This window comes from Coptis chinensis, chromosome 3, assembly GCF_015680905.1.
Source record: "Coptis chinensis isolate HL-2020 chromosome 3, ASM1568090v1, whole genome shotgun sequence".
NCBI lineage: Eukaryota > Viridiplantae > Streptophyta > Magnoliopsida > Ranunculales > Ranunculaceae > Coptis > Coptis chinensis.
In genome coordinates, this window is record NC_141458.1 from 105,346,925 (window position 1) to 105,419,013 (window position 72,089).

General features: G+C 37.1%; 2 protein-coding genes and 1 long non-coding RNA gene across 9 annotated transcripts; 1 reads left to right on the forward strand and 2 right to left on the reverse strand.

The window, feature by feature from the left end:
• Window positions 1-1,288: 1,288 nt before the first annotated feature.
• LOC147512542 (ribonuclease H2 subunit B) lies at window positions 1,289-17,812 on the reverse strand. 5 transcript variants are annotated; one of them, XR_015215011.1, is made up of 12 exons: window positions 17,638-17,801; window positions 17,502-17,564; window positions 17,316-17,417; window positions 17,163-17,239; window positions 14,306-14,429; window positions 13,196-13,260; window positions 12,987-13,056; window positions 12,417-12,492; window positions 12,167-12,260; window positions 11,839-11,993; window positions 9,540-9,605; window positions 9,012-9,260 (listed from the first exon to the last, which is right to left on the reverse strand). XR_015215011.1 is itself a non-coding variant. In XM_086595583.1 (11 exons), the coding sequence occupies exons 1-10, from the start codon at window positions 17,684-17,686 to the stop codon at window positions 11,877-11,879; spliced, it is 837 nt and encodes a 278-aa protein (XP_086451709.1). In that variant the 5' UTR covers window positions 17,687-17,805; the 3' UTR covers window positions 1,289-1,536; window positions 11,839-11,876. The 5 variants fall into 5 exon arrangements, 3 of the variants coding, with proteins under 3 accessions (XP_086451709.1, XP_086451708.1, XP_086451707.1); XR_015215010.1 differs by having other exon boundaries at window positions 9,123-9,260; window positions 9,540-9,575; window positions 17,638-17,812; XM_086595583.1 differs by lacking the exons at window positions 9,012-9,260; window positions 9,540-9,605 and adding an exon at window positions 1,289-1,536 and having other exon boundaries at window positions 17,638-17,805.
• A 10,328-nt stretch (window positions 17,813-28,140) lies between these two features.
• LOC147512543 (uncharacterized) lies at window positions 28,141-28,793 on the reverse strand. Its single transcript, XR_015217221.1, has 2 exons — window positions 28,499-28,793; window positions 28,141-28,397 (listed from the first exon to the last, which is right to left on the reverse strand). It is a non-coding gene; the product is annotated as an uncharacterized LOC147512543 (long non-coding RNA).
• Window positions 28,794-30,417: 1,624 nt separating this feature from the next.
• On the forward strand, window positions 30,418-42,436 carry LOC147512544 (alpha/beta-Hydrolases superfamily protein). 3 transcript variants are annotated; one of them, XM_086595584.1, is made up of 11 exons: window positions 30,418-31,262; window positions 31,599-31,875; window positions 31,978-32,163; window positions 32,771-32,926; window positions 34,366-35,040; window positions 36,459-38,594; window positions 39,179-39,381; window positions 39,474-39,629; window positions 39,887-40,121; window positions 40,961-41,274; window positions 41,764-42,436. In XM_086595584.1, the coding sequence occupies exons 1-11, from the start codon at window positions 30,418-30,420 to the stop codon at window positions 42,056-42,058; spliced, it is 5,478 nt and encodes a 1,825-aa protein (XP_086451710.1). In that variant the 3' UTR covers window positions 42,059-42,436. The 3 variants fall into 3 exon arrangements, with proteins under 3 accessions (XP_086451710.1, XP_086451711.1, XP_086451712.1); XM_086595585.1 differs by having other exon boundaries at window positions 32,774-32,926; XM_086595586.1 differs by having other exon boundaries at window positions 31,122-31,262; window positions 31,637-31,875.
• The last annotated feature ends 29,653 nt before the right edge of the window (window positions 42,437-72,089 follow it).

The window sequence follows — 72,089 nt, forward strand, 5'->3', positions numbered from 1 at the left end:
AGTTCAGTGTATCATTACTTTTTTTTTTATAGGCAAAGTGAAATGCTAGAGTGGCATTTGTACAAAGTTGTTAGTTGTTACAAGGTTCAAAATTCCAAAAGCCATAACTTACGTTTCCACAAAAGCCTTCTGTCTAACTTCCTTGCTTTTATGAGTTCAATCAATAATTACTAGAACTCCAATTTAGATGATGCAAATAATCTGTGAAATTAAAACTCCAAGGAGATTGGAACTCAATGGAGCTGGTTGCGAACACAGCCTAGAAGTAACTACTTGGCAAAATGCACAAGCCTAACTGATTACTGAAACAATAACCCAAGTCAACTTATCAAAAAAAAAAAACAATAACCCAAGTCAGAGGTAGGCTTAATCTTCATCAAAATCGTAATGCACAAGCCCATGTTGCAAAATAGACACATTTCACTGCTTGGATCTTGGATGTTTTCTCAATAGCCCCCTTGGAAACAAGACTATTAATTGAAAAGTATAAACAACCACCTTTGACTGCACGTTTCAATATTTCAAGCTAGCATGCATAAAATAGAAGAGCCTCAACTTTTAAATGGTATCTATGATCAAAATCTTTGCACAAACAGCCCATTAATCAACAACGCTTATAATTCGATGTACTCTGAATTTAATTTAATTGGCCTACGCCCAAAATTTCATTCCTGGTACAGCATATCGCGCTACTATCAACAAACTTCATATGAACTTATTGAGGGTCCTGCTTGAACGGTAGTCGTTCCAAGGAGCGGAATTGCTGCCTTGCTGGCCAATGGTCCAGTACTATGGTAGACAAGTAATAGGCAGGGGAGGAGGGGTTCAGACCTTTATATTTATCAAACATAAGTAGGTTTTCCATGCAGATCAAACCAGTTGATGACAACCATTCATGTTCAGAGGGTTTATGGAAATCTCACTCTTTGAATGATAAGTGATGACACTGACACAAACACTAAACTCCATTCTTCAAACTTAACTCTTTGAATGCTACTTATACAGCTCAAATCAATTTTGAAAGGATTATGCATATTCACCTTACGAAAATGGGTTGACATGAGATAACTTACATTCAATGCCGCCAGGATTCAAAACAGGGCTGCATGGCCATTGTGTGCATTTCAATGTCTTAAGTATGAAGAAAATTGTCACATCCCGAATTTCTAAACAATAACAAAATAAATATTTGAAATATAAATATCTCAAACATCACTAGGTTCACTTGTTACAAAACCCAGACTATGACGGGAGATACTACACATACAAAACCCTAACAGCCATGTCATAAAAGAATCAACTTAAATTAAAAATAATTCCAATAATTATCCATCATTACTTTATTAAGATATCATCCGTCCAAATAAAACATCAAACAAACTCTCAAAATAAACTTCATCACTACCATGTTCTCATGTCATGCAAAAAGTAAACTACGTTATTACATCCTTCCAATAAGAATCAGACCTAAAAGAAAACTAACGGACCGCTCGGGCCACCTAATTCCAATCTGCACGCGGTTCCACTGCCTTTCACCTATGTTCCCAAAAACACACCCACGTTGCCAAAACAAAGCAAACATGGGTCAGCAAAATAGAATTTGATGGTATGAATAGATTAACCACATATAAACATTTAAAATCTTTTCTTATCCAACTAACACTTTAACTCTATCATAACCTAATCATTCTCAGCTGGGAAGAAAGGTAGTTCCGTCATCTCAACCGGCATAGTTTCTTTACAAGCAAAACTTCCATTATATTAACTCATTTTAATAACTCGTTTTAATATCTAAATACTTGAATTAATACTTACCAATATCCATTCTTTGTATAGGGGGTAGGACTGGTCCGTCAAGACAAAATATTATTAAGTCTTACTCTCCTGCAAAAGAAAGTTAGAACTTGTATATAACATATGTAGATATCCTATATGTATTCAAAAATAAACTCAACCACGCTCGCATAATCAAATCAATTTCTCTTATCAATTAATCAATTACTTTTCTTATACACCCACCCTTTAGTACCTACTCCACGATTTGCACTCCACACATTTGCCAAATCACACATTTCGTGTGCCTCTTCTCCAACCGAATACCACAATATCATAGCCACCACGGGCTTTCATACACATATTTTCGGCCTCTTTTGGGCACAAAACTCTCGAAGTCATTCATGGCACATTCAATGAATACCTTAAGTCATTCATTCAAGGAATACCATCATATCTAAAGGAATATTCAATGAATGCTCGGTCATTCCCGCCATATTCAAGGAATACCCAATCCTACATTCCCATTACACTCAAGGAATACAACTAACCTCGGTAAGGCTTAATACCTTAGTTCCTCTTTAGGGCAATCCAAACAATTTGGTCATCCATGTCACATTCAATGAATACCCGGGTCATTTATGGCACATTCAATGAATACCCTTATATAACGCTAACGGACAATTTATGGCACATTCAATAAATGTCCACTAACATATGACATCATCAGTCATAAAACTAAATTCCAAAACTTGAGGCGTGGAGAGTTCTAAAAGGATGCGGTAAGTTTTGTTTACACATTATTGAACTTTATTGCATATATTATTTCAGAAAACGAAGGAATATCTTGATTCAAGTAATTTTGGTTTATACGCTATTAATTTCATGGATGTATAAGTGTCGTAACCTTGTGTATCGTAAAAGACTGAAAAACCACAAAGCAGTAAATACACACGTACACAAATATATTTGGAAAGGTCTTAACCTAAGTCAAACATGCTAATAGTCCTAGACTTATCCTAATAGACCGAATCATAATTTTAGAAAAAAATCAAATTTGGGTCAAACTGGTCAAAGTCAACTTTAGTCAACAGTCAAAGTCAACTCTGGTCAACTGTCAAAATCAACCATCCCCAAACTCTTCTAACCCAAAAGCCCAAAGCCTAAGGCCCATAGTCTAAACTTAAGTCAAAAATAAAATCCAAAAGTTAAAACATATAAACCCACCACGATTTGGCCCAAGCCCAAATCGAAATTCACTGTTCATCTTCTTCCTCACCACACCTTCCACCGATCAGCCACCACCACCCACCATTCTATCTCCACTATGAACCCCACCGTTCCACTCTCCTTCAAAAACCCAATCTGCCGATATCCAAAAATTCAAATTTCCTTATACTGCGAAAATTTCAAACCGACGCCATTAATGGCCTGCTAAAGCTTCACTCGCCAGACCACCACTCACCTCTCCAACTAACCGAAATTAACCTACAACAAAACCCCTACTACTTTAATTCCTACCAAAAACCCAAATCATTGTTTATCAAAATTCGTCCTTCACACTGGATCGACATTGACCTCCATGAATGCGTCGGTTCCCAAGCTTCCCTTCACCCTCTCCAGTCCCCACTCTATTCTTCACCGTCCAACGACTAACAACCAAGTAAAACCCACCACAACCACCATACAATTCAATGGTAACCACAACAGTTAACATCACCACACAATTAAACAAAACCCATCATTCAAACACAACCAACAATATATGGGACGGTTTGGTTCTGATGGCGATGCCATTAGCAACCGATGTCAAGATGTCAAGGCTTCGACAGTTTAACTTTTCAACTTTATCGAGTTTTTACACTTTGTAAGCATCGCGAATTGTATTTATCAGTCGACACCATTAACAGGGTTTACACTATCTCAATTATGGAAAACAGTATTACTAGTATGAATAGCATAAACAAATATAACAAAAAAAAAACTTCAGACTACTCACCTTTTATAAACCGAACAGCGAGAAAACCCAAAAGACCGAAGTCGACTGTTGCGCGAAACGACGATCTTCCTCGTTCAAAACCTTTTCTTCTTTCAGTAACTCTTTTTTTTTTTCTAAAACTCTCGCTGTGTTTTTCCCCCAGAAACTCTCGTGAGAAAACTCTATTTTCTAGTTTTTAAAAACCTCCCCGAAAAACAAGGGTTAAAACTTATCTACTTACTTACGGGCTTTTATCCGTAACTGCTGGATATCCTATATATGTTTTATCTATTTCATTATTATTATTATTATTATCTTTATTATTATTAGGAAAAATAAAATAAAAGACGGGGTGTTATAATATACACACCTTAAAAGGATCTCGTCCCGAGATTCAAAGTAGAGTGTCAGAGAAGAGCTCAGGATGCATCTGCCTTATCTTATCTTCAAGTTCTCAGGTCACGTCATTTTCCCTTTCACTCCACTGCACTTTTACCAAGTTTACAATCCTCCTCCTAAGGTGTTTCACATCCCTATCTACTATCGTGATAGGCCACCACCGTAAAAGTTACATCATCGTTCAACTCTAGCTCTGGGCCGAACAACCTCGATAGGATCTTTCACACATTTCCAAAGAAGCATAGACCGTGGAAGACATCGTGAATCATCGCTAAGTTAGGGCGGCAAAGCAAGAAGATGCGCCAAACTACCAACGGAGGCTACTATCTTATATGGTCCAATATATCGTGGACTCAACTTTCCTTTCATGCCAAACCTCATAACTCCTCTCATAGGGGAAACCTTCAAAAACACAAAATTGCCTAGAGAAAACTCAACCCGTTTCCTCTTTAAATATGCATAATTTTTTCTCCGCTACTTACTCAGGTTGCCTTTAATCCTTTCTCTAATGACTTTAATCGTTCGGATGTCTCTCTCACTATCTCGGCCCAAGTAATACTTTCGATCTCCCACATCGCTTGACAAGCGGGTGATCGACATGGACGCCCATACAAAGCCTCAAAGGGTGCCATACCGATGCTCGACTGGAAACTGTTATTATATGCAAACTCCACCAAAGGTAAATGCTCCTCCCATCCTCCACCAAAATCCATTACACAAGACCGTAACATATCTTCTAATATCTAATTCACCCTCTCCGTCTGTCCATCTGTCTGAGGATGATAAGCAGTACTCATCGCCAAACTAGTGCCCATAGCACGCTGAAAACTCTTCCAAAACTCGGAAGTGAACAAAGGATCTCGATCTGAAACAATACTCACTGGAATCCCATATAACCTGACCACTTCCCGAATGTACAAAGAAACTAACTTATCTGTATTTCTATGCACGTCAATAGGAATGAAATGAGCGGAACCGTTAAGCGATCAACAATAACCCAAATAGATTCATTATCTCTCCAAGACTTAGGCAAGCCATCAAGGAAATCCATAGAAATGTGCTCCCATTTCCACATCGGTATCTCTAATGGCCGCAATAATCCGAAGGCCCTCGATGCTCTGCGCTTTAACCTCAACGACAAGTTAAACACGAGAAATATATTCTCCGACATCTCTTTTCATTCCTTCCCACCAAAAGGTCATCTTCAAGTCTTGGTACATCTTCGTTCCTCCAGGATGAATTGTAAACCAAGAACGATGAGCTTCATACAATATCTCCTTCTTTAACTCTGCATCATCCGGTACACAATCGATCTCATGAAATCTCAATCCTCCCTCGAATCAACCGCCCGCTCGGACGGACAATCATCTAAAATATCAATGACCGGATCATCTAACCGACTCAAAAAAATCGGTCTCGTGGCCGCATGGCAATCACTTATTGAAAATCACCTTTTAACCTCCAAACTACATATATACCCCTCAAATCAGTATCGGTATAGTCAGGACATCATAAGCCGATATAGTCTCTAAACTCTTCCACTCTTGCACCATAAGAGTGGTCAAAACACCAGTAATCGACTAAGTGCATCCAAGAACTACATTGCCATTGCACGGGTGATAATCTTGAATCTCAAGTCATAGCTACTTATAAACTCCATCCATCTCATTGCCTCATATTCAACTCTTTCGTGAATAAAGATACTTCAAACTCTTGTGATCTGTGTAAAGCTCGAACTTCTCACCATATAAATAATGTCTCCACACTTTCAAAGCAAAAACCACTGCCGCTAACTCCAGGTCATGAGTAGGATAACGTCTCTCGTGTATCTTCAACTGTCGTGAAGCATACGACACCACCTTATGATCTTGCATTAACACACAACCCAAACCAGTTCCACTAGCATCTGTAAAAACCACTAGCTTTCCGCCTCTAGTCGGGATTACTAGAATTGGAGTCAGAGTCAACCTCTGTTTCAATTCTAGGAAAGCGCTTCTCACAATCATTAGTCCACATAAACTTCACATCTTTCCTAGTTAACTTCGTGGGAGCGGAGCTACAATAATAAGCGAGAACTTTTCAATAAATCTCAGATAATATCCAAATTAACCCCAAGAAACTTCTAATCTCTCAGAGCGTGGTTGGTTGGTTGTTTCCATTCTTTCACTCAAAGAACCTTACCGTGGTCTACAACAATCCCTTCACTAGATACCACGTATCCCAAGAAACGAATTTCTTCTTCCCAAAATGGCACTTGCTAAACTTAGCATACAACTTCGCGTTCTAACGTCGATCACTATCTTCAAATGCATCTTATGTTCTTACGTGTTTTGTGAATACACTAAAATGTCATCAATGAAAACAATCACAAATTTATCCAAAAGGGCCTCGAAAATACGATTCAATGGGGTCCATAAAGAATGCAGTGCATTCGTCAACCCAAAAGACATCACGAAAACTTCATACAACCCATACCAAGTTCTAAATGTAGTCAAAGGAATACTCTTTCTTCAACTCCCATCGATAATAACCCGGTCCTTAAATCAAACTTTGAAAATATCTTAGCCCCTTTTGGTGGTCCAACAAATTATCAATCCTAAGAAGCGGATACTTATTTTTATAGTCACTGGTTCAAATCCACCAAGTCAATACACATCCTCAAAGTACCATCCTTCTTTGAAACAAAAAATAGCGCACCCCATGGTGAGTCTTTCGGTCGTATGAACCTAGTCATACACACCTTAAAAGATTCAAACTCATATACTCAAAAAATATGGTTATGCCAAAAACAAAAACACTAAACATTAAACTCTTTACCCCTTCTTGAGTAATTTCGACTTGCACTTTCATTTCGCCCAATAGCTTAGGTGTCAACACGTAAGCCCGACTTTGGCCGGTGCGTGCCCCCGTAATAAGTCTATATGAAACTCCACCTCCCTCTTGGGTGGCAACCCCGGAATCTCTGAAAAACATCTTGAAGTCTCTCACTACTTCCACATCATGATGATATCCCTCGTGGGTATCTCTATGAAAGACACGTGAAACTAGACATCACCGAAGTCCTCCTTACTAACACGGTGTGAATCAACCTCGGCATGCGGTGTATTCACTATAACCTCCCTCCTCGCCGCAATCAAGGTAACATGATAACGCGTCAACCGGTCCATACCAAGTATGAAATGGAAACCTTCAAACCCCAACACGATCAAGTCTACCATAAAGACACGCGGCCTAAGAAACACAACTTAAAACCTTTGCTTTTCGTCATATAAAGGTAACAGAACCTCCTAACGGTGTCTCAACACACAAGGGCTTAGATAAAGGGTAGTTTTAAAACTTTCTTTCTCAACATCTTGGACGAGATATAAAGGAATGTGAAGCACCGAATCAAACAAAACTCGAATGTAAACCGAGATGAACTAAAGGTACCTTCAACATTCCCAGTCTTGGCATAGTTGCATAGGCTCTAGCACGAGCGTGGTAGTCTTTGGTGTTGTTTATTCTTGCGATTACCTGCTTGATAGGGCAATAACGAGATAAATGCCCCACCTGCTTACACTCCCAGCAAGCCCTTTCAACAGGAACTATGGCTTTGAGCATTGGTGCTGGTGCAGGTAAAAGTAATGATGTTGGTCGATACAGAAGAGGGGAGCTTCGACACGAAGCCGGACCACCGCTTCGACCATCGATTCCCCGAGGTCTATAGCCTCGATGCTGATGGCCTATAAGGCTATAACCACCCTGCTGTGCAAATCCTTCTTGGGGTCGGTATACACCCTGCTGATAAAATCCTCCTTGAAACCCCTGGGATGGTGGTCTCTGAAACGGACCCCTCTGAGGTATATCATAAGGCCTAAACCTATTCGGTCGCTTTTGCTTCTCAAAAGGCCTACGACCAACAACTTGTATCTCACCAAACTTCCTCTTCCCCTCGACTCTCTTGGGGCTACATTCTGCTCCTCATATCTCAAGGCTAAGTCCAACACACGATCAAAAGTGTCCCCATCAAAGGAATCAACTTTTCGGACAAGTGACACTCCAACCCACGTATGAACTTTTGGTTTTTCTTCTTGTCAATTATCCACAAGAGAGGGAGCAAACCTCGATAACTCATTAAACTTGGTCACATACCCGATCCGCGGACTTCCCGTCTTGAGTCAACTCGAGAACTGTTGAGCCAAGCTCTTTTCTTGCCTCGGAATGAACTTACTTTCAAATCTAACCTTGAAGTCCTCCCAAGTCAAAGTTCTAGTGTCGGACTAGGGGTGAGAGCTCGCCACCAAAACCTAGCGGCGTTATCAAGTTGGTGAGCCGCCAACTCCATTCGAACCTCGGTAAAGTTAAATGCGCTCAAATATATTTTCACAACTTTGAATCTAAAACTCGTTGCGATTGTATTCCCAACACCATTAAATCGGCCGCTACCAAGAGTACCAAACTCCTTATCAAGGCTTAGCAAAAGGATCTCCCCGAAACGGGATGGTTATTCGCAAGATAGCCTGCAACAACCGATTCAATTCGTCTCCAAACATCATCATGGAGTGTTCACTGCAGTCGATAGTATTACCATTCGTGTAATGCGAACCATGATCTACAGTTCAAACAAAACTCCCATTAATATTCACATATATCCAAAACTCTCAATACTATAACCCATATTTCACATCCGAGGATCACTTAGACTTTCCAACACTAAGCTAACTTAGGCTCTGATACTAAAAATGTCACAACCCGAATTTCTAAACAATAACAAAGTGAATATTTGAAATATAAATATCTCAAACATCACTAAGTTCACTTGTTTAAAAACCCAGACTATGACGGGGGATACTACACATACAAAACCCTAACAGCCATGTCATAAAAGAATCAACTTAAATTAAAAATAATCCCAATAATTATCCGCCATTGCTTTATTAAGATATCATCCGTCCAAATAAAACATCAAACAAACTCTCAAAATAAACTTCCTCACTACCATGTTCTCATGCCATGCAAAAGGTAAACTACGTTATTACATCATTCCAATAAGAATCAGACCTAAAAGAAAACTAACGGATTGCTCCAAGCACGAATCCCAATCACACGCTGCGGTTCCACTGCCTTCCACCTATATTCCCAAGAACACACCCACGTTGCCAAAACAAAGCAAACATGGGTCAGCAAAATGGAATTTGATGGTATGAGTAGACTAACCACATATAAACATTTAAAATCTTTTCTTATCCAACTAACACTTTAACTCTATCATAACCTAATCATTCTCAGTTGGGAAGAAAGGTAGTTCCGTCATCTCAACCGGCATAGTTTCTTCCCAAGCAAAACTTCCATTATATTAACTCATTTTAATAACTCGTTTTAATATCTAAATACTTGAATTAATACTTACCAATATCCATTGCTGTATAAGGGTAGGACTGCGTTCCTGCACAAAATATTATTAAGTCTTACCCTCCTGCAAAATATAACATATGTACATATCCTATATGTATTCAAAAGTAAACTCAACCACGCTCGCATAATCAAATCAATTTCTCTTATCAATTAATCAATGACTTTTTTTATACACCCACCCTTTAGTACCTACTCCACGATTTGCACTCCACACATTTGCCAAATCACACATTCATGTGTGCTTCTCTCCCACCGAATACCACAATATCATAGCTACCTCTGGGCTTTCATACACATATTTCATGACCTCTTTTGGGTAACAAAACTTCAGTCATTCATGACACATTCAATGAATACTTTAGGTCATTCCCACCACATTCAATAAATACCTATCATATCACTAACGGGCCATTCATGGCACATTCAATGAATGCCCTGAGTCATTCTTGCCACATTCAAGAAATACCCAATCCTACATTCTCGTACACTCAAAGAATACAACTAACCCAAGGCGAATACCTTAGTTCCTCTTTAGGGCAATCCAAACAATCGGTCATTCATGGCACATTCAATGAATACCCGGGTCATTCATATATGAATACCCTTATATACTTAACGGGCCATTTATGACACATTCAATAAATGCCCACCTAACATATGACATCATCAGTCATAAAACTAAATTCCAAAACTTGAGGCGTGGAGAGTTCTAAAAGGGTGCGGTAAGTTTTGTTTACACATTATTGAACTTTATTGCATATATTATTTCAGAGAACGAAAGAATATCTTGATTCAAGTAATTTTGGTTTACGCGTTATTAATTTCATGGATGTATAAGTATCATAACGTTGTGTATCGTAAAAGACTGAAAAATCACAAAGCAGTAAATACACGTACACAAGTATATTTGGGAAGGTCTTAGCCTAAGTCAAACATGCTAATAGTCCTAGACTTATCCTAATAGACCGAATCATAATTTTAGGAAAAAGTCAAATTTGGGTCAAACTGGTCAAAGTCAACTTTTGTCAACAGTCAAAATCAACTCTGGTCAACTGTCAAAATCAACCATCCCCAAACTCTTCTAACCCAAAAGCCTAAAGCCTAAGGCCCATAGTCTAAATTTAAGTCAAAAATAAAATCCAAAAGTTAAAACATATAAACCACCACGATTTGGCCCAAGCCCAAATCGAAATTCACTGTTCATCTTCTTCCTCACCACACCTTCCACCGATCAGCCACCACCACCCACCATTCTATCTCCACTATGAACCCCACCGTTCCACTCTCCTTCAAAAACCCAATCTGCCGATATCCAAAAATCCAAATTTCCTTATACTACGAAAATTTCAAACCGACGCCATTAATAGCCTGCTAAAGCTTCACTCGCCAGACCACCACTCACCTCTCCAACTAACCGAAATTAACCTACAACAAAACCCCTACTACTTTAATTCCTACCAAAAACCCAAATCATTGTTTATCAAAATTCGTCCTTCACACTGGATCGACATTGACCTCCATGAATGCGTCGGTTCCCAAGTTTCCCTTCACGCTCTCCAGTCCCCACTCTATTCTTCACCGTCCAACGACTAACAATCAAGTAAAACCCACCACAACCACCATACAATTCAATGGTAACCACAACAGTTAACATCACCACACAATTAAACAAAACCCATCATTCAAACACAACCAACAATATATGGGACGGTTTGGTTCTGATGGCGACGCCATTAGCAACCGATGTCAAGATGTCAAGACTTCGATAGTGTAACTTTTCAACTTTATCAGAGTTTTACATACTGTAGTACTGCGAAATTCGTATTTATCAGTCGACACCATTAACGGGGTTTACACTATCTCAATTATGGAAAACAGTATTACTGGTATGAATAGCATAAACAAATATAACCAAAAAAAAAAACTTCAGACTACTCACATTTTATAAACCGAACAGCGAGAAAACCCGAAAGACCGAAGTCGACTGTTGCGCGAAACGACGATTTTCCTCGTTCAAAACTTTTTCTTCTTTCAGTAACTCTTTTTTTTTTCTAAAACTCTCGCTGTGTTTTTCCCCAGAAACTCTCATGAGAAAACTCTATTTTCTAGTTTTTAAAAACCTCCCCGAAAAACAAAGGTTAAAACTTATCTATTTACCTACGGGCTTTTATCCGTAACTACTGGATATCCTATCTCTGTTTTATCTATTTCATTATTATTATTATTATTATCTTTATTATTATTAGGAAAAATAAAATAAAAGACAAGGTGTTATAAAGATGCTAAGCAAGTACCTCAATGCACACGAGATTTGTCGACTTCACCACCTCAATCATCTCCCCCTCCTTGAGGCCCTAGTAAACATATCTTTGATGTTGCGTGAATCTGTCTCAGGTTTCATCTTCTTAGCTTGTCTCCCATAAGTTTTCTTCTGACACGCGCTTTTGACCTAAAAAAAATATCATCGAAAACAGTATAGAGAAATGAGAGACAGAAAATGAACACCTTGACAAGTAAACAAATTTTCAAGGAGAGTGAGTGATAAAAAAATCTGAAATGGAAGCAACTTAAGGATGTCTGAGTCTGACACGTTTTTTATATAGATAGCTGAGCAGTGTATACCTGTTGAGCGATAAAAGATCCTGGAGTACTTTCTGGTGCACTTGGAAGAATTTCCTGAAAAGGGGTACTTTTAGTTGCCTCCTGCAAATCCAACCTGCAAAAAATTAAAAATCAAGCCACTTCAGTAAACTACTAATAACTTTCCAGGCAGCTCAAGTCACATCAAAGTATCTTCAAATGAAAACATCAACTCGAATGACATTTTAACACGTGAAAACAGGAAACTGCAATGTCAGTACTTTAGTCTTACCTTAAATGACTACATAATAGTTTTAACCAAGGTTCATCATTCAAATACTCCCCCAACAGAGAGACAGCTTCTGTTACTGCAGCAGCAGCAGTAGACAGGTGAAGTTAGTGAAACATTGTACTGAAACAAATAGAAGCTTTGCATAACTGCGTCAGCAACAGACAGATGAAATTAGTGGAAACATTGTAACTGCATAAGCAAGTAATCTCCTTATTTATGAAGACGGTTCCTTAAAGCAACTTGAAAGATAAACTGTACAAGAGTAAACCATAAATAGTTCACATGGCCGCCAGATATTTCATCCATGTGGGGCCTGAGAAAATTTGGGTGGGACGCATCAGATTCATTTAATTCCAGGCTTCCAGCTATGTGCACCATGATGCAGTACATCTAATAAAGTGACTGTATTGTATAAAAAAACGGTACATGGGATCTCCTCTACAATGTAATAAATGAGGACTTGATGAATAAACACTAACATCACATCCCCCAAATGACGGCAAATGCACAAACAATATAGTGTAGGTTTTAGATTGCATATCATTGGTAGCCTTCTAGTAAAACACTTACACACATCCTTCTCATCCTGGGCAGCATAGTTTTTATCTAGTGCCGATAGTGTCAGTTTTAGCTGGTGCACCTGCAATAAGGAGAAAACAAGAGTCTGTGTGATATGCAACTTTTTTATCCAAACAAAATGGCACCAGCCTTAGCTTTGTGGTAAACAAGATGATACAGCTATACAGCTTGTGCAAAAGAAAAAATCCAAAGGCCCACACCTTGTAGCATAACCAAGCTAAAACTTTGGAGTCGTTAAGCCTAAAAAACTTTGAGAATCCAACTTCTGCAAAGATTCAAGGGAAGATAATAATTAGCTATTTAGCTGCTCAGACAAGTATAGACGTATAGTATATGAGTCCTCTTTTTTCACAGGTAAATGTAGATATATGTTGCATATAATGATATAAACAAGAGAACAGAGGAGTTGTGGTAAGACATATCCTACCATACATATACAATAGTGCAAGAAAGAGTGATGCAGAAATCAGCTAGAGATCAAGATGCCCATTTTATTTTTATGTATTAAATTAAATTTCATAATCAAAACCCAACGATAGATAACAATTCTAGTGCCACTTGGAAAGACATTAGTATCATCTGCAAATCGTAAGTGGGAGATAGTGATCGACCCTTCTTTACAGAAGACCTCAAAACCGTCTAGTGTTCTATCAATCACAAAATTCATCGTCATTGAAGGAGAAAGGAGAAGAGAGGGGATCTCCCAGTATAATATGGAACTTCTGAAAAGCCAGCAGGTGAAGGATCCAAAAAGAAGTCAAAGATGTAAATCTCCTAATCCACTTCTGCCACAGTTACCCAAAGCTTCGACCTATGACGTGGTCCAGTAAAAATCCCAGCTGAAATGCTCACAGGCTTTCGTCAAATCAATCTGTATTCCATTCTCCCATTACATCCCTCCAACTACCTAACATGCAATAAAAGATGGGAAAATCATATTTTCTAATTTTGATATATGGGGCGATCTGAAAACATGGCTCTTTTTTCTTTTCTTTTCTTGTCTTCTTCTTTTTTTCTTTTTTCTCTTTTTCCTCTTTTTCTGACAAGGCCATCTATTGTCAAGCTATCTGTGGTAAACATGCTGCAGGCAGCACTCGATAAAGTATTTAATGGTCCCCAGCCGCCACTCATTCAGTATATGTTGACCATAAATGTCTCCTTGAACCTTTGCTAATTACTAACCACTTCTGAGATACAAGAACTTCATCTTTTGCTTTAATAATGAACAAGTTACACAATAATAACAAAGAACAAGAAATGTACAGCTACATTTGGGAAGAGAGTATCTTAATAAAATATTTAGTGGTTACCTTTCATTTCACAAACTGCTAGCATAGATTCCTCTGCCATAGAAAGTAGATTTTGATATCCAGGGTAACCATTAATGAACATTATCTCTTCTAATTGTCTGAATTTCCCTTTGTCACCCTCTTTCTGCATTGGAGACATAAAGTGGTGCCAAAAATATAGATCCCAATTTTATGATGTTTTGTAGCATACATAGTAACTCTGCAGTCGCTAATTAGTATACAACTTTTCAAATAGTTATAGTTCATATGGTTTTTCTTTTGCTCGATAAGTACAATTCAATAGTAAAAATACATAAATTTCTGAAACCCCTAAACATAAAAATACATTAATGGATACAACTGTTTTAGATTTTAACCCCTAAACCATTTAACACCCACCCCGTCTCCCATGTCAAGGTGGCAATCAGTCCTAACTCACAAGACCTTGGGGCCAACTTCCCAAGGCTTGACGAGTGGCCACTGGACATACTAAGACACATTCAGCATCACCACCTTATATCAAACATCTAGGATTCATAAATGGATGGTGTTGCTCGTTTATATACACGAAAGTCATCTAATCTGCTAATATTAGTATCCTCAACTCTGCTTTTAGGATGTCAATCCATGTGTTTGCTTTGTTACAGCATTCAACCTCCTTGTCTAGTTAAATATAAATGTCTTCTTTCATTTATGCACATAGGTAAATCATCCACTGATCCACTTTCATTTTCTTTTCCAATTAACACGTCTACTCCTACATTTTGCTAAATACGTCCATCTAAGGGGGTGGTCCAGGGATTTACATATGGAAGGACTATTTTACAATCAAAATCTAATCAACATAAAAAAAAGCTCTATTCCTTATTAATAACTGTCTTAACTAACCTTATCACAAAGTAAAAACGAAGTAAAGTGCAGAACCCAAGGAGGATGGGCAGCAGCTGTACGGAATAACCGAGGCAAGGTGATTTATGCGCCTAAGGGGAAGTCTGATTTCGCTTCTATAGCACTTATTGAACTACAAGGAGTTGAAATGGGATTACAACTTGCATTGACACACAATATTAGGAGTCTTAATGCCCAAACCGACTCTACTAAATTTTGTGTCATTTCTCAAGTCTAAGGAGCATTCGTGGCAGGCTAAGCATGTAATAGCAAGGATTCGGAGGTTGATAGCTCCAAGGCCTAATTTTTAGAAATCGGTCGATATTTCGGACCCTTCAAAAAATGAAATATATCGGAAATGTCGATATATCGGTGGATATATCTCTTTTTGTTGACCGGTCAAAAAAAATTGTCAATATATTATGAAATGTCGGAAATATCGTCGATATATAGCGATATATATCGGAAATATCATAACAATAAATCAAAAATCAATCAAAAATCAGTCAAAGTCAACAAAGTCAAAGATCAAAATCGGATATATCAATCGATATATATATGTCGGAAAATCTGATATATATCAGATCCGAACTGTGTCAATATATCTTTCCGATTTATCTCAATATATCCATTTCGGACCCTTCAAAAAACGAAATATATCGCCAATATATCGATATATCGGACAATATTTTCAGCCATGGATAGCTCAAATGGAGTTCTTTTCTATCCAGCACATATACAACGAATCTAACCGACTTGTGGATGCACTCGCAGCTTCTATCCCATCTGTTAGATACATAGAGATAATTCCAAGTTCCTTTTTGGAGGATATGAAAAAAAATTGTCTATGACGATGTAATAGGAAAAAAGTACTTGAGAATGTAACCAAACTTCTATTATTAATGAAAAGGATTAGAGGACCTCTATAACAACCTCGCTTGCCAATCAAATAATAATAATAATAACAGAACATTTTATGTTCTTCTGTTTTGGCTACTAGAACACCTATTCAATAAAATCTATAAATTTTAAGAGTTAAATTCATGGTCATAAGACTTTTTTTTCCCTTCGCTCGGTAAATGTAATTTCATTAATGAGAGGAAGTAGGCTGAGAAAGTGAGAAGGCTTACAAATACAAGAACAAGAAAAATGAAATAACCCAACGAATCCCAGAATACAGCCCATACCCCATATCCATAACTACTAAACAATCCACCTAGCTAAAAAGAATCAAAGGGCAGCATCTAAACTCCTTGAAACTTGAGGCCAATAATACTTAACCGAAAATATAACCTCCTCCTGAGTAGCTGAGATACCCTAAGACCTTTTTGGAAATCTAAAAGCATATATTACTTTTATATTAAGCATTCAAGTCATTGTATAATAGAAGGGCTAACAGTTCAAGTATAAACGTGGAAATATGAAGGCGTACACTGTACAGTGCCCTACTGGTCAATCTTTGGGAGGTTAGGCCCAATGTCTACGATTCGGTTCCCACCTTCTCCAGAGAAAAAAAGGATTTAAGGGGTTACAGAATAAAGTTCTAACTATAAAAAAAAAATGTGGGATATCATGTTCAGCTTTTTCTATTGTTTTCTAACGTTGGGAAAGCTATGTTAATATTGAGGGACAGGGTTTCAGGATGCAATACATTAAGCTCATTTTAAGGATAAACAAACTACCCTTATTAATCTGAATATAATATGAACAGATAGAGACAGCTTTTTATTGTTTCACAATTGAACAAAGTCATATATACTGTATACAAAGAATGTGCATCTGAAGTAATTAAGATAATTTTTTTTTTTCTAAACTATAAAGTTCTCTCACTCTAGTAAATCCACCGGAGCATTCATTTACAACTTGACATGAAAATTTCGTTTAACTCCAATAGGATGCCATGCAAGTGAAGTTGAATCACAAAAAGGATAACATTAAAGAGAGCATATGACCTATGGTTTCCCACACAATTAATCTAATGGAATTTTACCTTCATTCGAGCTTCCTCAAAAATAGGCAACAGAATAAAAACAGGATCAATAGGAGTTGCCGTATACAAGCTCCCATCTGTCTCATAAAAAACGTTAAGTTATAATCATGTTTGTTCATCTTATACAATAAAATAATAGGACTTTGGGCCCACCTTCACAGACAAACTCTCCTAGGAACCAAGATCCATAAGATTGCTTAAACCAATTCAATTCTTGAAGAGATCCATTGTTAAGGAAATAACTCGTCGGGTTTCCTGTCAAGTCAGAGATAACAATAAAACGTATTTCCGTACGATAAAAAAATGAATGGAAATATTTGCAGTAAAATTATTTATTACCTGACTTTGGATGACGGAGAGATAACAAACTTCCTTCCCCGTTTTGATTTGTGGGCCCGGGTACTACAGTATATTGATTCAAAGACATGTAAAAGTTGAAACCCTAAAATTTGGAAGAGAAATTGGTTGGTGTTACCTGGTGCAATTAGTAGACGAGTTTCTTCAACGCCTTCCCACCATGCCATTACACTTGAGAGAGTGATTGATAATTAAGAACTGAAACCCACACTTGAGAAAATAATGGGTTTATAATAATGGCGGGAAATTGGACTAACGCGTGCATCTCACGCTTTAATATTGTTCGTGGGAGCTCGGCTTGCTTTTCTAAATGGACCCTGAAATAAGTTCAGGCTCGGGTCGTAGTCATAAGCGAGTCAAGTCTGGCTCGATAACCATTCTTTTAGTTAAGGACTTAAGGGTATGTTTGATTTACTATTTTCCAGTGGAATAAATTAACTTTCACGATAAAATGTTATTTTCTAGTTTTCGATTCTTTAAAAAAAGTATGTAGGATGTAGGAAACTGTGCTTGAAGAATTTATATTTTCTCACTTTCTTTATAAAACAGTTTACCCTTTCCTTTTGGGAAATTTCCCTGTGGGAAAATGATAAATATTTTCTATTCTTTATTGTAATTTGTCTTGCAGAAATAAAGCTAAAAAAATGTAATGAATCAAATATTTTTCCACAAAAATTATTGTTGTTGTCAAACGTCAAAAATGAAAATTTTCATATTTTCTCATATACGACCAAACATAACAACAATAGATTAAAAAGGGTTAAGAGATCGTTTTGTAACACGGGTTGAGTGAGCAAAATATCGAGCAGAGCTCAATTAGTTACGTTTTGGAATGGGAGTTAGAATTCTCGGAAAATTGGATTATCAATGATAATGTGAGAAATAAGGTTGTTTGTTTGTCCATAAGAATTATTTTAGCACGTTTAGCCCAACCTATTCATGGGTTAGGATGCACTATCCTATTTTTTATGTTTGGTTCATATATTTTGAGCCAAATTCTGTAGACCATTTGCTATTAGTTGGTTGGCCTAACCACAAAAGTCTGTATAAGGGTATCCATTGGGAAAGCTACGATATGATTATCCATTAGGAATAAAACCAAAAGACATTAATTAAAACATAAAAAAAAATAAGAGAAAATAGGGGACACGCTTCTTTGATCAATTCTTCTTCTTCGCCATTAAGCTCTCTATTGGTAATTTAAACTCTCAAAAATCTTTTTCTCACAATCTCTCTTCACCCATCACTTATCTTTCTCTCTCTCTATTCTCACAATGTCTTCTGGTCAAGAAGTTTTGAGGTTTCTTTAGTCCATGTTAGATCATGATTTGTTTGCTCGATTTGGATGAATTGGATGATAGGTATTCATTTTGAAGTTATTACTTGTATAAACATACTATTTCAATAGTAAAATTTATTTTTTTTTTTTTAGGTTGGTATTCAATTTCAATGGTTTTTTTTTTTTTTTTTTTTTTTTTTTGAGAAAAATAATTATCATGTGGATTGTAAGGAAGAACAAAAATAATACCAAACATCTTTCACACTAGTCTTGACTTGTTTATACGTCTACAGACTTGTTTACATATCTACTGTATATGGACTATCTAATGCAGGGTAAATAGTTGTTGCCAAATAGAGCCTTAGTCCATTCAAAAACACGTAGAAGTGTCATTTAATTAAAAATTAAACTCTTTTATATTTTAGGACCACTATATCACAAAAAAAAAAAAAATCTAAAGGTACGGTGCACTTATTTGTTAACTATACTTAATAAATTAACTACCTTTAACTACCGTGAGAATCCCAATTAACATAGTTTTGGGGTGATAATCAAATTTCCACCAAAGTAAGAATCTAAGTCTTGTTAGAATTCTAATTCTCATCAATTATTTGCAACCAAACACGCATGAGAATAAGAAAACCCACCAATTTCGGTTAAGATGAATTCTCAAGGTTGCCAAATACTATCTACTCTCTAAGAGGCGTGCATTTTGCATTTTTTTTTAACAACTCTGAACTCCGTTCGAGACTTCACTCATTATGCTTTCATGAAGCTTTTTAATGTTGCAATACGAGATGTTTATAAAAAATGAGTGTAAACTTTGATAACCTTTATTATATTACTATGTTAAAATTGACTGAATTAATTGTTGCCTAGACTAAAATCACTCAATTTATGTTTTTTCATTTTCTTAAGTTTTAAGCCTTAACATCTCCATCAATACTCATTTTTCAATGATCAATATATAAACAAACACATTAAAGCTTGCCTATATTAGATGGACGGTTGAGAGCTCGAGTCCTTTGAGTTAAAACATAAGCCAATTGTTGTTGAGAAACAAATATCTCTACTATTTTAAAATGGCGTGGGTGAGCTAGCCAAATGCGTCGTCCATCGATTCTAGCACATGCTATCTTTGTGACACATGTCCTTCTATCAATTGTTTTGAGAGAGAAGCTTGTATTGGAGTATTGAGTTGTCCAAAATCCAAATACTCATAAATTCTTGTGTATTTTATTTTATATATTTTTATCTTTTTAATATATTTAACTTTCCCAAAAAAAAAAAAAATCACTAGAAAAACAAAATAAAAAAAAGAGAGAGACGTATGTACTTTACCTTTTTGTTCTCTCTTTTGGGGTCCTAATCGATTAAACAAAAGTTTTAAAAAAATCTGTTAACTTTGGATAGTAATAAATCTCTATTACTTATAAGGGGCCGATAGAGCTGACTATCGGTTCTATCATTGCATAATTTCACGACACGGTTTATTTGAGCATTTTTTATTTTATTTTATTTTTTGTCTCTCTGTCTTCAGTTGGCCCTCCATAAACAAAAGTATGAGAGGGAGAGTGTAAAAGAAAAGAGAGAAAGAGGTGAGGTGGGAGCCAAAAAAATATATAAGAGCATCATAAACGCGTTGCTAAAAAAAATTGTGATACATCAACTTTTTATGTCAGTAAAAATTGCTAAAATCACGTTATGTACCAATGCATTTCATAAAAAAAAATTGTTTATATTTTTGGACGGCAAAAATTGTCCCGTGCCAATGTAATTTTTTCAAATTTTTATTAAATTTATTATTTTTTCGGACGGGAAATTAAACTGTTTTAATTTTTTATTAAAAAAAAATACAAAAACTTATAAACTGCAAAACTTGAGCCGTCCAACATCTGGATGGGAAAACTTGTTCTGTGCAAGTGGTTGCTAAATTTTTGAGTATTTTGGTCGAGAATTTAACAATTGTTGAGATAGAAACAGGTGTTTGGCAGTACGTTGGTAAATAAAATTGCCAAAAAAATTGCTATATGTCACATTAGAAATGGAATATATCAGCGCGTTGATGATGCTATAAAGAGAGAGAGTAAAATAATAGAGAGAGAGGTGACGGGAACCACGTGCCAAAGGCTAGTAATAAATAATAATATGAGTTTGAAGTCTAAACAGAGTCACAGACTACATCAACACAACTGCAGTGCTTCTTCACTCATTGGGAACGCATCTCACATACCAACTGCATCCCCAAATTTCCTGTTGCCCAGTGTTTTTTCAGTCATACCCACTTGTACATATACCTCGCGTTTCTCACAGAGATTCTCTATTGTTACTATATAACAAATGCATGTATGGTGTACCTCCACCTTCACTTCACACTCCACCTTTTCACATGGTATTCACATTAAAAAATTAATATTTTCCTCATCCGCTCACCCCACGTGTCAATCTCACATTAATCCACCTCCTTGATACCAACACTTTTCGTACCTTTCACACAAGTCATCACTAGCTCCCAAAATGTCGGTGATTGTGATGGGTGGTGTGGGTTGGCACTACAAGAAAATCGACTTTTTCCCACGGATTCCCGGTATTTTTAGCCACGGTCATAAACCCTTACATAGTTTCCTACGAATTTTGACCGTAGCAAATAAGTTTTTCCTCATTTCGTAGCTTTAATACCTTTAGCCACGGTTTAACTGTTTAATTGGCCGTGGGTGGAGCGACGGTTGAAACTGTCGGGTACAATTTTTTTAACCAGGACGGTTGTTCTTCGCTTTTTGACCATGGGGTTAGGGTTGAAAACACTTAGAAAAAAACAAAAAAGACACGGTATTTCTTCCTCCACCCACATAGCCTTCGTCCCCCACCACCACTCAACCCCATTTTTTTTTCCCATCTCAACAAGGTATTGAAGCAAAAATCGTATTTCAACTTTAATTTTCTTAGGATTTACTGTGGGAAAGGGATTTAAAGCTATTTTCTCCTTCCCCAATCCCCACCACCGCTTAGCTTCGCCCCGCACAATTAACCACTTACCTTTTTATCTATTTTTTTTTTCCTTTTTCTACTTCTCACATCTGAAAATGGTAATAAAATCAAAAAAAATATTTCAAGCATCTATTTTTTTTTCTAGGGTTTTATTTGACAAATTTTTTCAAGTTTAATTTTCTCAGTGTTTACAAGCTTTGTTTCTCTTCATTACTCAAAGACATGTTTTTTTTCCTTCGACGTCTCAACTTGGAATCGTTGCTGACCAAAACCCAGGTCAGTTTAGTTTCTTCAAGGGTTTTCATATTCATTTATTTTACTATTCTATTTAAAGATTGTACCTTTGCCTTTCCAATTTTTTTGGGGTTTATAAGTTTATTGTGTTAATTACTGTGTTTCCATATGTGTATAACAGATAATTGGTGAAGTAAGGTTGGAATTTCGGTGTTTGAATAGCTAATTGGATTTGCCACTGTTGGGGTTTTAAGCTGCTGTATAAATCTGTGGATTTGGGTAAGTTGGGGACAGTGGGTTTCAGGTACGAACTCCTCTTTATTTTTGTATCAGCGGTAGGACTTTGTCATGTTCACTCACCCAAATGGTAGACTTACTTTGTTTGGGAAGAGCGAAGCGAAGTATCTGAAAGGTTTGTTTGGTGATGATTTTGCTACTGAAGAATGGGAGCTGGACTGGTTGTTTTATGGCTATGGTCCCTTTTCCAAATGGTATCTTGGCAATGATGATTCTTCCTTGGCTGAACTGAGAAAATATTATAAGGAACCCAGGAATTTGTCAGGTGCTGGGGTGGTTGTTGGAGATGGTTATGTGCGAACCACAAGCGATTTTGATAGGGTATGTGCATTTCCAGCTGATGCAATTTTATGTGATTTTGTCTGGTGAACTTTCTTTAGAACTATTTTATGCAAATTATTATTGTGTGTTAACCTCCCCTCCCCTCATTTTTTCTATATAATCCAGAGTCTTCTTGAGAAAATTGCGGAATTTGTTCCTGAGTCATTGCAGTGAATGGCCAATATGGATGCTAATATACAAGCAAAAGAAAGAACTATGATCATCGAAGCTGATATTATGAATAGATCTTCTAAAGTAGTATATACTGGGAAAGAGAGTAGAATTGCTCCGTCAGAGACTTGGGAAGTTGACCTGGTATTCACATGACGACAGATAAACGACTTATCATCAGGAGGACAGATTATTCGCTCGGTCCGTTTTAAATCTTGGCACAAAAGTCTTCTGGAGATTCATAATAGCTGATAGTTGCTGTAAGTTTGTTATGAACCACTCTCTTAATTTTATGTTTATTATTATTATTTTGTATCCCTATTTTTGCTTAATATATTGTTAGTGGATACTACTGAAAAATGACCAATTGGTTTAGCTAGCCGAACTTTTCATATAGGATTATTGGATGATGGCATAAGACAGTTCGGCTTGCACTATCATCATAATGACACTTTGTATAAATTTTTATAATTCAAAATTAATCACCATTGGATCATCTTTGGGTAGAAACGCATAATCGTATGTATATTCGTATCTGACGGGTATACCGTATATATGACAAGAGCTAGTTGACTTGTTATATTGTTTTCTTATCAGCAATCTTTAATCATTAGAACTCTTTAACAATGTTGCATTGTTAAAATGCTTTTTAGTGAGCTAGGATACAAAAAATAGAAACATCAATCTCAAGCAGTTCGGTTCTCTATTTGGCATAATACTGTTTGTGTTTTATTTATGAAATTTTCCGGTGAAGAAAATTTTGCATTACAATTCATCCAGAATTTTGAATTTTGTAGAACTCAAGGCTGCATTTCATTGGAACTTGGAGGAATCGTTATCGTAAGCGTTTTCCTAGCTGTGGGTTTAAACATGAAAATCCCACTGTTGATGCTTCTAATGTTGACCAAGGAACTTCTGTTATCCATATTGACAGGGTAATTTTGTGTATCATATTACTGATTTGATGCATTACAAATTTACAATATAGAGTAATGCATATTGTAACCCAATATGTCCTACATTATGTCAGTTTCTCGTAACACACATGGATAGATACCGGTGTATCCGACACATATTTTATTTGAAAATGTGGAGTGTCAATGTTACATGCAATATACTGAATGACCCATTAGAGTCTTGATTTTGACCTGATTGCTTTACCGCATTATCTTATTGTTTGCAATTATATGCTATCAACTAGAAGTTTCTACCTCTTCACTTGATCTGATGCATTACAATTGGTATTGTTGTCAGTCTATGTATTTAGGGTTTTGTGTGTGTGTGTGTGTGTGGGGTTGGGGCTTTATTTGATATCTGAGTTATTCCCTATACAAATTATGTGTGTGTGTGTGTGTGGGGGGGGGGGGGCCACACTCGAGGAGAAATTCTCTGTCACATGTTATTTATAAAATTTGTAAATACATCTTTTAGGGGTGATAACCATGTGCTTTTCCAGGACTGCTTTTTTGTGTCAGTAATTCTCAGAAATCGTCCCGAATTGCGAGACAAGCCTGTAGCTGTGTGCCATTCAAACAACCCAAGAGGAACAGCTGAAATTTCGTCTACAAATTACCCTGCTCGAGACTACAATTGCTTTTTTGTAGAGTTTTCAGCTTATATTTCAATTTTTCATGTTTTATCTGGTGCCTTGAGCCCTTGACACTATTTATAAATTTATTAATAATATAATTGTAGGAGTAAAAGCTGAAATGTTTGTTAGGGATGCAAAGGCTCTTTGTCCTCATCTTGTCATTATACCTTATAATTTTGAAGCTTATGAAGTGGTAAGCAGTGCATCGAGTTCCTTATATTGATGTGTGGATTCAAGATTGCACATTTGTTTTTGTTTATTTATATTGTTCCTTATAATTCATCTGTTGGTGCTGTTATTGGCAGGTTGCCAATCAGTTTTACGATATTTTGCATAAGCATTGCAATAGAGTGCAGGTGTGTACATGTTTAGAGATGTAATTCGTTCCATTTTCACCCTTTTATTCCACGTAATGTGACCTATAAGAAAAAAAATTGTAATTTTGATCTCTTGAAACAGGCAGTAAGTTGTGATGAAGCATTTTTGGATGTAACGGACCGAGTGGATGAAGATGCTGAACATACAACTTCTGTAATCAGACAGGAGATATTTGAAGCTATAGGAGGCACTCCTAGTGCAGGGGTTGTTGCTAATATGCTCGTGGCTTGCCACACGAACTGCTAAACCAAATGGTCAATTTTTTATTTCTCCCATGAAGATTAGGTTTTGGAGTTGTGTTATTTTTTTAATTTTTCCATCGGACTCTTTGGTTTTCGTTGAATCATGGTGATGAAGCATGCTTCGCTTCCGCCTTTATTTTATTATCGATGTTCTAGTATCGCTCGATAGCTTGTGCGCGTCTGTGGAAAAGTTACGTTAATTGATGAATTTATGGCCTGCTAAATTAGTCTATCTTGTTTTGCACTGTTGATTTACGTCGATAATCGAAGTCGGGCATCTTCTAAAAATGTATGTGGAAAAGTTACGTTAATTGATTGAGCTTGAGGTGTAGGATGGTTAGGGGAGTTTTGGTAGGTCTTTGTTGATTGCAGGTGAAATGACACAGGAATTAAAATATCAAATTTTTTTTTAAAAAAAAAAATAACTCTGCCACGGTCCATAGCCGTCGCAAAAGCACTTCTACCCACAGCGTTCACTTTACCCTCGGTCAAATAACATCAGCCAAAAACCAAAATTCACTACGCAAACAGCAAATCCCACGAACCAAGACCGTAGGAAATATCTTATCCCACGGACCATAACCGTCGGGAAAACTAATTTTTCCCCACAGACTAACACCGTGGGAAATACTGACTTTTTCCGATGGCCTTTCCTACGGTTTTATGCCGTGGCAATACCGATGGCAATTACCGTCGCAAAGACCGTCGCTATTGGTGGTCTTTACCGACGGTCATGACTGTCGCCAAACCATTTCCGACGCACAAAAAGCCCACGGTCCAAAACCGTGGGAAAGCCCTTTTCCCACGGTTTTGGACCGTGACGTAAAACCTGTTTTCTTGTAGTGTGGGGTTCGATACCGTACATTGGGGTGAACTGGTGGTGGTGGAAGTTGGTGTTGGTGGTGGGTTGGTGTTGAGCAGTGGCAGTTGGTGCACTATAGGTGGTGTGTAGAAGATGATCGGTGTTGTCGACATCTTCACCCGATTGTTTTGCTCATTCTCGTTCGTTTTGAAGCATAATGACAACGATCTCTTGAGCGATGTTTCGAAACTCCAAACGAAATTTGTCCATGGCTTGATTAATGTGATGAAGCAAGACACTTTTTGTGATGAAATCTCCACTATTCGTATCGTTGGAACACATTTCAACATTATCGTGATGGGTCATCGAACTAAAGCTCGATACCAATTGACGAAGCAAAAGCGATTAAAAAGTAAAAAGTACTAGAAAAAATTTGATAAATTATTTGATATTGAATAATTGAATGAACTGTTTAGAGACTATATTCTCTTGACTACTCTATTACTAATTTGAAAATAGAAACAATACTAAAAATAACTAATGGCTAAATTAAAATTACAGAGTTTGGGCCTAAAGCCCACAGTTCCTGTTTAATTATGGATAAAAGACACCTGATTTTTTATTTATGTGTAAAGCCCATCCGGTTGACTTTTGAATTAGATTACCACTTTGGCCTTTAAGACAAAACAAATAACGCCAAATATGAAACCCGGCTTAACTTTCTCATGTGAACTTTGTCTTGAAATTTTGTGAAATTTCAATTGGTAATTTTGTCCTTAAAATTTCCTATTGATTTCTCTCCCGAAATTTCCCTCAAACACTACAACATGGATGTTGCACTGTCTATTAATATTATAACAACCACTGCCAACTCCCACTGCAACATGAATGTTATATTGTCAACTATACTGCAATATGGATGTTGCACTATCTATTACTACTGCAACATGAATGTTGCACTGTCAACTATACTGCAACGTAGATGTTGCACTGTCTATTACTACTTCAACAACTACTGCAACATGAATATTGCACTGTCAACTCTACAGCAACATGGATATTGCACTGTCTATTACTACTGCAACAACCATTATCAACTCCCACTGTGATATAGATGTTGCACTATTAACTCTTCTACAACACCATGGATGTTGCACTGACTATTACTACTGCAAGAATCACCAGTGGCAACTCCTATCAGAACATAAATGTTGCATTGGCAATCGTATCTTACAACATGAATGTTGCACTGTCAACTCTAATGCAAAATGGATGTTGCACTGTCTATTATTACTGTAATAACCACTATGAACTCCCACTGCAATATGGATGTTGCCCTGGCAACTCTACTACAACATGAATTTTACAATGTCAACTCAACTGCAACATAGATGTTGCATTATCTATTACTATTGCAACAACCACTGTGAACTCCCATTGCAACATGAATGTTGCACTGTCAACGTACTCTCACTGCAACACTAGACTCAAGTCATAAGGTCGCATTCCTACATTACACTTGATGTCGAGGTCTTTTGTCACATAACTAAGATAAACAATGCAATGTTCTTCAAGTTTAGAAATTAACCAAGTATTATATCAATGACTAAAAAATACAAAAACAACATAGATTCTATTGACTACATTTATTTGTGACTACAAATTTCGATCATAACACATACAAATACTATCGACCGTACATATACTACCATCAAGGCGAATATGGATGTTGCAACCGTATATATTAATATTACTCTTTGCAATGCCAATCGCCAACTCCTCCGCGATTACTACAACAAGGATGTTGCATTGGAAAATCTCATCGCAACATGGATGCTACATCATTAACTTTCTTTCGCAACATGAATATTATGTTGTCTATTACTACCAAGTCGGTGTTCATTGAAAAGGATCCCATGCTTCAAGATGAGTTGTTGTGAAACATAAAACCTATGTCATCTATATATGGTAAAAAAGTATAATTTACCATCACAAAACCATTGGTTTTTAACTCACTTACCTTAATGCAAAAATTGTTTGTGTGCAAACAAATCTAAAACATGTCTTCAACCTAATACAAAACCTAATATGATACATATACAAATGTTATCGATCATCTATGCAAAGAGGCCTCTTATGCATATACTACCATCAAACGACGTTTTATTTATTCCTTTTTACACCAAAAGGTGCTACAATTGGATCTAGATGGACTCAAACCATCGCTCACTCATTTAATGAGTGCTCTTCCATTTTTAGCTTATGGATCCTTCGTAAATCTACGGTTTGTTAAAAAAAAAACAACAACAATAACAACGCACAGTCCAATGCTCAGAAAAATCACAAATACAAACAATGTCTCGGCATAATACCCCTTTGAAACTTGATGCAGCCTCGGAAGGAGGCAGCGTGGTGTTATTCATGTCATTGCACAAAGCGGCATTAGACAAGGTAAAGATATCTTCATAACATCATATGATTTCTCTTTGAATTGTAGCGGCTTACTGTTTGTAGGAGAACCATTGTATCTTCTATTAATCCAAGATAGCAACAAGCTTCACCCAATACCAAATACCTGCATTGCATAGGGATAGTGAGATACCATTTATTCCAATAATCCTCCAAATCAATCCACATAAATCACAATTGCTAAAGAAATTGAGATGAATAATTTACCCCCATTGACCTTCTTTATCATATTGTTTACAAAGTCCAACCATAACTTTTTCTTCATATCAGAAACAAAAAAGCATTTGAGTGAAGACTGTCTATCAGATGAATCGGTTGACGAAAGAATTTTCAGAAAGAAGCTTCACTCTTTCTCTCGAAATCTCTTGTTAACTACTATTGTCTAAAGAAGTAGTCAATTCTTCATCATACACCATTTTATAGCTAAGAACGTATTCCTAAAGCATATTAGCCACTTCCTTAATTCGAAAGAAGTGTTCTAGAATTGAGTTCCAATGCTACTTCATATCTAGGCTTAAAGTGCAAGTGTCTTGCAACAATAAGATTAAGCATCAGTAACCATCTCTAATTGATCTTGTGTTGCAATAAGAGCTCTTGCATCTTTGACATTTCTATCTAGATCTTATTCACATCATAACAAACAAGAAAAATTTTGTTTCTTAAGTATTTGAAGCTTAACAAAGCCAAACGCATTAATCGTACCTTAACAAAACCAAGCTTTAAAACTTAAAATGAAGAACACCAATTCTCATTTACACATTAAATCAAAAGCCCAACATCATAAAAATCTAACCTTTTTCTTGCTAAGCCACTAGTGATTCCTTTCTTCATTACCCAAACATGGATAACAAATTTATGTTACCCAAACTTTTTCAATTGATGAAATCACATATCACGATCTCAAACTCAATAAAAGAGATTTTTGAAGACAAACTACAATAAGAACTAAACAGAGAAGAAAAGGGTAAATTTGGTATTAGAAGAAGCTAAAGGAGGTGATCTAATTGGGTCAATGACCTTATTCCATAATTTTAACGTGCGGAAACTTTTAATTCACAACTTAAAAAAAAGGGTGGGCTTTAGCCGTAATTCAAAAAGTCAATGGGTTTTAAGCTAATAAAGACTCAAATCAGGGTTTTTACCCCAGTTTTATGTTAAAATTATAACTATAGTTGCTAAAACTAATACTAATCCTAATTAGCAATACCGTTATTGTACTGCATCAACAATGGCAAGGCATTCTGCTATGTAATTGGTTTGGTGCCTAATATTTAATCTATAATTTATGTACACCACACCATATCGAGGGACTGGATTTCCTTACTCGCTCGATACTTCACTCATGCTTTCATGAAACTTTTTTATGTTGCAATACACACCTCGCATGGATTTTCAGGGGAGTATTCTTTCCATAAAATTTGAAGAATTACAGCAAAACATAATGCAGATTAATGCATTAGATTTTTGTTCCCTTTTGTCTGTAGGGCCTAAGGCGATTAAAAAATAAAAATAAAAATATGCTAATGTACAACACGTGCACTTTTTTTTATATTTGTGTTCGCCTATAAAAGAACAAAATAAAAAAGAGAGAGACCCTATTTCACATTTTTGTTCCCTTTCTGCTGTAGGACCTAGGGAGATTTAAAAAAAAAAAAAATCGCACGTACACTGTTGCACGTGCACTTTAGCTAGTAATAAATAATAAATAATGACACGAATACATAAGTCTAAACTCTGAACAGAGTCAACATAGTACAACAGTACAACTGCAGTGCTTCACTCACTGACTCACTCACTTTGGCTCCAACGTATCATGTCACGTGCCAACTGCATCCCCAAATTCCCTGTTACCAGAGGTTTTGTGGTACACTGGTACCCAGTACGTACACCTCGCGTTTCTCGTTGAGATTCTCTGCAGTTACTATGACGAACGCGTGTACGGCGTACCTCCACCCTCACTTCACACTCCACCCTTTCACATGGCATTCACAAAGATTCAACGATTCGTTAAAAAATTCATATTTTCCTCCTACGCTCACCCCACGTGTCACCCTCACATTAATCCACCTCATTTGATACCAACACTTTTTTCGTATCTTTCACACAAGTCATCACTAGCTCCCAAAATGCCAAAACCTTCAACGGCTCTCTCTCCACCATCCATCTCTCTCTCCAAAAACAAAATCACATTGTCTAGATTTCTCTCCCGTCCTTTCCCACTTCCCACTCTCAATAACTCCCACCTTCTTCACATTCACCAAATAAGAAAAAAACAAAAAAAAATGCTCTCTACTCCAAATTACACTAATGTCCATCTCCAATCACCACTCTACACTTCAAGAACACACGATTTCCGTATTCGGAAACAAAGAAGATTGATATTCATTTCTTGTCAATTTGGACCATTTGAGAATATATCATTCCCTTCACTTAATTCATTACAACTAATCATTCCACCACTAAGTTTGGCATCCGGTGTCACTTTATACTTATCATCGCGAAATAAACCGAAACGGAATCCCGATATTTATGACCTTGGAGAGTGGATACTATTCACTAGTCCAACACCATTTAACCGCTTCGTGTTCCTCCGTTGCCCGTCGATTAAATTTAAAGGAAGTGAATTATTAGAAGACTTGAACGAGAAGTTAGTAAAAGAAGACAGACATTTTATAAGTGGGAGAATTCAAGGAAAGGATGGAAAGGTTGAGAGCTTTGAGGAGAAGCTTGTTTATCAGAGAATTTGTCTTGGGACAAGTGATGGAGGAGTGATTTCGTTAGATTGGCCGAGGAATTTGGATTTAAGGGAAGAACATGGGATGGATACTACAGTTGTACTTGTGCCAGGGACGGCGGAAGGGAGTATGGATAAGAATTTGAGGTTGTTTGTTTGTGAGTTGCTTAAACGTGGGTGTTTTCCCATTGTAATGAATCCTAGAGGCTGTGCAGGTTCGCCATTGACGACACCAAGGTAAATATGTTTTATTTTTATATGCTTGTATGCGCCCTGCAGTGTATTTGATAGTAATACAGTTGAGTAACTAGTTGGCATAGTTATAGAGAATTTTGAAAGGAATCAAGGAAATAATTGGTAAAGTTAACAAGAGATGAACGCTGAAATAGAAGTTTAGTGGGCTAACTAGTGTTATCGTGTTAACCTGTAGTCCTGTCATGTAAGTGCTTATTATCTCCTAAGAGCTATAGTATTACCCCATAATCCTATTGGGTTGAGAAGAAAGAAGATTCTTATATATACTTTGATTTCACAATCTCATTCTAGGAACTCTTGACTACGTCATTTATGTAGGTTATTTACAGCTGCTGACAGCAATGATATCTGCACAGCTATACAGTTCATCAACAAAGCAAGGCCATGGAATACACTGATGGCTGTTGGCTGGGGAAATGGTGCTAATATGGTGACGAAATACCTTGCAGAAGTGGAAGAGAGAACACCTCTTACAGCTGCCACATGCATAGATAATCCTTTCGACTTGGAGGAAGCCACAAGGTCATTTCCTTATCATGTTGCTGTGGACCAGAAGCTGACAAGTGGGTTGATAGATATTCTACGATCCAGCAAGGTCATTGGTCGCTTCAAACTTGGGATTGTTATAATACCTCTTCTTCATTGTTTTTCTCCTTATGGTACTGACTAATGCTGAACCACCATGTCATGCTTTCAGGAACTCTTTCAAGGTAGAGCAAAAGGATTCAACGTGGAAAAAGCTCTATCTGCCACATCTTTGCGTGATTTTGAGAGAGAAATATCCATGGTTGCTTATGGTTTCAAAACCATTGAGGAGTTCTACTCAAAATCTAGTACAAGAGAATTGGTCGGAAACGTGAAGATTCCTGTACTATTTATTCAGGCATGCATTTTTGACTCCTCTATCTCAGTGTTAGTGTGCTGTGTATGTTCATTTATATCCTCAGTGAAGTAATTTGGGTTCTGGTCACTCATACTATTATTGTGTTGCTCCACTCTCCAATACTTTCTGTCTGTCCATCCTAGGATGCTGTTAGAAGTTTTAGTGGTTGGTGGATAAATGCATTTCCTATTTGAGAAAACCAGCTCCTTTGGAGAAATGTTTGCAAACTGTGGCTTTAGATTGTACATAGAAAATTAGAGGGGAGGAACATGATATCCATACCATCCTTCTAGAATAAATGCCTTGTTATTTGGTGCTGCAAGGGAGGTTGTCCATTGAGTCTTTTGTTTCTTTAAGGACAAGATTGCACCAGAGACATGGTACAATATTTTAATTATTTCGTCACTTGGCCATGTCCTATGGTCCATGTGTGTTCCTAGTATGTTTATTTAATTTTAGGGTTGAATCTATAGTGCGTAGTAAAGTGATGATTCGGGATCATATACTTGATATGCAGCAATTACTATTGGGCCAGCTAGTTATACTATGTGTGGATCATTCATTTTCTATTCTAACTAGTTTAATTTTTAATTTTGGCACTACTTAGCAGAGTGATGATGGGACAGTACCACCATTCTCTATTCCACGAAGTTCGATAGCTGAAAATCCATTTACAAGCTTGCTTTTGTGTTCTTGTTTGCCCTCCAGTACTATTATAATTGAAAATTCTGCATTGCGTTGGTGCCAGAATTTTGCGATTGAGGTAACGGGCTATTTTTATTAATCCAGGTTCTTCATGTTGCTTAAGGTCTTCTTATTAATCCATGTTCTTCATGTTTCTTAATTTCTTCGACTTATAAGATAAGTCTCATTTGCCACTAAATATAGTTATCGGAAGTTCCCCAATTCTCTATAGCTACATGTTAATATGTTATAGTTAAAAACCCGTGGGTGGATCATAGTGACTAATAAAGATGGACATCCAACTCAAAACCAATTGGTGATAAGCGGAGCGGCTCTAGGATTTATATATTAGTTGGCTAGGCTTTAGACTACCGATGTGGGATTGATAATCTCAACACACGCCCTTTCACACATGGCGTATTTTTTAGCTTAGCAGGTGGACAATTTTTTTTAAAATGTGTAATGTGAAGCGAATGGAACCTTTGGGCATCCAACTCAAAGCCAATTGGTGATAAGTTGCACAGCCCTAGGATTTTGAGATATTTGTGCTAATAATCATTCTTATCAGATGATTTGAACTATCTTCACATGGTATTAGTAGAATGGATTATCCATCTGTTCCGGGACTTCCAGCCCTTAGATGCCCATATGGTGATATGTATGCCGAGGTGTTATGCAGTGTTGCATATCTTGTTGATTAGCGTGTCTTAATCACAATTCAACTTAATATAATTTGTTTATTGGATGAGGATTTGTTGATGCAGTGAGGAAGGACAGTTCAACTTAGTATGTCTGCTTGATAGTCAAATTTCTCCAAGCTAAATGTTTTTACTTGTTGGATCCTTACTTGAACTGTATTGAGATCCTAACTCGGTATCTTGGTCATTATTTTATTCTGATCTAGAGTTGTGAATGATGACAGGTTGTCTTGTTCTTTACTTCTTTTAGTGTGACTTGCCACCCAAAAAATTGTGAATTTATATGCCTTGTATTGTTGGGTATCAAATATTTTGTGTTAATAATTGATACTGCTAAAAACAATAATATGCAGATTAGCTGATATTCAAATACACAAGTTGCCTGCATGTTTTGTGTGTGCATGTGGTGATACTGTGTTGTCATGGAATGATGCAAACTAATAGTTAGTTTCCTTTATATAATTGAGATAGTTTCCCAATGTTACTTGAGTTAGGATTTGTAATGGGTTATCAGTAGTTTCCTATTTGCTTCGTGTTGAGATTATAATCCCATATCGGGTGTCTAAAGCCTCGTAATCAAGTATATAAATCCTGGGGTCTCTCCACTTATCACCTATTGGTCTTAAGTTGGATGCCCATCTTCAGCACTTCGAATTAGAAATACGTTTTGCTATTTAAAGTTTAAATGGCCTTGAAGCTTCCTCTGTTATTTGTTCTGAAAATTTGTCTTGGAAAGTATTTTGTGAAAGAACCCTAATTTATCTTTGAGTAGCCATTATTGAAGCTTCGCCAATAACTCTACATCATGTTGTCTCTGCAGTGGCTTTCAGCAGTGGAGCTTGGACTCCTAAAGGGCCGTCATCCTCTTCTAAAGGATGTAGATGTTGCCATTAATCCTTCAGTCAATGTTTCACTGGTTGAAAGCAGAGCATTGACTACTAATAGCAGAGTTGACAAGTTATTGAATCTTACCGAGATGGATGCTTTAAATGGATATCCTGTGGATTCTGCAAAAGATATGGTTAACCGGAATGAAATAACAAATATAAATTTAGGATCACAGAGAAACTCATCTGTCGATTCAAAATCACAAGGGGGAAAGAGTGAATTGATGGAGCAGAATAGCTCAGTTGGTGCTGCATTAGTCGAAGAGAGTGGAGAAAATTCAGGAGATAGTGAAAGAAGCCAAGTGCATAATAGCTCAGTTGATGCTGCATTAGTCGAAGAGAGTGGAGAAAATTCAGGAGATAGTGAAAGAAGCCAAGTGCAGAATAGCTCAGTTGATGCTGCATTAGTCGAAGAGAGTGGAGAAAATTCAGGAGATAGTGAAAGAAGACAAGTGCAGAATAGCTCAGTTGATGCTGCATTAGTCAAAGAGAGTGGAGAAAATTCAGGAGATAGCGAAAGAAGCCAAGTGCTACAGTCCGCACATGTTGTTATGAATATGCTTGATGTAAGTATGCCTGGTACGCTAGATGAAGAGCAGAAGAAGAAGGTATTTCTTTTTTTTTCATATATTGCATATTTGCATTGATAAACCTGATAGAAGATGTTGTAGTGGCACAGGGTGTTGTTAAATACTTAATTCAGCATTACTCTTAATTAAGGATTGATGGATTCAGCAATCTATTTGATTGTCTGGTTCTGTATACATTAGTTTCTATACTCAGTATATCTGGGTCTGTGGGATCCACACAGAAATTAATTGAAGATTGTCAATGTTACTGATGAGAATTAATTCTGATACTTTTGTGCCTGTAAAGAGTTATTGTGAAGTTCCAACAATCTGCAACTCCATCTCACCAGAAACTTTTACCTAAGTTGGTAGCTTTAGAAGCTTGATAATTTGTTTTATTTTTAATCATAATGATCCAACTTCTGGGATGTTGATATCCTCCATGATGCCAAGTTCATCAATCAAGATGGTGGATGTCAGACCCTATATGAACCAATATTATTATCAAGATAGGCACAGCTAGCACAACCTCCACCACCAGTTCACTACCATGACTAGAATCTTTGGTTGCCTAGTTGTAAGACGAAAAGGAGGTATTACAATTGAGAAAAATAAGCTTGGAGTTATACGATGGATAAAGTGACAGAAGACTCTCCGTCCTAATTTGTTGTTTCTGAACTAACATTGGTGGCACAAAATTCTCTCACCTAATTTGCGGGTGACATCTATGTACTTCTTGGGCACTTCAAAGTGCAAGAGATATTACTTTCCATACTTTTATTGACCGTCTATCCACTATATCTCGGATTTTATTTCACTCCCACATGAATCTTGAAAGTCACAAAATTTCCGTCCTATTGAAAGAATAAACCCCAGTCAATGCGTTCAAAGTATGTTCTTACTTAGTATATAGCTCTGTGTATTTTGTATATGTGAGTCTATCAGTGAAAGCTTAATGTGAAAAGGTTGAAAAGGTACCATACGTACTGTGTCAGTAATAGGATAATAGTGCCATGTCGGTAAATGATAATAGTGAGAATATATTAACTCTTAAGAGCTGTAATGTAATAAGATAACACAGAGAACTTCTTCATCTGTCAAATAATAATGAAAAGACATCCAATCATCTGTTTCTTTTTTTAATGTCTCTGTGAATTCGTACTTGTGCTTGAGCATTCCTAGTTTATTGAGGCAAAGCAACTTTTTGTGAATGGTTTAACTGGAATCTTCAGCCCACGATTATACTGATTTTTTTAGTCTTATGAACTTTTTCAGCCTTTTAAAAATCATGTGACGTGGTTGATAATCTGAAGATAAAATTTATTGTGGGGAACTTTGATGTATAGGCTATTTACGGAAAAATAGATCTTCCAAAGACAACTTGCCTCTGCTTCTTAGGATTCCATTGATTACCTTAATTAAATTTGTGTAGTTAAGTTTACTAATGTCTTTACCAGGTCCTGCATGCCATGGAGCGAGGAGAAACACTTATGAAAGCTTTGCAAGGAGCTCTGCCAGAAGATGTACGTGGAAAGCTTACGACTTCTGTTTCTGAAATAGTGAAGACTCAAGGGACAAATTTAAACCTCGACAGAATCATGAACATGACTCTGGTTCCTAATGTTTCATCAGAGGTAAAGTCAAAGATCCAAGATACAGTGAAAGAGCTTTCAAGTGCTACAGGAGGCTTCGATCATGTTCCCTCTCTGGAGCCGATAAAATTGGGTGATGAAATGTCAGGTAGCGCTCAATCAGTCGAAGAGAAGCCTCCTGTGGATCTAGAATCAGATACTCAGCCTTCTGATCTTGTTATTGGTGAGGAGGAACGATTGGACAATGATATGACTCAGACGAGCAAGAATGAAGCGAATGGTACCCAGATGAATGAGGAGACAAACATAGATGTTTCAGATGATGATAAGAAATCAAGGTCAACCACTGAAACAGAAGAATCTCTGCCACCTGCAACTTCCTCTCCTGACCCCCGACTGATAGATGAGGAATCAAATCATTCTCAGAAGGATGGGAGTGAAAATGTACATCCTGTGGTCGATCAAAATGAGCAAGGCCATACCAAATCAGAAGAACCAACTCCATCCATTCCTCCAGCCTCTAATCCCCCTTCTTTTAATGTTACTCAGGCATTAGATGCCTTGACAGGAATGGATGATTCTACCCAAATGGCTGTTAATAGTGTGTTTGGAGTTCTAGAAAATATGATTGCGAAGATGGAGGAGGAAAGTGGACAAGAAATTGACGAAAAACAGGATAAGAGCAAGGATGGAGAACCTAGCTCTGCATATAAGGAGTCTCACATCGGTAGTCAGTCTGAAGACTTAACAAGAAGCAAAGAAAATTTTAAGGGCGATTCAAGATTAGAGTCGGATCTGCTGCAGTACAGCAATCTTGGAGATGAAGACTCCGATAATGTGGTTGGTGTACATCGGAATGCACATAATGATGGGGATGAGAAACAGCTCACCAAAAGCTCTTCTACATCCTCAGAGAAAAACACTGGTAGTATTCATGGGAGTGGCTTGACTGGTCATATTGATAAGGAAACTTACAGGAGGATAAATGAAGTGACTGATTCTAAGTTGTCAGTAGAACAGTCGGGTCTAGATGGACATATTTCTAAACTCCCGCTTCATGTAACTGTAAATCCGTATGGAGATTCAATGTACAATGAACACCTTCGTCGATATCTTCTTACAAAGATTCCCAATACCAAATCACTTGATTTGGATTCAACTACTGATCTATTGCTGGACTATTTTCCCGAAGAAGGTCAGTGGAAGCTCTTGGATCAAACGGGAAGCAATGGATATTCAAATAGGAATGTTGGGAATAATCGAAACATCAATGGAAGTCGTCGGATTATCCGTTCACCTCCACGTGTCAGTGATACAAATGAGATTATTGAAACGTCATATGTAGTTTTAGATACAGAAAAAGAGCAACAACCAATTGAAGAATACAAGACTGCAGAGGAAGAGCCAATGGTTCAGTCAGTTAAGAATATAATTCTGGATTCTCTGAAGGTTGAAGTTGGACGTAGATTGGGATTGCCTGATATGAAAAAGATCGAATCAAACCTTGCTCTTGATTTGGAGCATGTTGCTGAAGTGGTCTCTTTGGCAGTAGGAGATAGCAAGGAGCTAACATGGTTTTCAGAAAATAGGCCTGCTTCTGGAGAGGTTGTCCCTCTTCATGGTGAATATATTGATATTGCGCAAACAATTACTTCAGCTGTTAATGACACCACTTACCTGAGAAAAGTTTTGCCAGTTGGTGTAGTTGTAGGATCTAGTTTGTCTGCTTTGAGGAAGTACATCATTGTTGCTACACAGAATGACTATGGCTATGGCAGAGACACAATTGGTGATCATGCCAAAAATGTGGCAGAGAAATTCAATGGTCAAGTTAGTGAAACTGGGAATGATAATAAGCTTGTTTCCAGGGAGCAACAACATTCTAGTACTGAGAGTTCAGTGAAGGCGATGGAGAAACTTGAAGCAGAAGACAATGAAAATGTCATGGCCGGTGCTGTTACAGCTGCTCTTGGAGCTTCTGCTTTCTTTCTACATCAGCAGGTAATCAGAGGCTTTAATGTGGGTTTTAAATTTGTCATCTCTTCACCTTCATGTTATCTGCTAGTATTATGCTACCGAGGTTTGAAGATTGCTTCAGATAGAATCTACCAATTTTGTGACTAATCAGTATAACTAACTTATGTTTAAATGTAAATGTAACCTTCCATATTGCACTTGATGTGAGTATGTGACAACATTCAGTGGTTTTGTTCTGGTAGTAATATAGAATTTTGCATTTTTAAAAAAAAAAAAAGAGTTGTATCGCTTTCTTAACAGAGCCCCCTCCCTTTTTTTTCCTCTGGGTTAAGAGGTTCCTTTTATTTTGGTTGAGAATAGACATCTATTGTGTCCAAATTTAGCAGTCGTTACTGTGGATTCTGTTTTTTTATTTTTTTTCTTTTTTGCGGACAAAGCAAAACTTGGCTTCACGTGGCTTTATTGTGTTTCGCAATCGAGATTTTGTTTCACTCTGATCCAAGTCAGTGGATTTTTCTGGTTAACTGGTGTCACATTTTCTTTTCTTATGGTAGCTGGCATGCTATTTTGATCATTTTCTTATCCTTTGTTGGTTTTTCTTCACTCAGAGTAAGGATCCTTACAATCGCGATGAAGTTGCTGACGTTTCATCGAGGCCCCTAAACGAAAATAGAAACCATCTCGAGGAGCATGAAAGTATTTTGGATGCAAATAACGAAAGTCAATCAGTGAGTAGCCTTGCAGAGAAAGCAATGTCAGTTGCTGCTCCTGTAGTACCTACCAAGAGCGACGGTGGAGTAGATCAGGATAGGTCAGATCACGTAGTTTTCTGCTCACAACATATTTTCTTTTCATATTTTGTGGTCTCATTTTGAGAGTTATGGTACTTTTCTTCGTTAACAGATTGGTTGCTATTTTGTCTGATTTGGGACAAAAAGGTGGAATGTTGAGGATGATTGGTAAGCTTGCTTTACTATGGGGCGGTATACGTGGTGCGATGAGCTTGACTGACAGGCTTATCTCATTCTTGCGCATTGCTGATCGTCCTTTGTTTCAAAGGCGAGTGAAGTTGAAAACAATTTAGTCTCATCTTTATCCTTGTAACTTGTGATAAAGCATTACTTTGTAGCAGTGGTTGGTCAATACATGTTTAGAAACCGGGTTACATACGATTTTGGTATTCCGGGCTCCTTGGAGACTCACATTTTGGAAACAATCATGTTTTTGCAGCTTGCTTGATTGCTTTCATGTCCAATTGTGTGTTATATCATACATTCATAGACTCTTACACTAACTCATATTTCTCCATTTACCAGACTTCTTGGGTTTGTTTGTATGGTTCTTGTTCTGTGGTCCCCAGTGGTCATTCCATTGTTTCCTACATTAGTCCAGGGATGGGCAACACATAACTCGACTGGGATCGCTGAATATGCTTGTATCATTGGCCTGTACACAGCAGTGACAATACTCATTATTATATGGGGAAAAAGAATACGTGGATATGAAGATTCGCTTGAGCAATATGGGTTGAATTTGACATCAGCGGGAAAGGTATGCACTTACAATAATTTCTCAACATAAAGGATAACTGTCATCTGTGAAATTAAGTATTATTTTGTAACCATTCACTGTTAATGTGTGACAGAGAATAAGTTTCTAATATATGGTACTTTTTGCTCACTGTAAATGCTATTTTCTAAAATTAGAACGGAAGTTCTGTCATTGCTTTATTATCGTCAATATTTGTGTTCCAACTGAAACTTTTGCTTCTGATATGAATTTTTTTCCTTCATCGATGTCCAGAATAACATTAAGTTTCGATCCACCAAATTAGAATAAACACGGTGCCTTCAGGAGTTTTCCTTTTTTTTGGCATACATAAATTATCCCTTAATATCCGTTGGCACCTGATATTTTATTGGCTACGATGAATTGACGTCATAATATTTTTTTTGCCTGGTCGTTAATGGGTTTTCAACTTGATGAAAAATAGTACTTCAAGCAAAATAGTTACGTACTGAATAAGTGTTCAGCTATTGGCTTAAGGAGGATTAATCTAAAATTTGTACTAGGAAAATAACCAAAGATTTCTGTTGTTTGTTTTCGAGAAAATTTAAGCAGTTACTACTTATCAACTTATAAAAGGAACACATTTATCTCTAAGGAACAAGTTTAAAGTGGAACCTAAAATTGGTAGGGTTTCAAGGCTTTTGCAGTGATCTTTCCGGGTTTTAAAATCTGGATGCAATGTACTTTCCTGTTTATTCTTCAGATTCCTACCCCCCTCTCTTTCCTTTAAGTTTACTATTATTTTGTGTCTGTGATGGGTGGGGAATCAACCTCTTGTATATATGGAAGGAGCAAACCAATATTGGTGATTTTTCTTGCAGCTCCTTGATTTTTTGAAGGGCCTGGTGGGAGGAGTCATGCTTGTTTTAGCAATACATTCGATAAACGCACTACTTGGGTGTTCAAACTTCTCTTGGTCTTTGGGCTTGTCTTCATCTTCACTAGTATCTATGGCATCACTTAAAGCATGTGGAAGATTTCTAGTGTTGGCTGGTCGAGGAATTGTCACTGCGACTATTGTTGTTATCGTGGAAGAAATTCTTTTCAGGTCTTGGTTGCCTCAAGAAATAGCTGTGGATTTTGGCTATAATTGGGCTGTTATCATTTCTGGGTTTGCATTCTCTATTTGTCAAAGGTATGTTTCTCCCATTTCTTTCCTTGTTCCCCACCAGTTGGTCTATAAGAATACCCTTTGCATCCATGCAATTTTTCTTTGAGAAAACATGGATACAGCATGTCAACAGTAGCTCCATTAAACGAAATAGTCCTCCAATATTTTGCTTGGTTTATGAATATCGCAATACAAGAAAATACAACAAATAATTGAATTCTTCCTGGCCTCAAACTAGTTATCACAGTGTTTACCAGCATAACAGAATAGTTGGACATCACAAGCATGTGATAACTAATATTAACAGAAAGTACAGAAGAAAACAAGAGTTGATGGTCTATTTAAAAAACATATACGTTATTTTCCATAATAAACTCCCGCAACATAACTTTGATGATGGTGTCTACTAGTCAGAGATCAAAAAGGTTCATTGAGATTTTTTTATCCTGCACTATAATTGCCCATTTATATTTGAGATTAGAAGTTAGCTGCTTTCTCTCTTTTGTAATGTAGGTCTCTGCGTAGCATACCAGGGCTATGGCTGTTGTCTATTGCTTTGTGTGGGCTGAGACAAAGAGGTGAAGGAAGTCTTTCAATACCAATTGGGATGCGTGCTGGGATATTATCATCCAGTTTTGTCTTACAAACAAGCGGATTCCTAATCTATCATTCTAATTATCCTCTTTGGCTAGCTGGTGCAAACCCATTGCAACCGTTTGATGGAGCTGTTGGTCTGGCCTTCTGCATTATATTGGCTATATTTTTATATCCAAAACAATCTCTTTGTACTAAAGAACTACATCCATGAACAGTAGAGCATCAATTTTCAATTGTACAATCCAATCTCTTGTACCAGAACGAACAGATGCGCGGTTCGTTTACACCAAGGCAGGTTGGGAGGAAAAGTTCAGCTTGATACAGTTATCTTGACCACTTCAGCTCGTGTGCTTAAAAGAATCGTGAAGGATGAAGAAACAAGCTTACCCAAGCCTCTGGTTTGAATGCCCTCATTCTATCGCTGAATTTTGGTGAAGGGCGTTGTGGAGGTTGCTGTGATAAAATGTACAGAGATTCCAAAAGCAAATGTAAAGTGTATCTCAGTAGTTAGTTCGAGTTAGTGTTAATTTACTCAAATAAGTTCCGTGAACTGATCACAAGGATCTTTATTAGACCTTGAGTTTAGTCATTACCTCAGTTTTCGTGTTCCATTTTGTGTAGGGTTAGAAGGCTAAATCTAGGGTGCGCCGTCCTGTGAACCACTCATTTGAAATTTCCGTGGGTCAGCAAGTTTGAGTAATAGGAACAGTTAAGGGTAAAAACGAAATTTCCACAGAAAAGGGTAAAAAACGTACAAAACAATATGCATAACTCTTTCCGCTACTTTTGAGGCCCAAAATATCGATCGATGCCAAAACCGATATATATCGGATATATCGGATATATCCATTTTTTTTGGTAACCAGTCCAAACTATTTTAAAATATCGAAAATATCGGATATATCGAAATATAATATCGAATATCGGATATATATCGGAAATATATTGAACCATGATTTATATTTTAAAATGGTCAAAAAGTCAACCGATATATATCAAAAATATCGCCGATATAAAGTTTCATATTGGAAATTGTATAATTGAGGTGGATATACGAAATATACCGAATCGTACCAAAATACCGATATATAGATATATCGGATATATCGGCGATATTTTGGTCCATCTTTGACCAAGGCCGATCCAAAATATTGAACCATGACTCAACCATGCGGTTTCCAATATATACTCTCAATATAAAATATCGCCAATATATCCTATATATCGTCGATATATATATCGTGTTTTTGGTACACCGATATGGATATATTCAATATATCTCAACCGAATATTGAATTCTTTTTTCCTTATATATATTGTAATTTTCGATATAACGATATATATCAACCAATATATATGATATATCCGATATAAATTGTTGACGATATTTCTAATATATTGACATAGAAAACAAAATTTTGACTGGTCAACAAAAAAATAAATATCTCTGATATTTCCGATATATCCGATATATATATCGATTTTTGGTACATCGAAATATTCACCGAATTCGATATTTTGGACCTTGCTCTCAACGAGTTAGACAGACCATACAACTCTACATTAAACGACTCCACTATGTCTTTGGGTCCAAAACAAATAGGATTTTTTTAGTTTATTAGTATCCAAATTTCAACCATACATACATCTAAACCAAACAAATTTTACCAATGCAGACATCAAATTCAAGAAAATTGAATTAAAAACCAAATTAGCATAACCACATTGAATTTGGTTGATTATGCTTTGAACGATCCACTCCAACCGTCCACTGAACCATACCACAACTCAGCATGCCGATTTCAATATTGTATAATGACTTTACTGAATCGCTCGAGTATACTCTCAACGAGTCAGATAGACCATACAACTCTACGTTAAACGACTCCACTATGTCGTTGGGTCCAAAACAAATAGGAATTTTTTTAGTTTCTTCGTATCTAAATTTCAAACATACATACATCCAAACCAAACAAATTTTACCAATGCAGACATCAAATTCAAGAAAATTGAATCAAAAACCAAATTAGCATAACCACATCGAATTTGGTCAGTTCCAAACAACCCAGCCACATCAAATTTGAGAACAATTTGGACTTAGTCAATAACATGTAATATTGGTATTTCAAACCTATCATTAGTGTGCTCGTCTGCCATTACTAGACTGGGAATGTTCAATGTTGTAAATTGCAATTGTCTAGCTTGTAATGCAGTATCCCAACTATCTACAATTAAGTGTCGAGATGTACGCCATCTGCGCATCGGGGTTTGAACTAGATGGATTGACCAAATGAAAATTCTAACCACATGAACATGAATTAAATGGACTTGGTCGATAATATGTACTATTGGTATTTCGGACCCATCATTAGTGTGCTCGTCTGGCAATACTACATTGGGAATGTTCAATGCTGTAAATTGCACTTGTCTTGCTGGTAATGCAATATCACAACTATCTGCAATTAAGTGTCGAGTTGTACTCCATCTGCGCATCGGTTTTGGAACCAGATAGATTGACCAAATGAAAATTCTAACCACATGAACATTAATTAAATAGACTTGGTCGATAATGATAAAGACAAATTTAATAACTAACTATCTATGCGTAAACACAAATAATCAATCAACTAAACAAGTGCTTAGATCAATATTCCTACTCTCAAATAATAATGAAGTAATATAAAGAGTCAGGATTCGTTCCACTCCTAAACTACCAAGACATAAATAGAATCCAATTAATCAAACACAAAGAAACAATGGTGAGAGCAATATTTATATATGTGAATTTATACTATGAAACTAAATATATGAATTTAACTTATAATAATTTAACTAAGCAATTGAATATGGCTTGAATAAAATATAGAGAAGAATAGAGAAGGAATTAAGGGGATTTGATTCCACTTTGATTGATTCCTAATGTGTTAGCATAAATTATTGCAATCCTAACCAATAAAGATTAAGTAATTGATCCCTAATTATTCATGACAATCTCTACAAACTAATAATTGGCATGTGAGGCAATTTAACTCATTCTCATGGTGAATAAACTAACCTTACTAGAGTGAAACTTTTAAATAAGCAATAATTCATACTAACATATCAAGTCTTCATCAAACCCCTCTAATGGAGGTTTAGCTTAGTTTCATTAGACTATCATAATTAAGATAATAAGAATAAAACATAATGAAAACAATAATTAAATAATAATAAGAACTTGGATTTATTAATAGAGGCTAGGGTTTAACTAAGAGATAAAGAATTAAACTAAGTAAGAGAGGAGAGAGCTAAATTAATTTAACTACTTTACAACTAAACTAAATTAAACTAAAGAAAGGGGAGAGGAGGAGAGCTTAGTTTTCCCCTAGACCTCTTTATATAGGAGAGACTAGGTTTTACATTATTTTCGTGCATGGGCTTTGGGGCTATGTTTTTGGCCACTAAATCAAGCCCAAAACCTAATTACATAAGTCCAAAAAAGATTTTTCTGCTAGAATTTATTGCAGCAACACTTTTTGTCCACTTCTGCTCCTCTGATTTGATCACAGCTTAAACCATTAGAAAGCTCTTTCCGAGCAGGTTGTTTTGACATATAATAGGCCCAATTCCGAGGTCTGAGTCCAAAGATACGGCCTGTGGAAGTTTTGCTGACTTTTCTGCTCTATTTCTGCCCGCGTTGACTTTGACTTTTCAGCTTTGACTGGGCTTTAAAAAAAAAATTCTCTTTGAAACTTGGGCTTTAAACATAGAACTTCTTAGCAACCAACCTTTGCTCATTTCTCTTGCAAAAGTGACGTATTTCTTCACATATTTGATCCCAAGACCTGAAATACACGAAAACACGTAAATAATACTAACTCTTCATTATTATAAACATAATTGGTCAAAATGTAATGTTTTTAAGGGGTTAAAACTACAATTTTGGGCTATTATAAGATAATATGTACTATTGGTATTTCGGACCCATCATTAGTGTGCTCGTTTTCCAATACTAGACTGGGAATGTTCAATGATATAAATTGCGTTTGTCTTAAAAAATAGGGAAAGTTATCTTAAAACATGTTATATTGGTCACGGGTTGATGACCCGACCCATTATACCTGAGAACAAATCGGGTCTACTAACGGGTTACTTGGGTTAACATATGTGCCCTTAGCCGAACCTATTTATTTGATGGGTTCGACAGGTCAACCCTTAAATGACCCAAAAGCCTTTTTTCCCAACCCGAACCCGCTAAATTTGTATTGGATTCGTGTCGGGTTAGCAGGTCGTGTACAAAACTACCACCCCTAGTCCCTATTGAGTCAGTATAATCACTACTGAATTGAAAGAAAATAAACTTACAAGTACACTCACCCTCCTACTTAAATAGTTGGTTATATCAATTACTATTTATGTATTTTGGACTGTAATAACTAACATGTACATTTTTATTAGGAAGAACAATCAGGGTTAGATATTAGTTTTAGAAAGTTACAACTATAAAGCCATAATATATTCCATTGGAAACAAGGGTTTAGAAAGAGATACAAACATTCATAGATCCTCAAAAGGGAGAAAATTAGAGTATTGAATAAGGTTAAGAAGACGAGTATAATTTGAGGAGAGGATAATAGGTTTTTGGAAGATATAACCACTAACGGGTACATTTTTCTATCATATGTCATTGACAAGTGCTAATGTAATAATAAAAAATAAGATCTAAAGTTAGAGCTGGGTTCCGAATCACAGGTTGAAGGAGCAAACCCAAACCTAAACCCAGTTGATAAACATGTTAAGATTATCCAACCCCTACCCCGAAACCGCTACAAAAGAGTTGGATTCGTGTTGGGTTCACGGGTCCTGTACTAAACTGTGACCCTTATTTTGCGTAATAACTTAGCATGTAACAATAACTTCATACTATTCCATGATGTAATGAACGATATTTCTCAATGTATATTTCTTTGGACCCATATCCCTCCTTTTTATTTTCTTTTTAATTGGCTTTTAAGGTTCTGCTTTTAATTGCATTTTTTTTGTTTCTTTCTTCTTTCTTTTCCGAATGACCTAATTTTTGTATTTAGAAAGAAGAGGCTTTAGAACCCTAGTAAATAAATGACCTAACAAAAGGGGGGAGGGGTATATATATCGATGATATCAGTTTTGTTTATATAGATGTATCATGAAATGTCGATAATTTAATGATATTTAACCTTATATTGTCAAAATTTACACATATAACAGTGTAATCCCAACTGAATGTGATAAATCGACGATAAGGACCGATATTTCGTGGGTTGATGATATGAATCTGGTTGATGTATGACCCAAATTTGGCACAAGTTTTTGGGCAGTCTTGTTTTTTTGTTGTTGGCGTTCATACCAAAAAAATTGAATTGAATCGTGCCCTAAAAGCCACCCTTATAAACACTGTATGACCCAACAACCCCAACAACCGAAAACAAGGATCAAAGCCCTGAAACAAATGCTCTGTCTATCAATAATCTAAGATAAGCCCTAAGTTTAATCTCCCCCAACTACTAAAAAAATTCTCTCTCTCTCTCGGCTCTAACTTTTTTCTACTAATCTAGTTCATACTACACACTACAGCACGGACAGACTACAAATTATGCATCATTTATACTTACAAGATGATCATATATCGTCTTTGCTCATGGAACAAGAGGTAACTAGCTATCTTCAACTATTTATTAATTATAAGTTTTCAATTGGCTTCTATTAATTAACATTCAATAACTTGTCTAAATGACTAACAAGTTCGACCAAGGGTCCGTACACATGAGCACAATCAAAATGTAAATAAGTGGATATTGTCTAATGCTCAAAAGAAAATGGTCGCGGGTTTGGGCTTCAGACACCTGAGAAAAATAGACCATTTCCAAGGGGACCAGGACTTGATATCTGCTTTGGTTGACCGTTGGCGACCAGAGACTAATTCATTCCACTTTCCAACTTTTGAAGCAACAATTACACTGGAGGATGTTGTCTATATTCTAGGCTTAAATGTAATTGGGAAACCAATTGTGGGCAACTCAAAATTGGAAGCTCATGATGCATGTCAGAAATATTTGGGCCTAAGTCCTCTAGAGTCAGAGGTAAGAGGGAAATCAATGAAATTGTGCTTGCTGCAAACTACTTTGCAATGCCCACGAGCGGATATAAGCGAAGGATAACGCATGACTGCGTTTGTGTTATTCCTCATTGGAAGCATAGTGTTTTCAGAGCCAGGAGGTTATCACGTGCATACGAAGTATCTACCATTCCTCGCCGATACGAAGAATTGTGCCTCATATGCTAGGGGTACTGATGTGCTTGCGTTCCTATTCAGGTTACTGATGGGGGCATCACTTCGTCGTAAAGAAAAGAACAAAGGATGCAAAAATGCTTGTAATTTTGTTTTGAACGTTTGTGGCTCTAAATTATTTTATGGAAAGATCTTTATTAATTAACTATGTATTGGATTGTAATTGTGGATGTTTGCTTCTAGGCATGGTTTTACAAAAGGATTCGTATGTGTCAGACAAGGTTCCTTGCTTTGGTTAAATTCCCAGCTGCTTGCCGGTGGAAACATGTCAAATATAGACCTTTGAAGCTCACGTATGAGCATATAAGTGCAAAGATGGACACACTATGTGTGGATCAAGTTAGTCGTGTGGTTGTTGTCTTAAGTAGATATTTAGGTATTAGTGATATGCATTTATACTTGATATCTGTCACGCATAAACAAATTAGCCACGTATGAAAAACCAGTGCAATTAGGTTGTTTGGAGCTGATCATTACTTATTTATATGTGAATGTGAATGTCAAAGAAGTGTATATGCTAATCTTGGTATGATGTTTGGTATTTTAGATAATATGGTACCCATGGGATGCCTGGGTGAATGATCCCCAGTTTGTTTTGAACGCTTCATATACGAAACCCATATCGACATGGCTTATACACTTTGACATTCTAGAGAGGTATATTCCAGAAAGATGCATGAGGCAGTTTGGGCGGAAGTAACACATACCGGATCCACCTCCTAGGTGGAGAGATGATCTAAAATCTGGGAAGTTGTCCAAAGAAATATGCGCAGATTGGGAAATTTGGTGTGCGTTTGACTGTACTGGGGAGGAACAAGTAGAGTTCACCGAGGCAAGTAATGCAGCTTGCTTGGAGTGGTATAGGAGCCACAATGTCACACAAATTAGACCCTTGCACCATCGCGAGGCATTGTTGAGGGATCAGTTGACTAAAGAGGTTAATATGTTATGAATTCATTCCGTGTGTTTACTATGTTTTTGTTTCGAATGATGTTTGCTTAGAATGCATGTTCTTAACGACATTTGTTTAGAATGCATGCTTTTAGAAAGTAGCTTGATTATGATATGATAAAATTTTCTTTAAAACTTCTTCTTGCTAGTAACTTCAACCTTTGTTATGTGGATACTTATCCATGTATATCTTCTGAACCTAAAACTGCATTTGTTTTGGTGCAGAGGAAGCACTCTTTCCGCCTTGCTCAATTTCTTGTGCCTTTCTTCGAGAGTATCACTGAGCAAGTAATCCCAGAAGATTTGCTCACCATGCATTCAGAAATAGTAAGAGCTGGTGAAGCCGGAGTGATGCTGATGTAAGTGAAGATAGGCATTGTGATGAGAGTGCGAGTGGTGTTCAGGAAGGCTCCAATGACATGAGTAGTGAGTCTGATCCTTTTTTGGCACCAACTTATGAAAGTGAAGACATCACTGATGACATAGAAGTCAATGCACAAGGTGAGCCAATCAATGTAGTATCTGGACCAGTCAATGCCCCATCTGAGGCAGACCTCAACGAAAGTCATACCGTCAGTGATGCAGGTGAAGCAAATGAAGATGAAAGACAACATCATATAAATTTGAATATATAGTAAATATGTTTGTGTTACTAATATGCTTGTTCTACAGGTTGTTTAACTACACCTACTGATGTGTGATTGTCTCCAGTTAATGTGCGGTTGTTAGATGAAAATATGCCTCTGACTACAACACTACCTTCTTCTTGTGGTGGTAAGTTTAGGTTGTCATGTACAATTTTATTGAATTAATGATGTACTCTTTAGTGTAAATGAATAAACACATATTTGAAATGATGTGTAGAGAATGTTGAAGGAGGCAATGCGACTGGTAGTCCCCAAGGTCTTGACTTTTGCAAGTTTGCATTAGTAGGTAGCCTAGACTTCCAAAAGATCAAAATTTAAAGGGTTTCATCGCTAAGGTTTTATGGGCACCCAAAAAATAATATTTGATAACCCCTCTCGGTAGAGGCTATATCATGGTAACATTTTCTGATGAAAGTGAATACCATAGGGTTTGGGAACAAGGCACTTCGATCTTTGAGATTAAATCAGTGGTCACCTAAGTCTTCTGGTGATAAACAATTTCAAAGTCATGCTCTTGTATGGGTTAGATTTCCAGGGCACAGTCTTAAGTATTGGGAAGTAAAGAATCTACTTCCTATGGAAAGGGCTTATGGAAGGCCTACGCATGTAGATGGCACAACTGCTAAGAGTTTCAATGGGGTTTTATGCAACTATCTTGATGGATAATCATTTGTCCCAACCAATACCTGAACATGTTTGGTTTGGAAACTCTTATGCATTTTTGTTTGAATCATGACACATGTTTTTGTCACATTTCATTAAAATGCATTTTAAGAAGTCTATAAAGTTTAATTTCTTCCTTTTTCATTTAGTTTGAGATGCTCTTGATTAGACAACTTTCTTCTTCTTTCGTTGTTGCTATCTATTTTCAATTAATTAGGCAAAATGCGATTAGTTTTGAGTAGTCTTTTTTATTTGCAATTTAGCAGTAAGGTGTTCTTTTCATAGGTCTTAAAACATCATTTAATGTGTTTTTATTACCATCTTGAAAGTTTGAATTTGTTTTGATAAAAAAAAAAAAAAAAAAAACTATTCCTGCTCTTGTCTTTACATGGACCAATTATGGGGAGTTAATTAAGAGATGGTCTAAGATTGTGTAGAGAATGTTCAAATAGAGGTTGTTGCTTTATAGAGTGTGAATTTCTTTAAATAGAAAACGCTTTATATACACCCATTTGATCAACCTTTTTAATATATGTCATTTTGTGGGGTATATAGATGTTCCGGTTAAAAAGAGGCCCAAGACGATTGAGCAAGCAGCTCCAATCTCCGTCGATAAGGTTGCAGGTTCAACAGGTTGTCATCCACAAACTCCACTTCCAATTGTGACTACTGTGGAAAAATTGGGGATTGTGGAATGGATGGTAAGTCGATAGTGTCTTATCATCCTTATCTATATGTGTATCATGTAAGTTAAATTTTTCTCAAAATTTTTATAAGGTATAAGGGGACTTATCATCTTAAGTGTTTATTATTTCCCTATCTAGATGGTCCAGTGAAGAAGAAGCCAGATATGGACAAACAGAGAAACATCCAAGCAATTAAAGCTGGCCTCCCAAATAAACCTTGCCTGTGCGCCGATGACCCAAACATGTTTCACTTGATGTCACTCCAGGTAGTTTGTCTAACTAATATTAATTTTAAATTTTCTAATGGGATTGTTATTGTCACAGTGTGGGGCTTTTATAAGCCACACTACTATGAAGCATCTTATTATTGCAAGTGATAATGAAATGAATTCAAAATATTTCCAGAGCTCGTTGAACCTGATTACAACGTCACCGTGGAATACAAATGGTATCAAAGAAAACACCTGGAGAAAAAGCAGACTTTGAAGGAGACAAATGCATTGCCGACACAACTTGGTGAAACTTTACTAACACTTAATGAATATTTTATGTTTTCAATTCGTGCTAACATCAAGCTATTTCTATTTCTTACATAAACAATATTACTACTATATTCATGCAAGATCTATCTTTCCCTTTTGGACCCCTTAGGGACGCTGAAAAGTCAGCTGCTCTATTAGACATTTTTTTTTAAATGAACAACCTTCACTTGGCTAAGTTGTTGCATTAACTCCCAAATCTCCATCGGCTCATTCTCAAGAGACCATGGCATGGTTTCTTTCTTGTTTAGAATTTGTTATGCATATCTCGAGTCAGTTGCAATCTCTATCTTCTTATAACCTACATGATAGTATGCACACTTTCATAGCCAGTAAGAATAGCTTGTAATTCCTTATGTAAGATTGTTCTTGTACAACCTGCAGCTGTATAACATATTATACTAGTTCTCATGGTCTCTAACTATGCCTCCATTTCTTGCTCCCTTAGCTGCTACGCTTCCATTAGTCTTTAACACAGTAGTAGTGCTGGGATCTCGTGAACCGGTACCAGTACATCAGGAGGAAGTAGTACCAGTGAAGCAGGATGTACATACAAGCACTTGTCAGAGTAACTAGGTCAAAGAGGCATTTGTTAGAGAAATGAGAGCTAGGTTGCTAAGCTTTGGAATAAAACTTGTTTTTGGATGATTCAAGTTTATAACTTATGTCCATATCTGTGTAAGTGTGTGATGGAGGTGCTATGTTGGATAGTTGTTTTTGAATTTGAAGTTTGGAATTTGGAATTTAAAGTTTACGAATGTATATGAATTTGAAGTTTTATGAATGTATATGAATTTGAAGTTTGGAATTTGGAATTTGAAGTTTACGAATGTATATGAATTTGAAGTTTGGAATTTGGAATTTGAAGTTTACGAATGTATATGAATTTGATTTTGGAATTTGGTTATGTACGTTTGAATATGAATATGAATATAAATATGGTTTTATGTAAGGCACCTTTTATGTATATGAATATGAATTCTATGAATTTAGTTTGGATATGAAAAGAACAAACAAAATCAAATAAAAAATTTGCTTGGATTTTGGTCCAAACGACCCAGCCAGGTCGCACAAAAGCATCCCCAACGATCTCATTAGATCGTTCACAGAGCTTTTAAGCCTAATCGACCTCTGGAGACCGTGAGGTATCCTTCACGACCTCTTCAGACCATTAGCCTATAAACCTGAACAACCTCACCAAATCGTTTAGGTGTATACCTAAACGACCTAGCCATAAAGTTCCAATATATTTTACCAGACATATATGGCCCTAACGACCAGTGCAGATAACTTGGGCATACAATGTACGATCCAAACCTGCTGTCTAGACATTTGCAGACATTTTGAATGGCCTTGTAATTATGAAATTTTGAGTAAAATTTGAAATTAAGATAGTTAGATAGGGGCCGCTAGATAGAACAAACAAACAATTTCCATGAGACTTTGGTACGAAATTTGTTAACCCTAAACCCTAAACGATTTGTTGATTGACATTTGTGAAAGTGATTAAAACTTAGTAAAATTTACAAATACCCCATACTTAATTGAACAATATATGAAAGTAAGAGTATCATATTATGGAATATGTGATTTATAGTATCATACTATTGAAGTATATGTAACTTAGAGTATCATATTATTGAATATGTGACTAAGAGTATCATATTATTGAAGTATTATGCGATATATTCCTGAAATATATGAAACTAAGAGTATCATATATATTATGGGATATGTGATTTATAGTATCATATTATTGAATATGTGACTAAGAGTATTATATTATTGAAGTATTATGTGATATATTCTTGAAATATATGAAACTAAGAGTATCATATTATTGAAGAGCCATTATTGAATATGTGATTTATAGTATCATACTATTAAAGTATATGTAACGTAGAGTATCATATTATTGAATATGTGACTAAGATCATCATATTACTGAAGTACGTAATCCTTGGTTGTAGAGGACATGGTTTGAGTGCGACTAGCAAGAAACGGGGGTTTCCTGATACTTTGCACGAAAGTTTTGCTTCTATAGAAGAAGGACAATCATGAGCATCGACTATCTATAATAGTCAAACGGTTTTGGAACCAGATGGATTGCATTCCCGACTATTGCGATGAGACAAAATGTTCATAGGTCAATGGAAAACTAGTAATAATTGAAGGTCATTATTACCCTAATTTCCCATCTAATTTGACTTTTTTTTGGGAGGGACCCTAATTTCCCATCTAATGGGAGGGGAAATCCTAATTGGCTAATCTAGTAGGGGGTAATACTAGTTGCCATACTAGTTAACCCTTGTTAACAGAGTAACAAAACAAGTCAACAAGTAATAGAGTCATCTCACAAAACAAGTCAACAACAACAACATACCGCATTATGGGTTATGGTGTGCAACTAAACTTTTCCACTCACTAAAATCCGTTCAACTGGAGAACTCTTGTCTCCATTTTTTTTACTCTCATAGATTACTTTGATCTTCCATAATTCTAAGTATGAGGTTAGTTGATTTATCTTTTGGCTTATTTTCTTTTTCATGTCTAGGTAAAATTTCTCAATTAAATGGTGTGTGATTTGGACAATTTGAACTGTAAATCACACACATTTGTTCTTTTGTTGATTTAAAAAGTGATGCGCAGTAGTTAGACAGGTGTATCATGTTGAGCTTTTTTTGAATGTGAAATAAAGTGGATATTGAATTTCTCCAATGTCAAATGCACTTGACATTGAATTTTTCTAAAGTGGTATATGGTTTGAGCACCATAGTTGTTTGGTTATGACCATTCGACTGTTCAAGCATTTATGCTTTTTTTCTATTGCCATTGTGATTACTTAGTAGAGTATGAAATCGAGTGAATATGCGTTAAAAGTGCACTTGTTTCATGTAGCAATCCGATGGTGAATCACATCTCTAACGACGAAGAAGATTAGCTTTGCAATGTATGTTTTGATAGTTTTATGTATAGGAGGATAGTGATTTTATGGATGTGACATCTATGGGGAGGGTGAAAATGTTGAAATTCATGAGAACAGTGATAGAGACAGTGACGGGTGTGAGGCTAGTAGACTTTTGAAGAAGACAAAGCAACATTCTATTCTATGTAGTTCAAGACCACTGAGGAGGCTTTGTAATTTACAATAAATATGCAAAGTTAGTCGGTTTCAGTGTTCGTAAAGATACTTATAGAATACGTACAAATGGTGTTCGTATTAAGCGGAGATTTCTATGCTCAGCTGCTGGCGAACGAAATCTAAAGAGTGTCACACCCATAAAACGCGACATCGAATCCAAAGAGTTAAAACCCATCAGTAGGTTTAAATGTAAAGCCCGCTTTGAAGTTGGTTATGATTTTGAATCAAATTTGTGGGTTATGAAGGATTTTATTGGGGAACACACACATCCACTTGTACCGGATCCAAGCTCGATGTTCTTAAGATCACATAGAAATGTAAGTGAAGAAGATTTGAAATTTGCTACGAGCCTAGTTGATGTTGGTATTCGTAAATGCAAGGTGATGGATGTTTTTGTACATAGGGCTGGAGGTTTCTCAAGTGTTGGTTTTTTGAAGAAAGACTTGTATAATCAAATGGGGTTTGATAGAAGAAATCGATGTATTGGTGGTGACACCAATGCATTGTTAGCTTTAATGGATAACAAGGTGAAGGGAGATCCCTTATTTCATTACAAGTATAACTTAAATGAGGGTGGGTAGCTGGTTAGACTGTTTTGGGCCGATTCCACCTCACGTGCGGACTATAGTTGCTTTGGAGATGTATTGTTGTTTGATTCAACATACAAGAGCAACTAGTACATGATGCCGATTGTTGTGTTTGTTGGAGTGAACAACCATCGACAAACAATAGTGTTTGGTTTTGCATTGTTGACAAGTAAGTGTGTGGAATCTTGCGAATGGGTATTGAAATATTTTGTTGGCACGATGTATGGCAAACACCCTAAGTTAGTGATCACTGATGGTAACCCAGCGATACGTGAGGCTGTGAGATCTACTCTCCCAAATTTGAAACACTGCTTGTGCTCTTGGCACATTATGAAAAATTGCCTCAACAATATCAACATCGTTGGATTTTCAAAAGATTTTTGCGCTATTATGTTTATGAAGTGCTCGTCCAATGAGTTCGAAGAAAGGTGGTAAACGCTTGTGAAGAAATTCCAAGTCAGTAATAGAAAATGGGTGAACCTGATATACTAGAAAAAAAATATATGGGCAGAAGCATATCTCCATGGTGAGTTCTTTGTTGGTTGTAGAACCACCCAACGTTGTGAGAGTATAAACTCCATAATCCGGCTTCATGTGAAAGTTGGAATGCAGTTGTTTGGAAAAATGGAAGTGATAGTTGCAAATATCCGCACCGAGAACACGAGGAAGAGGTGATGACGACAGTAACCAAACCAATCATTCATACCCACTTGAATGAATATGCAAATCAGGCTGCATCTATCTATACTCGAGCTGCTTTTAGTTGTTTTAAGAACCAGTTAAATGAGGAAGTGATGTACACTACAGATTGTAAAAAAGATGTGGGTGATAATATTCGTGTATACACAATGAGTTGCCATTTTAACAGGCAGAAAAAGTCGACTGTGAGATACAATGTTGTATTGTAGGATGCTAGATGTTCATGTGGGCTATTTTAGTCGTGTGGATTTCCATGTAGACATATCATTTCAGTTTACAAACATGAGGACGTTCATGTGATACCTCTGGGCTGCTTTTTAAGGAGATGGACACAGGTTGCTAAATTGTTTGTTCCATTAGGCGATCCTAACTTTTCTGACCGAGCGGCCTCTGTTATATGTTTCAGTGATCTTACAATCAAATGTAATGAGATATGTTTGTGGGCCTCCCAAATAGCCAAAAGCACATAAGCTTTCAAAGGTTTTTTAGGTTCTTTTTCTAGAAAGAATCTAACTCCATCTGCTTATGAAGGCAGTCTACATGTTCCTTTTGAGATGCCTAATAGTCCACCGGAAAATCCAATAATCAATGAGACTTAACCAGCTTATGAAGATAGCCCACGTGTTCCTTTTAAGATGCATTTTACTCTGCCTAAACCACACATCGACAATCGGTTAATGATCCCCCACATGTAAAATCCAAAGGTCGACCGTAAAATCATAGTAGATTTCAAGGTCACAATGAGACCAAAAAGAATAAGTGTGGCCATTGTGGTCAGATTGGTCACACAAAACCCACGTGCATACTCTTGCATCCGAAGGACGGAGGTAAGTTTTATTTACATTTGCGATATTTTATTTGGTTTGCTCCCAACTTTCTAATGTCTATATTTCCAATTGTATCTTTTTATTAGTTGTTGATTCTACTTCTACTTTATTTAGGCGACATTTTTCGTTGTGTTGCACTATTTTACAGGTCCAAGTATTAGACGCAACTATGTTGAACGCACTGCTCGAGTTGCCGACGTACGTGAGGAAGATGACAAGTTGAACAGAGATACAGGGTGTAAGTTGAAAGTTTGACGTTATAAATTTCATTTTTTTATAGACCTGTGGATAACGTGCATTGATAAGAGTGTTCGTTTATCTTTTAGTTACATCAAAAGATATTATTACAAGGTGTGTGAAGACATATAAGAACATGCATGCATGTACATCTCACTTTTAGAGTGTTTTTTGAAATTTCCTCTTCAAGCACATGACATTTTATTTCTTGCATGTGTATTAGTAAGTAATGTTGTTTGTTTTGTGGGTGTAGTGAGATTGGATAAAGGAACACCATGATCTCGAAGGTACAAGTGTAGTAACTGCCAATCTAAGGAGCACACAAAGCCTAGGTGTCCACATCCGGCATAAACACAATGGTGAGCAAGGTACGACACATGTTTTGGTTTCGCATTTGTTTAACTTATATGGTGATGATGTTATAGTGTAAACTTAGATTGTACTGTTGGCGCAACTATTTATTGCCTATTTTTATTTTCTGTTGAACTTACAAGATTTTGTGGTGGTGATGTTCCTAGTGGTGACGTTGGTCAAGTTCCTAGTGGTGATGTTCTAGGTTGTGATATTGGGTACAACACTCCAGAAAAATTCAATGTTGACAAGTTTTGTAGTGAGGATGGGCAGGTGTTTTTCCGCATGACAGATATTTGATGTAAGGGAAAAAGATGTGCAACTGAACAATGTAGAGTATTTGTGTTATTTGAAGCACTTGTTGCTAAACTTCTCACAAGATTTAGCAATTGTTTTGTTTTCAATAGTTAGAGCAATTGTTACAATGGTCTTCATTTGTAACATTTATCTAGCATCTGTGGTTTTATTTTGGCTTCATGAATCGGATAGATATTATGATTTTGTTTAGTACAGTCTAGGAACTTCAACTGATGTTGGAACTTGTTAGTGCATGAGTCATTTGATATGATAAAAGTTCTACATAACACAGTTTATGTGGTATAATGTTTGGGGAGGGATACACCCACTCCCAACCCACTCCAAATCTAGCCCACACACTCCTACCCCATCTGAAGGTTCCAATTAAACACAACTAATGTTTTGGTTCCGACGACCCAAACAGGTCACACAAAAGCTTCAAAAACAATTTCGGCAGATTATTTCCAGAGAGTTTTGGCCTTATCGACCGATGCAGACCGTAGGTACTAGGTATCCCTCCACGACTACTGTAGACCACTATCTTATAGACCTGGATGACCTGTGAAAATCGTTTAGGTATGCATCTGAACGACCCAGACATGCCAATCCAATATATTTTCCCAGACCCAGTCATGTCGATCGTTTAGTTTGGGCATAAAGCCCACAATGCGAATGTAAAACCCCCAATTTGTTCTTTTCTCTTTCTTTCTCTTAGCAGAACCAAACTTCCAACAACAAATTGAAATAAGAACTTGCAAATCCACTACAGAAGATGAAGAAGAAAACAACCAAGAGTAAAAAACCATCAACTACCAAATCAATACCTATAAAAGCAGTGAATCGTGATAAGAAGAGAAAAAGTGAGGAAAATGTCAATTTTTGGTCAATGGGGAAGGAGGAGAAAAAAGCAATGCCGGAGATAAGGTAATTATGGATTTTTAAGTTTGGGCATTTGAGTTTTGGAGTATTTACGGATTTTGATGAATGTCCATATTGAGTAGTTTGATGTGTAGTGCTGGGGTCCCAACCTTAATATGAGTCATTTAGATTTTATAGTACAATTCATGTTGAGGTAGCTCTGAGATTGTGTTGATTGGTCTTCTCAATGTATAATGAAATGAATACTGCATTGCCAATGAAGATGACATCAATCATGTCATTTATTGTATTTGAAGTGATAACGAATATTGTGTTGTCAATCAAGATGAAATCAATTTGTTTATGTAGTGTTTGAAGTGATGTCAATCTCATTTGGCTTCACTTTTCAATGATGTGAAGCTCAGTTGGCCTCACTTTTACAATGATGCTATAGATTGATGATTTAACATACATTCCTTAAATCATAATACTATTAAGGGTGTTTCCTATAGTTATTTGGACTTATTTTTTCATGCATAATCTACATGAAACACAGTTAGCAGCTAATAAGAAGAGGGAAAGGAAGGAAGTGGTAGTTCATGGAGGGGATGAAGATAAGAAGAAAAAGAAGGAAGATAAGGCAGTGGATGAAGATAAGAAAGAAACGAAATCTGAGCCTTTTCGCTCAAACTTCTTACCAATTTTTAATCTTGCCAATAAACTCCGTGAGTCAAAAGCTGGTGTTGATTTCAATGATCTAATGGGTAGAACACCATTTGGTCACATTTTTAGAGTGTTTTTTGATGATTTTTTGGACAAACAAATATTGGTAAAAAAAACAAGCATCATAGTGGATATTATTAAAACTTACGATGAAAGGGAAGAAGCATTCAAGTTAGGAGAGGTGTTTGTCAAATTAACAGCTGAAGATGTTTCTAGAGTGTTTGGTATGCCAATGAGTGGTAGTCATGTGATTACGAACGTTTGTGCAGACGAGTTGAATAAAACGGGGTTTGTGACTCGTCACTTTGGCCGGGGAAAAGGACTTGTCCAAGGAATTGATTGTAAATGCTATTTATAAATTGGTGAATTCATGGAATGGCAACCAGGATGAAGAGGACTTCATCAAACTTGTTTCATTATACATGATCAACATTGTTCTCTTTCCAACACCATCAAGAACACAGTGGTGATTTTTGAAGTGCTTAGAGAGTGTCAAAATGATGAATGAAGTATCTTGGCCAAAAGTGATACATCAATACTTTATGTGCCGAATGAAGAAGTACTACCGTGAACCTACAAAAGTGAAATCTTATGCAATTCTTATTTTGGTAAGTTACAATCTCAATTCACTTTAGTTTGTTGATTGTCATTTTATAATTTATAATTAATATCATTTTTGACATGTTTACTAATTTTGTTTTTGGTTGCTCTTCATATCAGTACTGGTTATGCGATCACGTCAATTTGGTTGAAGCAATGCCAAATAGACCTTGTGATTATGTACCTTCGTTCGCAAGATGGAATATTGTAACACTCAGCAAAATGCTTCATACCCAGTCCTTGTCAAATTTGAGCGTGGACATGGTGAGCAAATGTATTAGAATTTCAAGTTATTCCCTTCCCCTTATATGATGTTTTCTTTGAAATTTCAATGTTGTTAGAATTTCATTCCAAATATGGAAGTATTTTCACTGTCTGGAACTCTGTTGCAATGTCAAGTTCATTTGACATTAATTTTTATCACTTGTGAAGTTCAGCTTCTTTCCAATGTCAAATGAACTTGACATTGATTGTTTCCAATGTCAAATGCATTTGACACTAGTGTGTTTCTAATGTAATTTTTGTCCAGACAAATATTTTTCAATGTCAAATGAACTTTACATTGCATTCTTACTGTGTGAAGTTATTATTGGTGTTTTCAGGTGACCGTTGAAATCAAATTTAAGGAAGTGGAGCTTGTTACAGTGACAAGTGATGAGATTCCAATAGAAGAGGACTTAAAGGGAAGGTGTATTAAGTTGGAAAAAGAAAATCAAAGCCTGCGGGTAGAGAATGAAGCCTTGAAGGCCAAATTAAAAGAAAGAGAAAAAGAAATTGAAGTTGTTGTTGTAGAAGCTCTCAATTTATAAGTACGAAGAAGGATGAGGAGGAGGGTAAGAAGGAGAGTGAGGAGGATGCTAAAGAGGAGTCCAAGAAGGAGTCTGGGGTGGAGGCTTAAAATGAGATGTCACCTTTTAGAGATAATGAAGAGGCAGGAAGCATTGCCATTGACACTGTCTGTTCCAGTGGATGTGATGCTAACAAATGAAGCCAACCAAGAGGAGCTACAACCGGAGTTGCGATCAATGGTTTCAAATTAAAAGAAAAGAACGAGAAAGCCTACACAAAAAGTGAACAAGAAGAATGAGAGAGAGGGAAAACAGAAAGTGGTTACGGTAATTTGTGTTGATGACTGTCCGACTACAACAAAGCTTGGAGAAAAGCTACTTTCAGTTAGAATCTTCAACAACGTTTCGATGTCTTGATTCTAGAAAGCAGCTAGTGGTTGGGAGGTTTTTCAAGTCTGCACATGTAAAGTATGTAAAATCTAAGTGAATCTGAAAACCTTTTATGATGGCAAGTTCATTTAACTTTAAAGAAAGCATAGTCGTATGTATTTTGCAATGACAATTGAAATTGCCATCACCAAGATGTATATGTTATTGTATTAACTGGTGTACATAATGTATGTGTTTCATTGCAGCACCGTTCCTTAGGATGGAGACACAATTCAAGTACACGGTAAAAAACGGCTGGAAGAATTGATGCTTAACAAATTTGTTAATGGCCAGGTAAGCTATGAACACATTTTTTTCTCATATGTCATCGATGAAAATTAAATTGACTTACTTCTGGGATGCACTATGCAGGTATTAAATTGGTATCCTTGAGAGATAGAGAAGATAATTGATAGTGGTCTTAAGCCTCGGAAAAGAGCACTTAGCCATTACTTTGACACACTGACTTTCGTATGTTCGAAATCTAGGGTTATATAATACACAGTGTTGCATACTATTGGTATATCTTATTACTTATCTCATCATACTTATTATTAATATTTTTTTACAGACTGCTGTGATTTGTGCAAAACACCTTGAGAAGGTTTTATTGATTGATCCACTATTTCACTGTATCAACTTCACGAAGATGTTCAGAATCTATTCTTTCCTATAAATAGTGGCAAAATAGTCAAACAAAATGGGGGATACCATTAGACGCTCCTACATTATAACATGATGGATAACGTATGGACACACTTTGATTCAATGAACACAAGAACTCCTCTCACATCCGTTCCCTATAGGAATGCGGGAAAATAGTGAGTTACTAAACTTGAGTTTGTGCACTTGCATGTGAAACTGTTTTTTTGTCGATTTTAATTTGTACTTGTTAGAGTATTTGTAATATCTTCTATAAATCTTCTATAATGGCAACACAGATGGAACGTGTCTGTACAATTTTAAATGAACACAATGCGCAGAAGAAGAGCAAGAAACCCATTGTAAAGGCTAACAATATGGAAATATATTAGAGAGTGCCCTCAATAACAACCAGATTCGTAAGTACTTCAAGCCTAGTTGTTTTGTGATAATGTTTGTCTAACACTAGAAATGTGACGCGAGATTTAATACTTCTTTTGTTTAATATTTAGGGTGGACTGCGGACTATATGTATGCAAATTCATGGAGTGGAAGACACGTTCCATTGATGCCTTCCCGAAATTACAAGAAAACACGATGGCTGTTTTCAGGGGGGGAGTTAGTGTACAAATTATTAACGGATGAAACATACTCCTGGAAAGCAAAATAGATGCAAGACCCCCGAAAAGCTAACAACTGAGGATGCTATGGATTTGACTGGGGATGCTAGGGTTTTTCATTAGGTTGGAATGAAGTATGTGGATTTCGTTAGATTTAGGGCTCGAGTTGGTCTTGATTTTCGTTATGTTAGCCCTTGTTTTGTTGATTGTATTTGCATGAGCAGCTTGTTTGAAGAATGAACTAGTTATTAGCTTATAACAGGATTTTTATTAAATAAAATACTTGCCTTGTTTCCTTTCCCTTTTTAAATGGCGTCTATTAATTTGACTTCATTTTATTTTTGGAATGATGATATGATGGCTAAAAGCAGTTCTGAATATCACACTTCATGTCCTATAATTTGCAATATGAGATTGTGACATTGTGAATTGACAATGGCAAATTCGTTTCACATCGCAACCAGTAAAGATATCGGCTTCCATTCGACGTGGTGGAGTCGAGCTACTTCCTTTTGGTCCCGATGTGTGCAGACGAATTTGGTCCTAACCATGTGCGCAGATCATGAGAGATTTAAATTCCAGATGAATTTTCTCCTAACGATATGTGCACATCATGAGAGATTCTAAATTCCAGAGGAATTTGCTCAAAACGATGTCATGGAGTCGTCCAAGCTGCATGTGCACGATGTCACGGAGTCGTGCAAGCGACATATGGATGATGTGAGAGATTTAAATTCCAGACGAATTTGGTCCTAACGATGTGTGCAGATCGTGAGAGATTCTAAATTCCAGACAAATTGCTCCTAACGATGTCACGGAGTCGTCCACGCTGCATGTGTACAATGTCACGGAGTCGTCCAAGTGGCATGTGGATGAAGTGCGAAGATCGTGAGATATTTAAAATTCCAGACAAATTCACTCCTAACGATGTTTGCAGATCGTGTGTGATTTAAAATTCCATACAAATTTGCTCCTAACGATGTGTGCAGATCGTGGGTTAAACTTCAAGACGAATTGGCTCTTAACGATGGCATGGAGTCGGACTATATGTATGTCGATGATTTCATAGAGTCGTTAAAGGGGCATGTGGACGATTTTAGAAGGTCGTTTAGGCAAGTGACATTGCAAAATCACAATGTGAAACTCATTTGACATCCTAACCAACTATCCATCCAGGCTTTTGGCATTGCCAATTTCACAATGTCAAAAACTCATTGAACATCCCAACCAACAAAGCATGAATAGATTAGAGTTTAAAATCGTTCACAAGTCATGAATATGAAAGTTTGTAATCTGAGTAGTTAAATAATAGCATTGTATCCCATAAACAAACAAAACAAAGCATCACAAGTCAAGTTACATGATATGAGAGATCTCACAAATGAAATTTTCCAAAAGAACAACACTACGATATTTCATTGTTGTGTTAAGGCTAATTACAAAATTCACAAAAAACTTAACTCTTCAAGTTTTAACGTCTCCAAACTATCGAGGCAACAAAAATTTTGTGCAAACTTCTTGAAGCATACGTTCTCCATATCATCTATGGGCACAGTTTGTTTAGTTTCGACATTACCATTGAGACGGCAATATATTGCCGGAAATAAAGCATTTCCTCCTACAAGTTCATATACAAATCCGTGTGGTTAGTCAAAATGAAGATGTAAGGTAACCAAACTATAGATAAGTAATTCGACGATGAGAAAGATACTAGAATGTGTGAGATAGTTACCTGTTCAAACCACTGTACCAACTTCTCCCCGTCCCAAAGCTCCATGAATTTCATCATGAACACCCCACAATCGAAACTACATAGATAAAGATCCCTAATTACTCTACACTCCCATAAGATTGCACTAAACTAAAATTTGAAACTATAAGATGGCCATAAGATAAGTTATATACCCATTGTATTGTTGTGGCACATCTTGACATTTCTCAATAACCCAATCTTTCACAGCATACTTTTTGGCATATTCATCTCCAATAACAGACAAAGTGAAGTGCATTTTGGTAACCTAAGAAAACACAAAAGTCAGTTATAGTTTGAAAACATCAAGCGTGGAATGTATATTCTCAAATGATCACAAAAGTAGACAAAATAAAACAAACCATAGACTTCATCGACTCCATCCCTCCATAAATGTTGGATGCACTATTTGCAAGAGAGTTCAATATCACAACTTTGCGAGCACTAGGATCAAAGACATATAGCCACCAGTGATTACCATCGACGACGGGCACAAACCACTACACAACCACAATCAAAAGTAGTTCAAGGTTGCACTTTCTACCAAAGTTGGGAACTGCCTTATAAAACCATGAGTCAATGTAGAATTATCTTACCCTTTGATATTCACAGATATCATTGTCCAAGTGAATTGCATAAGCCGCGAAAGTTAGTTGCACCTCATTATTGCTTTTGTCCTACAAAAAACCAACATTGGATACTAAAAAGGTATATCATATGAATAAAATTATGTTAGCCTTTTATTATAGCACAAAACAGCCTAGCGCTTCATACCTTACCCGCATCCATTAGCATTGGTTAGTAATAGTGCCTATTGTTGTTCCCCTGTTTTGCTCCGCGTTTAGGTACGCTCACCAAGCAAAGACAATCTACACCAAATATAACAAGTAGCAAGGTAAATTATTTTGTAATCCCAAAAGACATTAGTAGTTTCTAATTTTAGCACATCACAACGATTAAAAGATCATAACATACAAAGCTAGATACTCTGCAGTTTCAAAGTAAACACTTAAATGTGGATCTGTTCTCCAACCATCGGTTGAAGCCCACAATAAAGTCCTTACACCAAAGAAAAGTAATTCAGTATGGGTTGGATGAAGTTCTACTGAAATAAAGAATGTACAAAAGCCAAGACCGTTTACCCGGCTTTTCCAAAAGGAGAGTATATAGAGCGGAATACAGTTGCTTCCTCCCGTGTTAGCATTACATGAGGTTGTACCCACTTTACCTCCACTTCTTTAAATGGATAATTTTCTTGCTCATTGTCTGATTCAATCTAGAAAGCGAATAAATTATAATCATAAGGTGCTATTAAGGTAAAAATACATAAGGAACTTATACAATTACCTCTTTTATTATCTTCCTCTTTGCAAATGGAGTGTCCGGTGAAGGGAAGAGATTGCATCTTCTCACAAGGGGAGGTGTCTTAAAGACATCTCTTTTGTAGGTCTCGGCATCGATTATGTCAATGCCTTCATCCACCTCTTTCACTATGAGTTTCTTCCATTCAAAAAACATCCTAGTTAGTGTTGTAACACTTTCCTTCAGTTCAGCTAGCACAAGTTCGAAAGCCCGTTTCATAAAATCCACATCCAATTTCAGAAGCTCCAACTCCGCTTACAACAAATTCACCCGTTCATAAATGTTGTAGTTGTTACTAGGTATTCGGTGGTATTGTGCAGCTGTAGTAGAAAACAAGTCCATATAAAACAACTAGGGGTGTTCATGGGTCGAGTTATGGGTCGGTTCTTATCGGTTTCGGTTCTGGGTCTATTTTTAGCAGTTCCTATCGGGTTCGGTTCTTTCGTTTTTTTTTTTTTATATTTTGAAAACCTGGACCCATACCTATTAATTAAGTCGGTTCCGGTTCGAGTTTCGGTTCCTTCTCGGGTTATACATTTTTATTGCTAAAATTATTTTTTTTAGTTATATAACCAATATAAAAGTTGGTTTACGATGACTATAACACTTTTCATCGATATTTTTGTCCTCTCATAAGAAGTAATGGTCCTAAATTCAATAATAGTATTTGAAAGTTATCTAAAAACTTTAAATACATTCTCATATATTATACATATGTGTATATTTTAAATCGAACATGTGTATATTATTCTATACGTAATGCGTCATATATAGAATAAATACCACATGTACCACAATTGTTAGTTAGTATTGCACGTATTCGTTATCCAATATATCAAACACGTATATGTTCATGCATTAGTTAATATAGACAGTGCATTAGTTAATTCATAGTATACGACTATACGTATAGACGTAGACACGTAAACATTATTATTAATATTTATAATACACATATTTAATGTAATATTATAAAATATGCATTTAATAACACACATTCACTATTATGCTAAATGTTATATATATTATTTTATTTATCTAACAAAACAGAGAGGAGTGGGAGGACAGATTCCACGTCATAAGGTGAGACATGGTCGACACACCCCCTAACCATAGCCACTCAAAACTCATGGAGGGTGAATTAAAAAGCTTTTATGGGGTGAGTTAAACAGTTTTTCTCATCTCACCCACCCCCACACAAAAAAGTCAACATTGGACAAAATTTTTATGAGTTGAATCTTTTATGGGCTTGGAACCATGAGCATGGGCTCAATTAAAAAAAAATTGTAATAGTGGGGGTAGGCATCCAAAAATCAGCCAAAAGGCTGGGCTTATAAACTGTTGGGCCTCCAAATTTGACATGGTACTGCACAATTGGCTGACCCAATTGATGTATTGGGCTTATGGATAATGGGCAATTGGGCTGGTCTTGTGCCGCGACGAGTTGTTTCGCGCCGAAGACGCACATACACCTACCGGAAGGCGTGATGAGTTGTTTCGTGCCGAAGGCGCGGCTGGCCTTGTCGCCGAAGGCGCGACGTGTTGTTTCATGCCGAAGACACGCGTACGCCTTGCACCGAAGGCACAACGAGTTGTCGGGGTAGCGCGGCAGGTGCGTTGAGGTCTAACGGGTCGTAGTCACGAGCATACGCTAGTTATGAATACAACAGGAGGGCTTGGTTCATAAATCAAGTTAGTATGGGACGGTGCGATGATGTATCTTAGTTTTATACAGTCCTATCTGCAAGTTTGACACGGAAGCCAAACTAAACTAAAAAAGGGGCATGTTTCTTAAAAATAACTAGATGGAAGCAGCACGTTGCGTTTTTTTAAAATAAATAATAAAATAAAAAATAAGAGTAAAATCGTCAATATCAATATAGTAAAAAGAACGGGATAAAACAGTCATAAAAAGTGAGGGGCAAAACAGTAATAAAAAAATAAGAGGTAAAATTGTTAATATATAAAAAGGACAGGGCCAAACCTGTCAAAACATATTTATTAAAACTAACCTGACTCAATTACATATTTGCCCCTATATCAAATTGTATTGCTATTTTTATAGAGTCATATTACTCTATATTGTGTTGGGCAAAAAAAAAACAATTATTACAAGTGTGTAATTGGTCCCAAAAAGTAAAAAAAAAACAATTATTACAAGTGTACCACTGGTCCCAAAAAACTAAATTCGAAAACTCCAAACTTAAACGACTCGGTTAGGTCGTTCATTGTGCAAACCCAACGATATGACTATACTGTTTGGAATAAGTCCCCAACGATGTGGCCAAGTCATTTCTAAATGATGTGCCCACACCGGTCAAGAGGCCTAAAAACAGGAACTTCATATTTTTTCAAAGTTCAAATCCCAAACGGTGTGACCATATCGTTGGAGACTTAGTCCAAACGGTGTGGCCACACCGTTTAGGATTTGAACTTTGAAAAAATATAAAGTTCTGTTTCTTGGACTAAGTCTCCAACGATATGGCCACACCGTTTGGGTTTGTACAATGAACGAACTAGCCGGGTCGTTTAAGCTTGGGGTTTTCGAATTCAACTTTTTAGGACCAATGACACTTGTAATAATTGTTTTTTTTTTTAACTTTTTGGGACCAATGACACACTTGTAATAATTGTTTTTTTTTTGTCTGCCCAACACAATATGGGGTCCGTCAATAATAAATACCTTTTTATATGACAAAATCTAAGGTACGCCACTGTACCGGTACTCTCTCATCTGGGCCCTCCATTAGGCATAGGGGTGGTCATCGAGTCGAGCGAGCCGAGTATTGGCATGCTCAGATTCGGCTCGTGAGTTTTCGAGTCGAGTTCGAGCCGAGCTCAAACTCAAGGTCGAGCTCCACTTTGTGCTCAAACTCGACTCGTTTTGAATTACAATAAGCTCGAGCTCGACTCGTTTTACAAAACGAGCTCAAGTGAACTCGAGACTCGTAGCTCGTGAGCTAAATCCAAGACAAGAACTCTTTTTTTTTTTTTTAAAAAAAAAAAGAGAAAAAACACAAGACGCTTAGTTGAGAAATCATATATGAAACACTACAAATCTGCTCAAAACTGATTCATTGAAAGATATATCAATTATCAGTGACTCATAAAGTCCCTTGACAACTACAACATACGAAGTTGTCTGCATATAACTTGTACATGAATAAAAAAGAGCTAATTTACAATCCAAACAAAGAATTACACCGATCACCGAAATTACACTCTATACTTGAATCCTCCCAATGTGAGATTGACAAAAATTACAGACAAGAGTAATCATCGATACAATCAAGAAATGAGCTATGGCCCGTATAACAAAAGTATAACAAACGAAGAGCTCCGGGCTTCACATACTCTTTCCTACATCGACAACTAGTGCTATTCAAAAACCTCTTCTTTCAAGTAGTTACGCGACAAAACATCTCAGTTTTTGAGAGCCGCCTCTAAGTTTTGGTGCTTTGGCTATTTTTTAGGCTTTTACCTTGTGGGTTAATGTGTTTATGGGCATGGGTATTTTTTGTATCATATATGATATATAGAAAGAATAATAATAATAAAATAACGAGTAGCTCGCGAGCTACTCGACTCGAACTCGAACTCGAAACGAGCCTAAAACTAAACTCATATTTGACTCATATTTTTTCATGAGCGAGCACGAGCCGATCTCAAAACGAGCCGAGCACCGAGTCTCATGACCAGCCCTAATTAGGCAGGGGATTCATGTGTATTGCATGGCAGAGTCTTTATTCAAGGCTCTAGATGCCAGCGCAGCCATATTGCAGGCGCACTCTAGAACTGCTATTTTTATATAATTTATTATTATTAGAAATTAAATTATTTGATGGGGCACATAAAAAGAGTTAAAATGGCTTGAGATGTATTAGGGTAATGTGGGCCTTTGGATCGTACTTTTGTCATGCAATACACACGCACCCCTTGGTATGAGTGGCCCAGATTTGTTAGCATACCATACGACCTGCGCACCATAGATTTAGCCAATAAAAAATTGTATTACCAAATACCAAGACTCACACATAAAAAAATTATTTTTTCACTGTGGTATTACTGATTTTTAGAGCCCGTCCAATAACCAAATAAAGAAACCCCACAATGATGGTTACTCCTTGCGCATGAGTCCACCGGCGTCGAATAACCAAATAAACAAATCCCACATTTCGCATGAGTCCTAATACGGAAAATCCTGACTATCTTCTCCCACTCAATTACCAATTCCATTACGATGTGAATATGTTTTTATGAGATTTACTTCTCTTGTAGGGGAGCAGTATCTTATCATGTACACGGCAACGTAGTTTAACTCGGGCCAGGACCGACCGAGACCGAGACGAGAGTGAAGCGGCTCTTCCGGAACACCCGATACATCGACCTCCAAGAGCGACCCACGAAAAAGAATGCGAAGATGTTTCAAGATTTAACACATAGAGACGCCTCGTGTAATGATAACCATCAGTGGTAATCATTACCCATCTCCGGAAAATAAGGTTAACCTCGTCAGCACCCAATGAGGACAAGACTTATAACAAAACTGGCTCAACACTCATTCAGGATCATCACCTTACATGTGCACCATGAACACACGTGTCTACAAGGTGTACATCCCCTTAGCCTATAAATACCATTTGATGGAACTACGTCGGGCCTAATTCCTCTCTCCCCCGGAGATAAGAAAGAGAAAAGACCAACGAGAGGATACATAGGCAGTTCGCTCAGGAGCGAACTCGGCCCCAACAGAAAACCCAAAACACCCCTTTACATTGGCGCCATCTGTGGTTTCGATTACTTGAGAGCCACTTTAAATCAGTTCATTCATCTCTAACTCTCAAGCCCACGAAGCATGGTTAGCCTAGAAGCTCAGGTCCAGCACCTTGCCCATCAGTTGGGAATAACGAATGAAAGCATTTCCTTGCTCAGGGAGGAAAATGCTACTTTACGTGCTCAGGTGGGTAGTTACCAGCAACAACAAGGCGGCAACGGAGCAGAGAACAGCATCAACGACGTCAATCAACAGATTAATGAGTTATCTCAAAGGATTGGACAGAACACCGCAAAGAAGGATTCGACACAGATCGTGCACAAGATGCTTAAGACGTATCGCGCATCTCCATTCAGCGCAGAGGTCCTCAATAAACCCTCTCCACAAGACTTTATCCAGCCACGCTTTCCTATGTAATGACGGGCGAGAAGTGCCCTAGTCAAAGATGTGGCTCGTTATATTTCGAGTTTGGCACTTTACAAACCACCGTGAGTTTGATCATCTCCATTGCAGATTATTTCGGCCAACCTCAAGGATGGCGCTCTCGATGGTTCTTTTCAATCGAATCGATTCTATAAAACTTTCGAGCGACTATCGATTTGTTCGCCGGCCAAGACGTCCACAACAGCGGAAAAAGGCAGATCTTGATTCTTTGTTTGATTATCATTCGGGGAGGGCTAAACTATTCGTGAATTCCTAGGACGGTTCAAGGCGAATCGGTTTGGCATGGAAAGTGGCTTGAAAGAATCTTTCGCCATTAATCGCCTTTTTCAATGCTTGCCGAGTCGCGTAACACCGACCTCTCCAGTCGTTGATGAAAGAACGCCAGAGACACCGTCTCGAGCTATACCGGCGTCGATAAGTATATCAAGTTGCAGGAAACTTTGAAACGCCACGGCTTAGCAGAGAACCAGGAGGTCGCAGCAGTCTCAGATCGTACACCACGGACAAAGAAGCGCGCTCGGTCGCTTGCACCAAAAGCCAGCACCCGATCCGACAACAGTAGAGAGTTCGCTATCCTGACGCGCTCTCCCAGCTACATTTTGGGTAAAATTAAGCGAGCCCCATTCTTCCGACCTGAAGTGCGGCAGCCAGTCGATCGGCCTGACAAGCCATTTTGCGCATTTCACAATGCCAAATGCCATGACACTGATGCTTGCTGGGGGCTTAAACACTATCTCCAGGATCTAGTGGAAGCCGACCACATCAAGCAGTACACTAGCATTCCTGACGGTGATTTGCGACACAAACTGATGGCTCGCCGAGTCCGTAGTCGATCTCCATCTCGCCGTCATTCCCAACACTTCCAAAGGTCGCCCACGTGAGGGAGGTTTCACGCGATCGTTCAGCGCCCGCGGCGCCGGCAGCACTCATCCGATCGTGATAATGATCGAACTATTCACGTGATTACCTTTCCGGATGATTCCGTAACCTCATCCAGAGAGAAAAGACGTCGTGTCGGTGCTCTTCAGGAAGTCTATCATTTCACCTCCCAGCAGCCCCCGCCGCGGTGGGTTCAGTCGCGCAGCATAGGAGACATCACTTTTACGGAGGCCGATTTAAGCAAAGTCTGCCTTCCTCATAATGATGCATTGGTCGTCCATGTCAAAATTAGCGACCGACGATTGAAGCTTTCGATCGACCCCTAGGTTCTGTGACATCTTGTTCTACCACACCATGCAAGAGATGAGCCTTCCCAAGTCCGTCCTCGTCGACCGATCGCCCCCCCCTTTATGGGTTCAATGGATCCGGGGGCGATCCCA

Coding starts and splice junctions, on each gene's coding strand:
- LOC147512542 (XM_086595583.1), bottom strand. CDS start 17,686: ATGGCATGGTGGGAAGGCGTTGAAGAAACTCGTCTACTAATTGCACCA. Junction 14,430..17,162: donor TTGAGGAAGCTCGAATGAAG/GTAAAATTCCAT, acceptor TCTCCAATGCAG/AAAGAGGGTGACAAAGGGAA. Junction 12,493..12,986: donor CCAGGATGAGAAGGATGTGT/GTAAGTGTTTTA, acceptor CTGCTGCTGCAG/TAACAGAAGCTGTCTCTCTG.
- LOC147512544 (XM_086595584.1), top strand. CDS start 30,418: ATGCCAAAACCTTCAACGGCTCTCTCTCCACCATCCATCTCTCTCTCC. Junction 31,876..31,977: donor ATATTCTACGATCCAGCAAG/GTCATTGGTCGC, acceptor TCATGCTTTCAG/GAACTCTTTCAAGGTAGAGC. Junction 41,275..41,763: donor GCATTCTCTATTTGTCAAAG/GTATGTTTCTCC, acceptor TTTGTAATGTAG/GTCTCTGCGTAGCATACCAG.